The following is a 72,089-nucleotide window of genomic DNA, read 5'->3' as shown; positions in this document are numbered from 1 at the left end:
TGAATTGTTTTACGTTGTCCTTTTATATATAGCTGACCCTGCGGTATGGACTTTGCTCATTGTTGAAGGCCTATAGTAAAAAATGCATCCTGATTTTTGTTAAATGCCTCAATCACTTTACATTATGAATTCATTCGCCCCGATCATGCATGAAAATTTCCCCACCGGACCACATGACTTTAACTAACCAAAAATTAATCAATCCTTAATTATATGCGACTGTCATACAATTGAGAGGTTGCCCTTTTTAATTTGTAGCAAAAGCATAACGCCTGCACATAATTTTTCTTTAAATGTTTTCATGTTTTTGATAACTATTTACACCACTGGGTCGATGCCACTGCTGGTGGACGTTTCGTCCCAGAGGGTATCACCAGCCCAGTAGTCAGCAATTCGGTGTTGACACGAATATCAATTATATGGTCGTTTTTATAAATTTTCTGTTTACAAAACTTTTGAATTTTTCGAAAAACTAAGGATTTTCTTACCCCAGGAGTAGATTACCTTAGCCGTATTTGGCACAACTTTTGGGAATTGTGGGTCCTCAATGCTCTTCAACTTTGTATTTGTTTGGTTTTTTAACTATTTTGATCTGAGCGTCACTGATGAGTCTTATGTAGACGAAACGCGCGTCTGGCGTATACAATTATAATCCTGGTACTTTTGATAACTATTTACACCACTGGGTCGATGCCACTGCTGGTGGACGTTTCGTCCCAGAGGGTATCACCAGCCACGTAGTCAGCACTTCGGTGTGGACATGAATATCAATTATATGGTCATTTTTAAAAAAAAATCTGTTTACAAAACTTTTGAATTTTTCGAAAAACTAAGGATTTTCTTACCCCAGGAGTAGATTACCTTAGCCGTATTTGGCACAACTTTTGGGAATTTTGGGTCCTCAATGCTCTTCAACTTTGTATTTGTTTGGTTTTTTAACTATTTTGATCTGAGCGTCACTGATAAGTCTTTTGTAGACGAAACGCGCGTCTGGTGTATAGACTTCATATACAGGAGTGTGCTACTTACGCAGAAACGTCTCCAACAAAGTTACGAGGAAGACAGATTAAAATTGACACTCCGTAAATTTTATGGACACCATCACGAATTGGTGGATCCATACGATGTGTGTTTAACCAAACTAGCTAAGGACATTTTTACCACATGGTAGACTGTGGTTTGTCATTATGTCATCTAATCTTTTAATTACCAAACGTGACTTATTCCCGATTGTGACTGTTTTGCTGAGTGTGAATTCGCATTACTATAAGACGTGTTACGGTACTTGTCTATCCCAAACTCATGTATTTGGTTTAAATGTTTTTACTGTTATGTTTGTAATTCTCATCGGATTTTGTCAAATGTGTTGACGTCTTTTCTATTATATTTATGTGTTATGGAAACAAAAATTAATCACCGCCGTCATTTATTAGATTTAATTTGGTCAACAAAATCTGTACGATAATTTAAGTTTGAAGTTGGATTCATAACAAACTGCACATATACATATTATAGTTAATTGCTATTAATAAGTATTGCAATATGCATTGTGTTTAAATGCAATATCAGTATTTAGTTCTATTTTAATCTTTAATCAATCCTAATTCTATCTTACTTTTGAGATATAGTTTTTCATATGTGACGTAATTTTTCTGCTGTTTCAGAAATGTCATATGTTCAAATTTTTAATGCCTTTTCACCATCGTATGTGACGTAATTTTTAATGCCTTTTCACCGTCGTATGTGACGTCATTTTCATAATTTACTGCGTTGAGGCCTGGACTGAGTCGGGTGTGTCTATTCTGTGTTGGTCATTCATTATGTGTTCGTGTTTGTTTTATGTAATGAGTTTTACTTCAGTTTCATTATGTATATCTGTTATATTCATTTGATAAAATTTACTGTTTGCAATAGCATTAATTGTTCTAAATAATTAGGATGTTCTTATCCCAAGCATACCAACTTAGCCGTATTTGACACAACCTTTTTCAACTTTTGATCTTCAGTGCTGTACAACTTTGTACTTTTTTTCGCTTTCGATCTTTTATATCTGGGCGTCACTGGTGAGTCTTGTGTGGACGAGGCGCGTTTTTGGCGTATTAAATTTTAAACCTGATGCTTTTTGTTATTCATTAATCATGTGTTTCTTTGTCTAATACGTTTTCCTATTTATTTGTTTTGTTGTCCTGTAATATTATGTTGTCATTTCTATGTTATATTTAACATTGCCATTAAAATGCGAGGTTTGGCATGCCACAAAACCAGGTTCAAACCACCATTTTTTCCTTTAAAAATGTCCTGTACCAAGTCAGGAATATGGCCATTGTTATATTATAGTTCGTTTCGGTGTGTGTTACAGTTTAACGTTGCGTCGTTTGTTTTCTCTTATTTTTGAGTGTAAATTGACATTGCGATAAGACGTGTCACGGTACTTGTCTATCCCAAATTCATGTATTTGGTTTTGATGTTATATTTGTTATGTTCGTGGGATTTTGTCTGATGTTTGGTCCGTTTCTGTGTGTGTTAGTTACATTGTAGTGTTGTGTCGTTGTTCTCCTTTTATATTTATGCGTTTCCGTCAGTTTTAGTTTGTTACCCCGATTTGGTTTGAACAGCGGTATACTACTGTTGCCTTTATGTATAAAATTATAATCCTGGTACTTTTGATAACTATTTGAGAATTTTGTATCATCAATCTTATATCGACTAAATAAATATATTAAAAATATTTAAAAAGGAAGAAGTGGATAAAGTCGTAATAATAATAAACATTTTGTTCATCATTCTTGGCCATTCGAGCCTTTGCTGCGCATGAGCCAAACAGTTAATCCCAAAAGTATAGGTACGATTGCCACATCATCTGACGGCGATCTTTCTTTGTCCATACACTCTTTTTGACGCATTTTAAAAGAAAACGAAAAGGGTATTTTCATTTCATTATCTTGCTCTTTCTTCTTGCTTTCTGAAAAATAAATAACAATATATAAATTTAAACGTACGAACATAAACAACAATATGTGTATCCATCTGATGAGTTAAGCCTTTTTCTAGCCTTTTTCAACTGATTTTTATAGTTCGTTCTTATGTTGTACTGTTGCACCACTGTCCTAGCTCACGGGGAAGGCTGTGATTCCGCTAACATGTTTAACACCACCACATTATGTGTGTGCCTGTCTTTGAACAAGCTGTCGGTAACTGCGATTATTCTTATTTTTCATTTTGTTGTTGGGATGTACAAGTACCCTCCCACGTCCTCTTTGTGTTTTTGTTAGATGTATTTTTATTTGTACCCATCTGACGAGTTTAGCCTTTTTCAATTGATTTATATTCTGTTCTTATGTTGTACTGTAACACCATTGTCCCAGGTTAGGGTAAGGGTTTGGCACCCGTTAATACCTTTAATCCCGCAACATTCTGTTTGTGCTTGTTTAAAGTCAGGAGCCTGTAAGTTAGTGGTTGTCATTTGTTGATATGTTTTGTTCATTTTTTATCTTTTTAAATTTGATTGTTAGTTTTCTCGTGTGAATTGTTTTACGTTGTCCTTTTTATATATAGCTGACCCTGCGGTATGGACTTTGCTCACTGTTGAGGTCCTATAGTAAAAAATGCATCCTGAATTTTGTTAAATACCTCAATCACTTTACATTATGAATTCATTCGCCCTGATCATACATGAAATATTCCTCACTGGACCACATGACTTTAACTAACCATAAATCAATCAATCCTTAATTATACGCAACTATCATACAATTGAGAGGTTGCCCTTTTTAATTTGTAAAAGCATAACGCCTGCATATAATTTTTCCTTTAAATGTTTTCATATTCTTGACAATTTTGTTTCATCAATCTTATATCTTCTAAATAAATATAAAATGTTTAAAAAAGAAGAAGTGGTTAAAGTCGTAATAATAATAAACATTTTGTTCATCATTCTTGGCCATTCGCGCCTTTGCTGCGCATGAGCCAAACAGGTAATCCCAAAAGTATAGGTACGAATGCCACATCAGCTGACAACGAGCTTTCTTTGTCGATACACTCTTTTTGTCGCAACGTTACATAAACAACAATATGTGTATCCATCTGATGAGTTAAGCCTTTTTCTAGCCCTTTTCAACTTATTTTCATAGTTCGTTCTTATGTTGTACAGTTACACCATTGTCCTAGCTTACAGGGAAAACTGGGATTCCGCTAACATGTTTAACCTCACCATATTATGTGTGTGTCTGTCTTTGAACAAGCTGTCTTTAACTGTGATAGTTTTTATATCTGTTCTTAGTTTTCATTTTGTTGGGATGTACAAGTACCCTCCCACGTCCACTTTGTGTTCTTGTAAGATGTATTTTTATTTGTACCCATCTGACAAGTTTAGCCTATTTAATTGATTTTATATTCTGTTCTTATGTTGTACTGTAACACCATTGTCCCAGGTTAGGGGAAGGGTTTGGTACCCGTTAATACCTTTAATCCCGCCACATTCTGTTTGTGCTTGTTTTAAGTCAGGAGCTTGTAATTCAGGGGTTGTCGTTTGTTGATATGTTACAAATGTGATATGTTTTGTTCATTTTTCAAATTTTTCAAATGTGACTGTTAGTTTTCTCGTGTGAATTGTTTTACGTTGTCCTTTTATTTTTTTATTTATAGCTAACCCTGCAGTATGGACTTTGCTCATTGTTGAAGGCCTATGGTAAAAAATGCATCCTGAATTTTGTTAAATGCGTCAATCACTTTACATTATGAATTCATTCGCCCTGATCATACATGAAATTTTCCCCACTGGACCACATGACTTTAACTAACCATAAATCAATCAATCCTTAATTATATGCGACTGTCATACAATTGAGAGATTGCCCTTTTTAATTTGTAGCAAAAGCATAACGCCTACACATAATTTTTTCTTTAAATGTTTTCATATTTTTGACAATTTTGTATCATCAATCCTATATCGACTAAATAAATACAAAATGTTTAAAAAGGAAGTGGTTAAAGTCGTCATAAAAAAAAACCATTTTGTTCATCATTCTGGGCCATTCGAGCCTTTGCTGCGCATGAGCCAAATAGGTAATCCCAAAAGTAAAGGTACGATTGCCACATCAGCTAACGACGAGCTTTCTTTGTCCATACACTCTTTTTGACGCATTTTAAAAGAAAACGAAAAAGGGATTTTCATTTCATTATCTTGCTCTTTCTTCTTGCTTTCAGAAAAATAAAGAACAATATATAAATTTACACGTACGAACATAAACAACAACATTTGTATCCATCTGATGAGTTGAGTCTTTTTCAACTGATTTTTATAGTTCGTTCTTATGTTGTACTGTTACACCATTGTCCTAGCTCACGGGGAACGCTGTGATTCCGCTAACATGTTTAACCCCACCACATTATGTGTGTGCCCGTCTTTGAACAAGCTGTCGGTAACTGCGATTATTCTTATTTTTCATATTGTTGTAGGGATGTACAAGTACCCTCCCACGTCCACTTTGTGTTTTTGTTAGATGTATTTTTATTTGTACCCATCTGACGAGTTTAGCCTTTTTCAATTGATTTTATATTCTGTTCTTATGTTGTACTGTAACACCATTGTCCCAGGTTAGGGTAAGGGTTTGGCACCCGTTAATACCTTTAATCCCGCAACATTCTGTTTGTGCTTGTTTAAAGTCAGGAGCCTGTAAGTTAGTGGTTGTCATTTGTTGATATGTTTTGTTCATTTTTTATCTTTTTAAATTTGATTGTTAGTTTTCTCGTGTGAATTGTTTTACGTTGTCCTTTTTATATATAGCTGACCCTGCGGTATGGACTTTGCTCACTGTTGAGGTCCTATAGTAAAAAATGCATCCTGAATTTTGTTAAATGCGTCAATCACTTTACATTATGAATTCATTCGCCCTGATCATACATGAAATTCCCCCACTGGACCACATGACTTTAACTAACCATAAATCAATCAATCCTTAATTATACGCGACTGTCATACAATTGAGAGCTTGTCCCTTTTAATTTCTAGCAAAAGCATAACGATGTTGTGTAATATAGTATAATGGACGTGACATTACTATGTAGACAGTACGGTAGTTAGATATACCGCGTAGTCCGGTTCCCGGGATGATCCATTGATAACTACCCAACTCAGGATAAGATCTCGGACAGTTACCAGGTAATGAGAGTTGGCGTATTGGCGGGAGTATAGTACAAGTACTAAGACTTAACCAGAGCGTATCAGAGTATATTTGGTGAGTTAGTACAATTAGGAGCATTGTATTGTATTACGTATATTAGTATTAAGTGATAATACTCGGAAATCACATCACTGGCGCTGCGAGCAGGGTTTCCTGCGGAAAAGAAGAATTTGAAGCGAGACACAGAAGTGAGTAGTCACGTGTAATTGCGGAGTTCGTATTGCTACATGTAGTATATTTATGAAGTGTTTGAACACGGATATACAATAAGCATAAAAACTTGCGTTAATTACAGTGTTTACAAATTGTTTTTGCATAATTGTTACACGTTTGATAAAATTGTCAACTTTGCCCGGAAAATGGCGAAATTACCCGGCAACAGATAAATTTTGCAATTGTCCGAAAAAATAGCCGTTTTTTGTGTGGATAGCCACATAGCACATACACATTGAATTTTTTTTTTTGTTCTTTTCTGGTTCAGCAACCAGTGATTTAATTAACCTGTATTTGTGTTAAAATAACATTATGGCAACATTAGCTTTTCAGCAGCAATGCATTAAAATCAACAGCTGTTCTTATGAAGAATTAAGGTTGTTGCCTGGTGTGGGAAATGTAATAGCTGACAAGATTATGTCTATGAGAGAGACACTTGGTAATATTCAGCCTGAGCATCTTATGGAAATACCAAGACTAAAAATTACTGAAGCATTGATAGATTTGATAGATTTTTCACCGGTTATTCAGCAACCTGAGTACACTTCGCAGCCACAATTCAGTTATGAGGTACAAGATTATGTTGACATTGGTGAGGTGAAAACAACTGCATTTCATTCAGGATATTCTAAACAAAATGCAGAAACTCACGACTTTTCAGATTCAGACACACCTTCTGATGAATATTTGCTTAAACCTGAGCACGAGGAAGTCAAGCGTGATTTATCACGTCCCAGTTCAGCAATGAGCAAAATTTTAGATTATACAATGCAGCATGGAGACCATCGGTACTCATCAAAAATCTCCAGACCAGATGAAAAGAAGTCGTTATTTCAAACTGAGTGTGACGATCAAGATGAAGTTCAAGATTTTGCTAGTGATAGACAATCTAAGCCAGAAAACATCCATAGAACAGATAAATTAGGGTACACGAAACCAAGTATCAGATTAAATGTTGAGGAAAATATTGACAGTCGTGATTATTCACGTCACCAAGCTACCCAGCATCAGAACCCACAGTTGGGATGGCAGCAAGGTCCAAATGAAAATATTGAAAACCGTGATTATTCACGTAACCATAATCCAAATCAGAAGACATCACAGTTGGGATGGCAGCAAGGTCCAAATGAAAACATTGAAAAACGTGATTATTCACGAGACCATAATCCACATCAGCAGACATCACAGGTGGGAAGGCAGCAAGGACCCATTGAACACAAATCTAGAACAGAAAGGCCTGTTCCAGTCCCAAGACGTCATCAACGGTTAGAATCACATACACCATCAACTATAATTCCACGCAGAATACCTTTACCTGAAATTCAACGCAGAATACCCTCACCAGAAATTTTTAGGGAACCAGTATATTCCTTGAGAACACCAAACCCAGCATACTCCTCTACAATGAACAGAAATATGTATACACCTAGACCATTTTTAAGTTATCATGAGTCACCACAATTAATGCCACCATCTAAACCAAAATCAAAGAACTTAGAAATACCAAAAGGACTAAAGTATGATGGTTCATCAGGACTTGATTTTCTAGTTAGAGCAAAAGTAATACTAGATTGCAGAAAATTGGTATTTTTCATCAATGGAGAAGCATTACCTATGATTCATGGAGATGTTGGACTGGTACCGCCTGTGAACGCCATAGCAAGAGTTGCTAAAATTACCGTTCCACATAGAACAGTCATACCTCCTAATTCAGTTGTACAGTTAGAGTCAGATTTGTCGACAGAATTAACAGATTTTATAATTGAACCTAATAAAGAGATAGATTTGTTAATCCCACGTGGTTATTACAATGCTAGTGTTTTGCCATGTGTTAGTTTACTGAATGTAACAAATAACAAGATAGTTTTACAAAAGGGAACTCTTCTAGGCGAAGCAATTGAAGCTGATGTAGTTGAAACGGGGCCAGCCCCGTCAGTAGCAACAACTGGAATAGCCAGAGATAACAACCCACTACCGGAACAGTTACAGAACATATTGGATAAATCCAGTACACTCACTAAAGACCAACAGTCCAAAGTTGCGAATTTACTTCATGAATTTGTTGATGTTTTCGCACTAGATGATTTTGACTTGGGAACATTTAGCCACATTGAACATGCGATTGATACAGGTGATGCACGCCCTATCAAACAACGAATAAGACGAACACCCATGTGTTTTGCACACGAAGAAGAAAGCCATTTAAAGAAAATGTTAGATGCAGGTATAATAGAACCATCTATATCGGAATGGGCATCTGCGCCAGTACTGGTGCGCAAGCGTGATGGCGCCGTGCGCTGGTGTATAGATTACAGGAAATTGAATTCCGTGACGAAAAAAGATGTCTACCCGCTTCCTCTCATAGACGAATGTTTGGACACTTTGGCGGAAAATGAATGGTTTTCAAAATTGGACGCAAATAGTGCGTATTATCAGGTAAAAGTGAAGGACTCAGACAAAGAAAAGACCGCCTTCATCACTAAATACGGATTATTCCACTTTGTCCGAATGAGTTTTGGTCTTTGCAATGCCCCAGGGACATATTCAAGAGTAATGAATCTCGTTCTCCGAGGATTAACATGGAATGTTGTACTTGCCTTCCTAGACGATATTCTAGTTATGGGAAAGACTTTTGAAGACCATTTACAGAATTTAACATCAGTTTTTGAACGTTTCAGAGAGTATGGGCTGAAATTAAAACCCAGGAAATGTGATTTCTTTCAAAAAGAAATAGACTTTTTAGGCAGAACAATCAATAGAGATGGTATGTCCATTGGCAGTGAATATGTTGAAGTTGTCAAGAAATGGAAAGTACCTAAGACAACCAGAGAGGTTGAACAATTTCTAGGCTTTGCCAATTACCATAGAACTTTCATAAAGAATTTTGCAGATCTGTCTTACCCTTTGTATCAATTGACCGGTAAGAAACCGTACAAATGGAGAGACTCAGAGCAAGAGGCTTTTGACCAACTTGTAGAGGCATTGACAACTACTCCTTTATTGGCATTACCCAACAATAAAGACCCGTTTATTTTGGACACAGATGCTTCCAATTTCGCAATTGGAGCAGAGTTGATACAAATCCAAGATGGCGTAGAGCGTCCAGTTGCATATGGAAGTTTTTCCTTGACCCATGAGCAAAAGCGGTATTGCACGACAAGAAAAGAATTGCTTGCGGTAGTGAAATTCACCAGACATTACAGACATTACCTTTTAGGACGGGAGTTTATAGTCCGTACAGACCATAGCAGTTTAACATGGTTGTTGCATTTTAAAGAGCCACAAGGACAACTAGCTCGATGGCTAGAGGAGCTAAGCCAGTATCACATGACGGTAAAACACAGGCCAGGTAAAAGACACCAAAATGCGGACGCATTATCACGTCTGCCAGATTTAGCCTGTCCACAGAATAGATTAGCAGCTGGAAACATGCTAAAACACAATCTACCCTGTGGAGCATGCGATTACTGTACTCGTGCACACCAGAGTTGGCTTGGATTTCAAGAAGACGTAGATAATGTTATTCCTTTAGCTTCCAATCAGGACTGTAAAAGTTTTGAACCTATAGGACCACACACAGTACTACCGAGTTCTTTGATTTCTGATGACAATTTACTGAAACAGGACAATACCCAACATATACATGCAATTACAGAGGACAATACTAGCCCAGACAGTTCAATACCACAAGATGAGGACCAGAACGTGACTAGTCACGTGAAGGAGAATTCAAGTACATTTCAGGTCCAGCAACAAGTATTTGAGAGTACAAATCAAGATATAGTAAACCAGAACCAAAATGTTTGTCACAGTTCAGTTGAAATAGTCACTACACCACTTGGTATGTCAGTTTACGCGACATATTTGGACTTCCCAAATGTAAATGCCATTACTGAGACAGGTATAGAAGCTAGTACTTATTCACCAGAACAATTACGAGATTATCAGTCTAAAGACCCAGACTTGGAGTTAATACTGGTATGGTTCAGGGACAAAACAGAACCATCAGAAGCTACAATATTCAGATGCAGTCCAGTAGCTAAGAAATATTGGATAAACAAAGATATGTTTTACCTAGACGATAATGGAATATTGAGAAATTTAGACAAGAAAGACAGAACACCAAGACTTGTGGTACCAAGAGATCTTGTTGAACAAGTGATATCATTATGTCATGATATTCCTGCTGCAGGTCATCAAGGTATGAATAGGACCACATTGAGAATTAAGGCAAAATATCAATGGTATGGTATGACACAAAAAATAAGAGACTTTGTGAAGACTTGTAGTACATGCAATCTACACAAGAAGCCAAACAGAAAGGCTAAATGCCCGCTTACCCAGTTTCATGCAGGTGCACCAATGGAGCGAGTCCACTTAGATTTTCTAGGACCACTGCCAGAGACGAAATTTGGGAATGCTCATGTACTAGTTATGGTTGACCAGTTTTCCAAATGGATGGAATGCATTCCGTTACCAGCACAAACAGCAGAGCATACGGCAAGAGCTGCAGTGAACGAGTTTTTCTCTCGTTTTGGATTCCCATTTCAGGTTTTTACAGACCAAGGACGCAATTTTGAAAGCAAGCTTTTCAAATCCATCTGTGAAATCTTGCAAATGCACAAAGCGAGAACTACTCCGTACAGACCATCATCAAACGGACAAGCAGAACGTTGCAACAGAACCTTAATGGACGCAGTCCGTTGCTTCGTGTCTAAACAACAAGACAATTGGGATGAACATTTGGCACAGTTGGCAGGAGCTGTTCGATCGTCAGTAAACAGGAGTACTGGTTTTACGCCAAACATGCTGATGCTTGGGAGAGAGGTTAACCAGCCTGTTGATTTATTGTACAGTTTTCCTGGTGCTAAAACAGATGAGTCACGAGATGAGTATGTGATGAGACTCCGAGATGCAATAACATCTGCACACGAAATAGCGCGCAATACGCTAAAAACTACCCAGAATACCATGAAACGTGATTATGATGTACGTATTCTGGAAAGGGAATACAAAATAGGAGATTTAGTTTATGTTTTAGACACAGCAAAAATTAAAGGTAGAGCGAAGAAATTGGACCCACCTTGGAAAGGTCCAGGACTTGTATGCGAAAAATTATCTTCGTATGTTTACAAGATAAAACTACAAAAATCTGTACTGACAATAAATCATGACCGTTTAAAGCCATGTAAAGACAGAGAAGTACCACCCTGGTTAAAACAGTGCCAGCACCGGTTACAGGACGGTGAAGATGTGACTAAGGCGACTAACCCAGACTTGTACTGTTTGTGCAGAAAACCAGATGATGGACTGTTTATGATACAGTGTGATTTCTGCGATGAATGGTACCATGGAGCCTGTATAGATTTGACACCGCAGATGGCAGACACTATGGTAAAGTTCCGATGTCCACGGTGCCAGGACTCTGGTACCGCAAGATAGATTTCAATCGGAAATGAACATGTAAATAAAATAGATTCATGTGGACTTATGGATAACGAAAATCAGTTGTAAATTTTGATTGAAAATTAGATCATCAGTGAAGATTGTTTACATATATCAAGGAATGATATGCTAGTTACAAAGTGAATCCGCAAAGCGATAACGGAGAAAATGTGAATTTTGAAAAATATATATATATATATATATATATATAGGTGTGTTGTTAATATGTCGATCAACATTGGAATATGCATTATTCAAGAAAGTTGGAGATTATTTTTTTTTATCCCCGTGGTGCAACCAGACGGGGTGGACTAAAGGAATATAGTGAAAATTCAAATAGGAAGTAAACTCACTCCTTTCAAAGTGGGGAGGAGTGTTGTGTAATATAGTATAATGGACGTGACATTACTATGTAGACAGTACGGTAGTTAGATATACCGCGTAGTCCGGTTCCCGGGATGATCCATTGATAACTACCCAACTCAGGATAAGATCTCGGACAGTTACCAGGTAATGAGAGTTGGCGTATTGGCGGGAGTATAGTACAAGTACTAAGACTTAACCAGAGCGTATCAGAGTATATTTGGTGAGTTAGTACAATTAGGAGCATTGTATTGTATTACGTATATTAGTATTAAGTGATAATACTCGGAAATCACATCAACGAGTACACATAATTTTTTCTTTAAATGTTTTCATATTCTTGAGAATTTTGTTTCATCAATCTTATATCGACTAAATAAATATAAAATGTTTAAAAAGGTAGAAGTGGTTAAAGTCGTAATAATAATAAACATTTTGTTCATCATTCTCGGCCATTCGAGCCTTTGCTGCGCATGAGCCAAACAGACAATCCCTAAAGTATAGGTACGATTGCCACATCAGCTGACGACGAGCTTTCTTTGACCATACACTCTTTTTGGCGCATTTTAAAAATACCGAAAAGGGGATTTTCATTTCATTATCTTGCTCTTTCTTCTTGCTTTCTGAAAAATAAATAACATTATCGCTATTTTGTGCATTTTTCTTTTGATCTTTTTTTGTGATAATTTCATATCATGCTTCTTGCTTGAGATAGAAAAATTATCGCTAGAAACTAAGGAGGCCACGTGGCGTTGCTAACGAAATTGACATGAAATTGACAACGTCGTCATAGGTAAAATAGCGATAAACAGATTATCATTGGTCAGCTCAACTCGATTGCTTTTCTCACTTTCGTTGTACCAGCTCAGGCAAGAAAATCAATCTCGTTGAGATGATCAACGTTAATCTATAAATATATAAATTTACACGTACGAACATAAACAACAATATTTGTATCCATCTGATGAGTTAAGCCTTTTTCTAGCCTTTTTTAACTGATATTTATAGTTTGTTCTTATGTTGTACTGTTACATAAAGGCAACAGTAGTATACCGCTGTTCAAAACTCGTAAATCTATGGACAAAAATCAAAATCGGGGTAACAAACTAAAATTGAGGGAAATGCATTAAATATAAGAGGAGAACAACGACACAACACCAAAGTGTAACACACAAAGAAACGGACTAAGCATTAGACAAAATCCGATGAGAATAACAAATATAACTTCAAAACCAAATACATGAACTTGTGCTTGTTTTAAGTCAGGAGCCTGTAATTCAGGGGTTGTCGTTTGTTGATATGTTTTGTTCATTTTTTTATATTTTTAAATGTGACTGTTAGTTTTTTCGTGTGAATTGTTTACGTTGTCCTTTTATATATAGCTGACCCTGCGGTATGGACTTTGCTCATTGTTGAATGATAGTAAAAAATGAATCCTGATTTTTTTTAAATGCCTCAATCACTTTACATTATGAATTCATTCGCCCTGATCATACATGAAATTTCCCCGCTGGACCACATGACTTTAACTAATCATAAATCAATCAATCCTTAATTATACGCGACTGTCATACAATTGAGAGGTTGCCACTTTTAATTTCTAGCAAAAGCATAACGGCTTCATATAATTTTTCCTTTAAATGTTTTCATATTTTTGAGAATTTTGTTTCATCAATCTTATATCGACTAAATAAATACAAAATGTTTAAAAAGGAAGAAGTGGTTAAAGTCGTAATGATAATAAACATTTTGTTCATCATTCTGGGCCATTCGAGCCTTTTTGGGCTTGTTTTAAGTCAGAAGCCAGCTGTAATTTAGTGGTTGTCGTTTGTTGATGTGTTACATATTTGATATGTTTTTCGTTCATCTTTTATATTTTAAAATTTGACCGTTAGTTTTCTCGTTTGAATTTGTTTACGCTGTCCTTTTGGGGCCTTTTTATATACAGCTGACTATGCGGTATGGACTTTGCTCATAGTTAAAGGCCTATAGTAAAAAATACATCATAAATTTTGTAATGATGCCGCAATCACTTTACATTATTTCATACAATTGAGATGTTGCCTCTTTTATTTCCAGCAAAAGCATAATGCCTGCACATATTTTTTCCTTTAAATGTTTTCATATTCTTGAGAATTTTATTTCATCAATCTTATTCGGACTGAATGAATATAAAATGTTTGAAAAGGAAGAAGTTGTTTAAGTCGTTATTATAATCATCTTGCTCCGCGTTCTCGGCCATTCGAGCCTTTGCTGCGCATGAGCCAAACAGGTAATCCCAAAATTAAAGGTACGATTGCCACATCAGCTGACGACGGGCTTTCTTTGTCGATACACTCTTTTTGGCGCATTTTAAAAATAACGAAAAGGGGATTTTCATTTCATTAACATGGAATGCTTTTTCTATTTGCTTTCTGAAAAATAAATAATAATATATAAATTCACACGTACGAACATAAACAACAATATTTGTATCCATCTGATGAGTTAAGCCTTTTTCAACTGATTTTTATAGGTCATTCTTATGTTGTACTGTTACACCACTGTCCCGGGTTAGGGTGAGGCTACGATTCCGCTAACATGTTTAATCCCGGCACATTATGTTTATACCTGTCTTTGCACAAGCTGTCAGTAACTGCGATTATTCTTGTATTTGTTCTTAGTTTTCATTTTGTTGTTGGGATGTCCAAGTACCCTGCCACGTCCACTTTGTGTTTTTTGTTAGCTGGATTTTTATTTGCACCCATCTGACGAGTTAAGCCTTTTTCAATTGATTTAATAGTTTGTTCTTATGTTGTACTGTAACACCATTGTTCCAGGTTAGGGGAAGGGTTTGGCATCTGTTAATACCTTTAATTCCGCAACATTCTGTTTGTGCTTGTTGTCGTTTGTTGATGTGTAACACATTAGATATGTTTTTTGTTCATTTTTTGTATTTTTAAATTTGACCGTTAGTTTTTTCGTTTGAATTGTTTTACGTTGTTCTTTCGGTGCCTTTTATATACAAAGAAGTCAGAATATCAATAAAGCTGACCTCTTGGAAAATATGCACTTTACGCCCTTGGTGTTTGATTGTAATTTGACGGAATTGAACCGTACGAATTTATTACGACCTGGCAAAACAGATAGTACATACGTGTAGCTTATGAATTATATAAGTACATACGTGTAGCTTATGAATTATATAAACAATTTAGCCGTGTGATAGACGGTTGCATTGAAAATATAATGTTATGGTTACAAGTCACTCCACTATTTTGTCAATCGGATCTATATTTACTTTGTTTAGGGATTTGAAATGCTTCTACAATCTTCCTAATTACTTTATCCTTGTTATCCACATGAAACCATCTAGGACAAAGAAGTACGGCCTTCAAAAACAGATACAGCATAGAAGGCTGTATATAGTTTTGGCAACATGTTTGTATGCGGGGAAAAAAGGTAAAAATTGTAACGACCCAATCATTTTTAATACTTGAAGATATGCAATTGTTATTAGAATTATAGAACAATAAATAATTTTTGTGAAAAAAGAATATTTAATTTGAAGAACAATAAAACAAAAGAAAAAGAAAAGATAAAGAAAATCACATTCACACATACACACACACACAAGAGCAAGCTAGAAAAAATCCTCATCAAAATCACTTACAAAGTCGTAATAATTATTATCATAGTATTGTTCATCATTCTCGACCATTCGAGCCTGTGCTGCGCATGAGCCAAACAGGTAATCCCAAAAGGGAAGGTATGATTGCCACATCAGCTGACGGCGAGCTTTCTTTGTAGAAACACTCTTTTTAACGCATCTCAAAAATAACGAAAAGGGGATTTGCATCTTATTATCTTGCTCTGTATTCTTACGTTCTGAAACATAAATTACAATATATAAAGTCAACCGTACGAACAAAAAAATATGTATGTGTGCATGGTAAAAGTTCTTACACTTTTTAGACTGTAACTTTTATAGAAATAAACATTTTTAATTTTTGATATTCAAATAACTTTATCTGTTTTGTTAAATGCCACAACCACATGTGGCATTATGAATTCTTTCGCCATATATTAAGATGAAATATTCCCCACTAGACCACATGACATTAACTAACCATAAATCAATCAATCCTTAATTATATGCAACTGTCATACGATTGAGAGGTTTAGCTAGCTATAACACCAGGTTGAATCTACCTTTCTGTTCATAAGGAAATGCCTTTACCAAGTCAGGATTATGACAGCTGTTTTCCATTATTTTGATGTGTTTGAGCTTTTCATTTTGACATTTGATCAAAGACTTTCCGTTTTAAATTTAAAAGTCTGATATTTTTGTTATTTTAGTTTTAATTACCCTTTTGTTCTTGTTCATGTTCTTCGTGCTGCTGTTCGATTTTCTCCCAATGTTGACTGTTCTTATTTTGATGTATAGTCTGAATGTTGTTTGTTAAGCTCAGTTGTTTGGCAGTACTTTTTGGGATAACACACCTATTATTTGTGTTCGTTCCTTTTCTCTGGAAGAACGAATGATGATGATCAGTGAAACGAAAACATTTATTTAAAAGCCTAGTGGTGTAGGAACTTAGAGGTAGAATAAAGATTACTATGACGTATAAAATTCGTTGTAAATTAACCCAGTGAAACATTGATTTCTGAGTGAATTGAATGAACCTCGCCTCGTTAGTGACAATTTTACCTTTTTTGTGATTTTATTTTGTTACTTTTTTGTGTTATTTTAAAGTCATTGGATTTGCTAAGATATCGTATTCTAGACACTTGTTGAAAACTGTATAATAACCTCTTGATGTCCTTGGCTATTGTGTCTATTAATTGCTGTCTTATCAACACATACCTTAAATCTCCCTTCAATCATAATATTTCTCTATACATAAGCTGCCTGCCAATAATGTGTGAAACAGGAAACCATCAGAAAATGATACCGCTTTACAATTTAATTCTAATATTCAACATTATTTGTATTTTTACCTTTCTAAACACGAATAGTCGTATACGATGAACAACATCGTTTCCGAAAATCTGTCTTTTCTTCTTGTCCATTGCAATATAGTATACTTCTGCAATACACAAATACAATAATATAACAACAAGGGGATGTGGTATGATTGCCAGTAAGACAACTGTCTCTCCAGAGTTCAAACGAATTAGATATACACAATTATATGCCATAATACGGCCTTCAACAATAAGAAAAACCCATACCGTACAGTTAACTAAAAAATAGCCCGACATGAACATCTTTTAAACAATGTGACAAAACATTTACGAAAAACAAAAAAAGACAGACATGAACCAACGACGTATGTATTCTCAATATTTCATTCAAACAGTCTTTCATTTCATTGCTCGTCCTGAGTATGCATGAAATATTTGCCACTGGGCGTGAAGCAACCAGCAATCAAGCGTTTCACTGCTGTCTGTTATTTCCCACGCTATCTTGATTTCATAATATCACTCCGTTCGTTTGTTGTTTCAAAGATTGGGTTTTTTTGTACACAAAATGAATTCCCACAGTCAACTAACAAATAAAATATTTTCTTTACTATATACTTGTAATATAATACGGCATTTTTCCTTTGAAGTTTTTACGTGATAATCTGCTTAATAGTTCGGTTTTTGAAAAACAATGGTTTTAAGATTGATATGTTATTCCATTAAATTGAATTATGACGTACTTTGCTCATGCAACTTTATGTAGATAGGCGTAGCTTGGACTATGGTTTGATCTGATATTTTTTTTATATGTTAAACCATGATTTAAACTCCGCCTCTTTGTTACGCCTGATTGACAGTTTAGTGAATGAACGAGGACAAGGATTTCGTTTGTTTCAGAAATAGGATTTCTACTTACTGGGAATTCTGTCACTGACTTCCTAAATTTCAACGAAATTTTTAGACACGCCTTTAACGACTCGGCCAGTTTTTCATGAAAGACAGAGAAGGTATCTGGTCCATGCTTTTAGTTTTAGGAACAAGCCATTTAATTTTCGGTGATGGGGGCTGCTTATTACGAATAAATAAACATGATAGCATGTGAAATATAACAGAATGTGTGATATAACCATAACACATAAATTACTGTGTTGTTACTAATGATAAATTATCATATTTTGCGTTTCATAGTGGGGGCTGGTTTTAATCAGACTGATAATTTTCCTCTAAACTGCGAAACGCGGAAAATTATAATTACCAGAGGTAAATCTTTAAATAGAACTCAGACCGAACGTCGCGTCCTTCGATACTAAGAAAGAAACCGACATACCTAAAAGATTCCGTATAATTTAGTAAAAAGGGTTCGACATTAGGTACAATATTTTCATAAATTAGATAAGTAGAGATAGGAAGATGTGGTGTGAGTGCCAATGAGACAACTCTCCATCCAAATAACAATTTATAAAAGTTAACCATTATAGGTCAATGTACGGCCTTCAACACGGAGCCTTGGCTCAAACCGAACAACAAGCGATAAATGGTTTTATAGTAAAAATTAACGGTTTAGGGATGATTTTGATGGTTGTACATGGTTGGGATTAGGACTAAAATCTAAATAAAATTGAGAAATGGAAATGGGGAATGTGTCAGAGAGACAACAACCCTACCATAGAGAGGACAACAGCAGAAGGTCACCAACATGCATTGTAAAGCTTTCGAGGAAAGTCAAATCTGTGGCTCTGGTATGACCTGTTGTCTCATACTTATGATTCAATGCATTTATTTTCTCAGATGTTCACCTGCAATGTATGTATGAGGAATTATCCAACTTTGGAGAGTCTAAAGAGGCACATGCGCTATGCGCATACATAGAACAGGGTGAAATGTAGATGGTGTCCCTATGATGTATCCTCCAATGCCACCTATAGGATGAGGCAACATGAAAAAAACACCTCATCAGTGGTTAGGAAAGTAAAAAAGAAGAAGGAGAATTCCACTGACTATGAAGCAACACAATTGCCCTCAGCAGAATGTCCACCACGGAGGGACCCATCACCTATGACGGCGTAATTTGAGGAGCTCGTTGCAACAAAACACACAACACCCACAGAAGACTTATTGTTTTCGTTGCCAGTTATTGCTGTATCAGAGATAGATAATTCGTTAGATGGCACTCCCCTGAATGGTGTTCAGGAGTTTGATGAGTCAGTCGCGTAGGATCACGTCAAAACAGTCCAAGATAACAACTGAGAACATTCAAGAGCCAGATGATCTTGAACTTGAGGAGGAGCCAGCAGTCATGGATGACCAGTCAGTATAGGTCAGTGAGACATCAAAGGACATTCAAGAGCCAGATGAAAATGTAGTTAGTGAACAACCAGAAGAGAGTATAGTCACAGAGATGAGGGATCAATTGGTAGAGGTTACAGAGGACGGTAGGGAAGTCATTCAGGAAGACATCAGGCTTGTCAATATAGATTGAGTGACACCTACCCCAAATTATCTTCCATCCAGAATTACGCCCATCAACTTTAAATATGGCAAAACATACAACAGACGCTTTAGCCTGCCCGAGGATAAGGACAAAGAAGATCCTAGACAGGTTCTTCTTCGTCCACTTTCCACATACCACTCTACTATTAAAGAAGACTGTCCTGTTGAAGAGACTTAGGAAACAGGCAAGGAGGAGCCACATCAATACTTCCATTTCACTAGATGGCTATTCTTGTCTTGTCAAAACAGAGAGGTGTGAACTTCCAGATGGAACTGTCTTACTGTATTCACTAACGAGCCACTGGGTACCAGAAATCCCAGTCCGTAAATACGTTAGGAAACCATGGTTCAATAGAGAATGTGCTGAAAAACGCAAATTGTATCATAGAGCAAAAAATTATAACTGGAGAGTTAAAACTGCTGAAAGCAAGATAAATTTAACAATGTGTAGTAACGAGTACAAAAAAGTTTTATGTAATCAATATAGATTGTATATTAAGAATTTCATTAGGAAGTACAAAAATCTTAGACAAAATGATTGTAAATCATACTGGAACTTACTGAACAGAGCATGTAGCTCTCAGACTAAACAGAATATTATCAATAAAGTGTATCTTGATTGTTTTTATAAACATTTTAAGAAATTGAACTCTGCTCAAGATGAAAATGATGATACATTTGAAAATATTGATGTTGATAATATTACTAGTTTAAATACTGAAGTGAATAGAGCTATTTCAGAAAATGAGGTGAGACAGGCTATTAAAGGGTTGAAAAATAATAAAGCCTGTGGAAATGATTTGATTATTAATGAATTTTTGAAGCATTCTGCTGTTATAATGTTACCAGTTTGTATTGCTTTGTTTAATATTGTTTTTGAATCTGGTTGTATACCAGACTCTTGGTCTGAAGGTATTATTGTACCAATATATAAATGTAAAGGAGACCCTGCAAATCCTGATAATTACAGGGGCATTACGGTTCTTAGCTGTTTTGGTAAATTATTCACATGTGTGCTGAATAATAGGCTTAATTGTTATTTAGATAATTTTAACGTTCTCTGCGAAGAGCAAGCAGGCTTTAGAAAGCATTATGGTACTACTGATCACATTTTTAATATGAACTGTCTGCTTGATCTTTACTTGCGATGTAACAAACCTTTATTTTGTGCTTTTGTTGACTACCGGAAAGCCTTTGACTCGGTGGATAGATGTGCATTATGGCACAAGTTGCCACAACAATGTATTGATGGTAAAATGTTTAAAGTAATTCACAGTATGTATAAAAATGCCAAATCTTGTGTACGATTAGGTTGTAACACCTCAAGTTTCTTTTTTAACAATGTTGGCGTACGCCAAGGAGAAAATTTGTCTCCTGTACTATTTTCATTGTTTTTAAATGATCTAGCTGAATTTTTGTCACATTCTTATGAAGGTTTGTCAAATGTTTACAATGCTGCTCATATTTTTCTTGATAATGATGAAATTGCTGTATATTTTAGATTGTATCTATTACTTTATGCTGATGACACTGTAATTTTAGCAGAGTCCGAATCTGAATTGCAAGCTGCCTTGAATGCCATGTATTTGTATTGCAAATGTTGGAAATTAGAAGTAAATGTTGCTAGGACTAAGATTGTAATTTTTAGAAAACGCACTTTTGAACTGAATAATAACCTTGCATTCACTTATTATGGTCAAATTATAGATATTGTTGATGATTTTACATATCTTGGAATAATTTTTGCTTCAAATGGTTCATTTTGTAAAAATAAAGAAAGATTAGTTTGTCAAGCTAGAAAGGCTATGTTTAGTATAATGAAAAAAAGTAGAAAACTAAATTTACCTATTGATATACAGCTTGAGATGTTTGATGTAATGGTTTTACCTATATTAATGTATGGTTGTGAGATTTGGGGTTTACTAATAACAGAATCATTTTGTCTGCAATTTTATAAATATATACTAAGTCTGGAGAAATGTACACCAAATTGTATATGTATGGTGAACTAGGAAGATTTCCTATTGATATTTTTATCAAAAGTAGAATGGTTGCATTCTGGAAAAGAATTATTTGTAATAAGCAAGATAAAATTGCTGCTACTTTGTACAAGTTATTATATAACATGCATATCAAGAATTTTTTCCATTCTAAATGGATTTTTTGTATTGAAAAAACCCTTAATAATTGTGGTCTCTCAGAGTACTGGCCGTCACAGAGTGTTCCAAAAAATGTAGTCATATCAAATCTAGTCAAACAATGTCTCTGTGATCAGTTCAAACAAACATGGGTTACTACTGTTTATGATTCAGCTAAATGTTCAAATTATAAAATTTTCAAAACGATTCATAATTTTGAAAGATATATTGTTGATCTACCATATGATCTTCGAAAGGCATATTGTAATTTTAGATGTATGAACCAGAAATTGCCAATAGAACAAGGTCGTTTTTGGGGTGTTGAACGTGATGATCGCATTTGCGAATTATGTGATTTATGTGAAATTGGTGATGAATTTCATTATCTATTTAAATGTACTTTTTTTCAAATGAAAGAAAAAGGCTTTTGCCCTGTAATGTGTACAAAAAGCCAAGTGCTATAAAATATTGTGAACTTTTTTTGTTCTGATGACTACAATTTAATTGTCAAACTTGCCAAATTTTGTAAAATTGTCCTGTCTGTTATAAATTAGATGTGCCTTCCACTGCAAATTCCTTAAATCATGTACTTTATGTATACCATTGAATATGTAACCATTTCATTCTATTATCTCATTATTTTGTATAGTATGTTATTGTTTGTTATTACTGTTTATATTCACATACCCCTGATGGGGTCTTGAGAAATTAAAAGTTTCAAGTTACAAAGCCACTGCAATTCAGGTTTCGACTACACATGAAACACGGGATGAGAATGTACAGGTTGTTCCACCAACCACAATTTCAGGAACCCAAACAGAAAAGATGCCGGCAATTCTAAAGAAAACGCAAAAAGATAAGGAAATCAGTTGTGACATCATTGCATGTCGGTTTTATAATATGTCATCATGATATATTTCTATTATGAATTAACAAATACGTTGAACCACAAACGTTAAAATTATTCAATCGCGCAGTGGAATGAACTATTTGCGGATTCTTATAAATTCCATAGAACTTTTGGACTATTTTAAATCTCAATCTATTTCTGAAATAAATTCTTACATACTTTTGATTTTTAGCCCTGTATGCTAGCATTGCCCATGTGAAATTTTTAAATGGTTTGTACAAACATTGTACGACAAAAATATGTGACGTGTAAAATTTTCTGACGTCAGACACGCGAATCAATAAATGTTTGTAGATAACGTGACGGTACCCAAATTGCACCGAGTACCCAAATTGCACCTATTCAGAAAAATAGCAGCGGAAATCTTACAAGATTTATTAAAGACTAAACAATTTGTATTTTTATGATTTGATACTATGCACGTCTTTCAACATAGTTAAAACTATTTAGATATACACAAAACGTTCACAGTATTTATCAACAGATGAAGTGTATAATGAAAAAATCAAAATGTTCGGAAACGTCGACATGCGACGTCATCAAAACGTCATCTATTTAGAATTAGCAAATACAAAGTGTTACAAGTATCCATTTCTCAAAAAATGAAGAGTAAGCATGGACTAATATCCAATTGTTCAAAATATTTGAAAAAAATAAACAAAAGCTCTGTTATTCGACTTTTGACGATGCGAATTTAAGCATGGATGCAATTTGGGTACTCATCATTACAGAATCATGGATGGTTTCGAGGTCAGTTCAGACCAATTTTTCTATGATTCCATATAGATTCAAAATTAAATTGGTGAAACAATATGGTAAATAATGATACATCTACAAAATAAACACAGAATGAACACTTTTGTCAGAAGCATAAATAAACGTACGTTAAAAAACTGTCAAAATAGGTGCAATTTGGGTACCCTCACGTTAGATGTTTTTGTTTTCTATTAAATTATTCCTTTTAAAATTGTTCCACGATGATGACTGCTGTGCCCATATTTTGACTATTTTATTTATTATGTCTTTTTAGTTCACGCATCATTGTAAATATAACGGAATTAGATGAGACTGTCAACAAAGTGAGAGGTTTAGCGCTATAAAACCAGGTCTAATCCACGAAAATACATGTACCAAGTCTTGTCCATTCGTTTTTGATGAGTTTTGTCATTTGATTTTGCCATGTGATTATGAACTTTCCGATTAGATTTTCCTCTAAGTTCAGTATTTTTGTGATTTTACTTTTTATTACTTGTGTTAAAAGACTTTACAGCAGAACTTTTTGTGCATCAATTTCAGTATTACAAACAATGTGTTCATTTAACTATTGTTTTTCATATTCATAATACTCACTCATTGTTGTTAAATAAAATAACTCATCATAGATGAGGGGGGATAGGACCTTTATCGGGACTCCGGGATCGGGTGTTTTTAAGCTCGGGATTTCGGGATTGACCCTTTCGGGATCCGGGAATCCTTTTTTTTCGGATTTCGGGATGTCGGGATTTGCTTTATTTAAATTCGGGACCTCGGGATTTCTTTTTTTTAAGTCCGGGATTTCGGGATCAAGACCCCTCCTATCCCCCCTCATAGATACTATGGATTTTTTTTAGAAAATTAAATGGTTGCTGCCTAGATTGAATTCCAACCATCACGGTTTTGTTTATATGAACAGTGGGAGGACTGAAATAGTTTCAAGCATTTACTTGACTTGTATTCGTGAAATTACATCGTTTTTATTAACTGTGTCGGGAATGTCAGGATTATATTTATTACTCCAACTGAACGATTATTTTATGTGTACAGTGTAATGTATAAAGAATTCTCACCTTTATTATTTATTATTTGCATTCCGTGGTAGCATCTAAAATTACTCATGTCTATTTAATTTGGCGGAGTCCCATTATTTTTATCTTCGCTGCTTTTCATGTACGACACTCTGGTATCAGATATTGTCGTCGACATTAGTGTTGACAAATTACGTCACAAATTGAACCATTGGAAAGTGCAGGTGGCATGACGTCACACAAGTTATATTTTTATATGTGAGTGCCACGGCACGTGTCTTAGCATGTGTCTGTCTTGTCCTAGCTTTTCCAATGTTCCTTCTTTTTAACTGATATTTAAATAAGAAAAACGTGGATTTTATTTTGCATGTAAGCACTCGGTTCAGTCTTGTTTCGTCTGGGCGCCATTTTATAAGACTTTCAAATAACTAAAGCAGCAACCATTTGATTTTCTGGGGGGAGGGGGGGCTATGGATTTTTTTTGAAAAAAAAAGTTTGTTTCCAGTTTTTGGAGAAAAAAAAATTTGTTGTTGACCCTGAGAAAAAAATGTTTGTTTTCGCCCTCAGCTGCCTGTAATGCTAAAATTGAAAGAAAAAAATTGTTGTCAACTTGTCGCCAAAAAAATAGATTGTTTTTCGCCAGAGGCGAAAAAAAAAAGTTTGTCCAGAAAAAAAATACATAGTCCCCCCCCCCCCCCCCCCCGAAAATCAAATGGTTGCTGCCTAAAGCTGCATACATATTCTCGTTTTAAGGTTAGCATATAGCATGTATAGGATCATTTATAAATATATGAAAAAGGGTTAAAATAATATTTCGGGATATTATTTACGATTTATCATTGTCAATAACTTTCCATAGTTTGCATTAAGCAAATTATACTGATTCAGTACAAATCAACACTGCGACACGGTGCCGACACACATTAGTATAAAGCATATCTCTATATATACTTAATAAATGAAGATGCAGAATTTACTTTTGGAAATTATATAATACGAGGTGTATTTATAGACAAAATAGAAGGTTATATTGGAATTATTAGCTCTTAATCGGTTTTACGTAGAATTTAGGCCTTTAATAAAGGACGACACACTTTATAAAGCAGTGCAATAGTAGTTACTCGACACACATATTTATACTATATACGAGCAGATTGTTTTTATAAGGACGTCGCGTACGGTGTTGGTGATAATACGGGTTTTGCTTTCCAGTTCGCCTTTATTGCATTTGTAAGACGTTTCGGAATTGATAAATATATAAATGTATATATCAAAATGTGCGTAACTAAAAGTAGAAATGGAATATGCCTTAAAATCAATACTTTTATTCATTTTGTTACTCGAATGATCCTTAATAACACTGATTTTGAGCGTGTAGACAAGTAACACCGCGACATATGATTAGCGTTGCTGAAGTTATTCTTGTCATTTTTTAAACTTATTAAAAAAAAGTTGAACTCCGAGCAAGAGTAGTCTTTGGTGGTAATGGTGTATGTTTTATTTATGACGTCATCGTTAACTGGACGCGTCTGACGAGGACGAAAAGTTCACTTTGTTTTGTGGTCAAGCCGAAAATAGAAAAAAAATATGGATAGGGGTAAAGTTAAGAGTGATTTTAAAAGGTAATTCAAATAGATTATTCCGAAAATGATATATCTTTTTATTTCGTATATAATAACGAAAAAAAATAAAAAAGTTTTGTTACAACATTTCAAAAGATCGTGGCAGAATTAATGATTTTTTGAAATTTGTATTTCTGTCACAAAACCCAAATCTCGCATATTTTTTGGAGCTCTTCAAAATTCGAACGAATGCTGCAGATCCAAACCACAATTTACATATCCACCCTTTCTGTGTCAAAATTATACAATAACTATACAACTTTTTATGTCTTCAATTAGTAAGTATTGTTTAAATTTTGTCCTAAATTATTCATTTTATTAAACGCGTTGAAATGTCACACTCGCCGTTTTCTGACGTTTTGGCGTATTTGTTAAGTGTCTTATAAAAAGTAATAGGCAGTTGCAGTCTTTTCTACGATATGAAATTTTATTCAAAAGTGAAAACTTTTTTTTTAAGTGTATGAAAAAAAATTGTGTCGAAGTTTTAAGAGAAAATATTGAAAAAAAAAATAAACGCGATCTTTTTGTTTTTGTCTAGTCAAAATGTCACAAAACGCCGTTTTTTACACTTTTGTTACAAGTATGATAAGTCATATTATACAGATTTGGAGGGGGGAAATTTTGAAATTATAATAGCACAAAAATACTATATAACATTACAATCTCACTGTTCAGGGATTTTTTTGAACCCATTTTCAATCACATGTCGGAAGTATCAACGACACAGTCAGCGACTACTTTTGTCTAGTCATAATGTCACACCATGCTTTTTTACTCGTTTTGACGTTACGTTCTGTAAAACTTGACATGTAGTGCCTAACGTCGCAAATTACGGAAGCCTAAATACGTGCCATGCTAATTAACTTTTTCCAATTTGATATAACAAATTATCAATTTGATATAACAGATTATCAATTTGATATAACAAATTATCAATTTGATATAACAGATTATGAATTTGATATAACAAATTATCAATTTGATATAACAGATTATGAATTTGATATAACAAATTATCAATTTGATATAACAGGTTATCAATTTGGTATAACAAATTATGAATTTGATATAACAGATTTTGAATTTGATATAACAAACTATCAATTAGAAATAACAAATTGTCAGTTTGATATAAAAAAATTGTGAATTTCTCTACCAATAGTATGATTTAATTATAAGAATGAGATTGATTGAAACATTGCGTAACCCTAATTGGCGCCAAGGCCGTAACTAGGCATCTTATTTTAGTGAGGCAAAATAATTTTTATTTTTTTTGAGGGTATGAAATGAATGGTGCAAAATCCCGCATTCTAGGCATTTTTAGAGAGTTTGATTATGTTTTGAATTTGGACACTTTTTATATAAATTTTTCATATTTTAAGACTTTTACTAACACCAAATTTTTAACAACTTTATTTAAATTTATATGTAAGATAATCATCCAAATATCACTAATTTGAGTCTGCTGCCAGAACATAGAACAAACATCGATTCAGTTGAATTTGCCAAATTTTTCTATGGCCGGTTCAGTCAAATCGTTTCAGAATCATAATTTGTTCTGCTGATATCCTTATCGCGATGAACATAGAGCATGGCAAGACCGCAAAATCTCTCGCCACTCATATGCATGCTTTCAGGGAAGTCTGTTTCTAAAGCTAGCACATTATCATCAACACAATAATTAATGTCTTCTTCCAATTCCTTCTCCATCAGCAATTCGGTAGCAGCATCGGTAGTAATTAACAGTTTTGTTTGCAAAAGGGAATTAAGCTTTCCTGTATCATCATACAGTCGCCGTTACAAAATATTAAACTCGCTTTTATGCTGACAAAGAGTAGACAAACTAGGGATAGAATGAGATAAGATACATGTTTATGATTCTATCTATAGAGTAAATATATATGCTATGGGTACAGGGGAATTGGAATGGAGTTTTTGACGTTTACATAAGGTCCGTAATTTCAAATTATTTCTGGAAATAGTTAGTGGTATTTTAGTTCCAGAATCTATAAATTTAGGGGTTAGGGGTTGGGGGTGTCCGATTCCGAAACCCCGAATATAAAGAAAGGAAATTCCGTAGTCCCCAATAAGTAAATACAAAATCCTGTGTTAAAGGTTCTACCATTCCTCGATAATATCAAATTGGAATATGGGATATTATTTCAATTTTTAAGGTTAAAGAAACATGGATAAAAACTAATCCATGCATGTTTCATATTATTTATATTTTATTTATCTGTAAAGAGAAAGATTAAAATTTGTGAAATGAATACGCAGACAGGACTGCCCCCTTCCGAAGACCAGTACTTGATTTGTCAGTCTACTTATTGTTTTTGGATTGTTCTAATGAAGTTATATGCAATACTCAAACTCTGTTCACAAAAAAACTAGTTTCAAGAATTATTCCTTCTTTACCTTCAGTGTTGCTTTTCCTTTTTCTGCAAGAGCCTGTTTTTAACTAGAGATTCATGATGATTATCGTTACTAAGTTAATGTAATCGAGAAACATCACACGTTGAGATGCTGAGTTATATTCAGGAAGAATAGTTTAAAAGGAATGATGTCCAGTTATAGAAATTAAGGTTGAAACAGAACAACATTAGATCAGTGTCGAAATTCTAGTGAGGCAATTGCATCACTTGCCTCAAGGGTAGTTACGGCCTTGGGCGCATTTTATGTGTATTGATTCATTGTTTATCTGACGTCCAGCGACAAATATGTCATTGAATGCTTATTCAAAACTTTCTTAACAGGTTTAATGTTTTTGAAACCCTCTCCCTCCCCTTTTATCTATTATTTTAGGCAGTTTGGGGGACTAGTTTGAACGTCCACTATTCAGAACATGGGACCTGGTGTCTTAGAACAAACGAGTATAATAGAAAAGGATCAATTTATATTGCACGTTTTCAAATCAGAATGAATGGATAGTGTGAGTCTAGGGACATAGGAACATGCAAGGATAAAAAATGCTTCCCCTTCCTCAAAATCCTGGCATGCTTCTTTATCAATTTCGATGGGCACATACAAGGATTAATGAAACATTCTTAAGTTCAACCTTGCATTTTTCTTTACATATTTGATTCAATATTTATTTTGTTTGCACACTTTTTATTAAAAACAAAAACCCATGCTCGAGATCTAAAAGAGAAAACTCATGCACAATCAGTGCAAAAAAGGGATCTGATATATCAAATTTATAAATTTTTATTTCAAATTATCATAATTTGTTATATCAAATTGATTATCTGTTATGTTACAATTTATTTGTTATATCAAATTTAAAAAAGAAAATTTGCATGGCCCTCAAAGACTTCTGTAGCAAATATCTTATCCTACAAAACCATAACTTTTTTTTTATATATTTTTTTTTTATATATAATATCTTAACAGATTTTCATCGAATCTAATTAAAATTAATATCTCAATCTGTTTCGGCGGAGGACATTTCAGCGCATTGGTAGGACATTTTAGAGAAAAAAATCTAACGTTTTAGCGCCAAAGTAAAGCCCATTTTAGCCCTAGATTTTTAACCCGTACGAGCGAAAATTGAAATTATCAATGCCCATTTTAGAGCAATGCATTAATCCATTTTATGTTTAATGATTAATGATCAATATTTTTTTAAATAGAAGCAAGACAGACCAATTTAAAAAATATCATGTCCATTAAAATATAACACTAAAATTTTAAATGAAATTTTAAAAGTCCATTCTACCCTCTGTACTATACTGTTCATAAAGTTGAAGTAGGAACTGATTTTTCACTTTATCTTGTCTAGGTTATGGTGCACATTCGTCTATACATTGTATTTTTATACATGTTGTTGTTTGCAATTTAATGATAGTATCAAGAAAAACGAAAATAGCTGAGTGACAACTATAGAATTACTTTTATTTCCATGATGAACCAAAGTGAACGCATATATATAATATTAAGCCAGCATAAATTAATGCTCGTGGTTTTAGTATTATTCAACTAGGAAATTTTTCGCTAAAATGGGCTATCGAAAATACAGCTCAACGGCTTAATCCTGTGTTAAAATGGGCTCAAATGTCTGCGCTAATATGTCCCGTATTAGTTTTTGCTAAAATTATCTGCGCCCATCTGTTTTCTTGTTCATAGTTGAGATTAAATCCTTTTATTTATGAAATTGGCAAATTAATTTGGTTAATTTTGAATTTGCTTTCAACTGTTGATTCTTTTAACATTTAATCTGAGACTACTATAACACATGTGTTATAGTACAGACTACTGTAGTCTCAGATTTAATACAGGCGATGAAACAAACGATTCAACTAATAAAATTTGTATTCGGAAATTATCAAAAGCGGATAAAAGAATAAGCCCTTGACACTATTTGCGAGTATGATGGTCTTGTGAAACAATGATAGTCCATCGGAAGGGGGCGATAAATGACTGACCCGTGTTAAGAGATCTAGCAATATCTCTTGCACGTAAAAGTCACCCTTTTTAAAAGATTTCGAAAAGAGAAGGCTAAGGCTACAAAGGAAGCACTTGCACCCTCAAAGTGGAAACGGATTAAAATAAGTTGTAATAACTTGATTCCCAATCCACTATAAATAAATATGTTTAAACTAAAAGAAAAAGCAGCAGAAAAGACAGTGGTTTAAACTTTTTTTTAAATATCCTGTTTCAATAAAAAGACAGAGAAAATATCTTTGCTCCAATAAGGGGATACTAATTTAAATGAATAAATATTTTTCTGTTTTAATTAAACTGTACTTAAAAAATATGTGCCGCTTTTGCATTTCGGTTCTATACGTAGCAAGTCAAGCAAACCGCTCATATAAATTATGCTGTATGATTGAGCTGTACGAAATGAAAAAAATACGACGTTATTTATACAATGCATGAAAAATAACGTCAAACTAACGTTACCAAAACTAACACCAACACCGTACGCGACGTCAAGGGAATAAATTCATATCATTATAATATTATTTGTTTATTATCACATTATTGTTCATAAGAGATATACTGATAACAGATCTCTAGAGCCATTCCATTAGCTACCATAGATGTAAATAATTAAGATACTATAAATCTATTTTAGGGCGTATTAGTAACTGTTCCTTTGTAATTAATCAATTTATTGTTAACTGTTATAAAATCATAACATATTTCACTTCTTGTTAATAAATCGTTAACTTATTGAACATCTCTTTATACATGCCATACTTGATTCTACATTATACTATCAACGGTACCTATAGAGGCGTTTACATTCAGGATCATTCCGCTAAGATTTAGTAATTGGAGTACGTTATTACCCATCCTTCGATCCCTTATAAAACTCTCTAGGTCCGTCGATATAGGTTCTCGCTACATTGAAGACCCATTGGTGGCCTTCGGCTGTTGTCTGCTCTATGGTCGGGTTGTTGTCGCTTTGACACATTCCCCATTTCCTTTCTCCATTTTACACTAAGTTTCTTGGATATAAAATTGTTGTCGTTGAGGAGATTGTCGCTGATTACATCTCACAGGCAGCAGGTCGGACCCGCTTCATTATATACTGTGATACTTGTCCTCTTTATCTCGGATAACTATAATGTAACTATAGTTAACTACAGCGTAACAGTATAGTTAACGTAGTGACGTCGCGTTATGTTTAGACGTCCGTATTTGCGCAAGAACTTAAAACCTACTTTTACGCTTTTACGATACTACGGTCGCTCTGTTTAATGACTAACTTGTTATTTTTTGTTTCTTATTTTGTATTGGAGAGCCTGTTATTTTTATGTTTTTTATTCTTCTTTCCTTTATATGAAAGAAGGAAGATGTATGGTACACAGCAATGAGACGACAAGCCAATACAAATGTATGTATACAAACAAAAAGGACAAATACAGTAGTCAACATGGGCTTCTAAAAATATACAAGTTTTTAGCGAATGCGTCAAGATGTTAATCGTCCAAGGTCTGAAAAAAACACAGAGGAATATTAACATTTTATCTTTACACTTGTATATGTACCTCTCGTAGGTTACTCGTTTACCGTTATATTATAAAACGGAGAGTTTGTCTGCGGACCTGAATGTATTTTAGAATGCCATGATATATCGAACGTATATGAAAGGAATCTTTAGTGGAAATTTGAAACAAAAATGGCTAATGTCTCCAAGTTTCTTGTAGTTTTAAAAGATTATAATACGTCACTTATTAACTAAGAAACATGGAAAACTGCCGCTTCTAACAGACGTACATCTCTCTATCGACATGGATAGCATTCAAAATGTTTGTGTCATCTTTACTATCATCGCACTTCGGCGTAGCTATCAAAGATAGCGTCACTATGTCACCATCGCACTTTGGCATGATCAAAAACGCACTTCAGCGTCTAACCATCGCACTTCAGCGTGGCTCTCGCAACCGTTTTAGGAGTACCATGGCGGTTCAGAGTCCTGCATATATTTGTCACGAGAGCCTTAAATTTGTTTTCATATATATTTTATTTCAAAGATAATGTCTTAAATTTCAATTGTACAGCGAAAACAAAAATGAAAAGAAATCTAAATAACATTTCATGTATAACTATAATATATACTCACTTGTTTATCGAATCTGCAGTAGCATCACTATAGTTTGTATTTCATATATAACACCAAACTCAGAAAAATGGACATATATTTCAGTTTTGGCATACTAAAACTGCAATATAAATGTGATGTACCGCCTAGGTGTAATAACTTGAAACATTAAGAACATTGTAATGCAAGTGCATATTTTTAGCTAACAAATGCATTTAATTTTAATTAAAATCACAATTTACAAAGAGACCAAAAGAAAAACCCGAAAATAAGTTAATTAAATTATTTAGAGGGTTTGGATGGGGTTTACAGATTAGGGAATGATAGAGAACGAAAAAAGGAACAGGGAAAAGATGACAAAGAATAAAGAAAACATTGAATGAATGAATGAATGAATATATTTTATTGAAAGAGCAAATATAATGCTATAGCAAAATAACATAACATCTAACTAAATATTACTAGTATGTTATATGCATATACATATTCATGGATCTACAATCTGTCGATACCTGTAACTTGGCATTGCACAAGGTCCGGCATGTTTTTCTCTGGCTGTTTATGACGTCTTTACACTAAATCCATTGGATGTTGGATGTGTACGGATTGATAGTTTAGTCTTAGATGCATGATTTTTTTTTTTAGTTAATGGCTTTGAACTAGCTTTCAGATAACTGAGAGTACTCTCAGATCTGTTTTTTTGTGTCGGGATGTATAAGTACCGAGCCACGTCCACTTGTATGTTTGTCCATCTGATGAGTTGAGCCTTTTTCAACTGATTTTTATAGTTCGTTCTTATGTTGTACTGTTATACCACTGTCCCAGGTTAGGGGGAGGGTTGGGATCCCGCTAACATGTTTAACCCCGCCACATTATTTATGCATGTGCCTGTCCCAAGTCAAGAGCCTGTAATTCAGTGGTTGTCGTTTGTTTATGTGTTACATATTTTATTTTCGTCCATTTTTAATTTTTTTTACATAAATAAGGCCGTTAGTTTTCCCGTTTGAATTGTTTTACATTGTCTTATCGGGGCCTTTTATAACTGACTATGCGGTATGGGCTTTGCTCATTGTTGAAGGCCGTACGGTGACTATAGTTGTTAATGTCTGTGTCATTTTGGTCTTTTGTGGATAGTTGTCTCATTGGCAATCATACCACATCTTCTTTTTTGTATATATAATTACAATAATGACAGTAAACAAACCGAGAACAACACAATAAGGTAATAAGTTCAGAATTACAACTGTTATGCAATGATAATTTGTGATCATAACTTCCATGCCGTATTAAGAAATTTACACATTTGTTTTCTCTGAACTAGCCTGTAAAAGAAATACCAGCTTTCTATTAGTTGGCCACGAACAATTATATTTTGGTAAAACTGTAGCCTTAATGATCTAAAGGCAGGACATACTAAGACAAAATCGTGCTCATTTTCAATACATTATAATGATCAATAAGAGAGTGCTTAAATATAAAGAATAGAGAGAAAAAAAGGGCAAAAGAATAAAGAAAAGAGAAGAATAGAGTGTTGAAATTTAAAGACTGAGAGAGAACTATTGTCAAAATGAAGTTGAAAAAAAAGTAAAAGAGAACATGGATAAACGTTTAAGTGGCGACAATTTGAGTCAAATTGGTGAACAAGCTTTTGACAGCTGTATGTGTATAATGCCTCTCTAAATCTATACAATTTCTTCCGTGTATTCATACATGTATATTCCATTACGCGTAATAATTCATCCGTTTTTATTATATATTCTGATGAACGAAAGGAGATGGCGTGTGTTAGCTTATTGAGCTACACAGCAATTAGACGACAAGCCAATCCGAAGGCATACCAACAACAAAAGAAAAGACAGATATAGTAGTCATCATGTTTATTAGCGCATCCCAAAAGTTTCGAATTTGACACTCTATATTATTTTCAATTTATGATTAATCATTTTCTGGATACATTTTTATTCGTATTTCGCCTGTTTTTGTTGGATAATGCCTTCTCTCTGTCTGATTAATTAAGACAGCTGCTTTTTGTTTTGTTTTTATAAGTGATTACTTTAAATAAAAATAAAAAAGTCCCTGACTTATATATATATGTTGTGTACAAGATATAAGTTTTGTACAGTATAATTTGTACAGGGTTTTTGTACAAATTATAAGTTTTTGACACCTACCTTCTTGCAACAGATGATACAAGTTTATCTTCTAAAAATGTTTCAGTTAAATGTCTTAAATTCAAATCTATATACTTCAACCCAACATTTAGTGCCATTCTCATTGTCATAAAACTGGAAATGAGGACACCTGAATGGTTTAAGTTCTAGTTGTATTTTTCTCCATATACCAAAATCATATCCATAAAAAGTCTTTTTATGTTCTAATAATGTTTTTCATACCAATGCTCAGTATTAAACTGTAGCATGTAGTTGTGGAAATATGTCAGACATATGCGTAACAAAAGACTGTGTGCTTGCATCATCCATTTGTGTAAAGCGGTTTATGAAACTCTGATAACTTGTACAAAAATCTACAAATTATAATTTGTACAACATTACAACTTGTACACAACATATATGGGCGTTTTTCAATAAAAGCGTTCCTTTCAGACCTAAAAAAAAAAAATGGAAAATCAACTAGTCTAAAATTTATTTTCAAGAGTTATTTTGAATACCTCTATTATATACCTGTTGTAAACAAAAAGTGCAATCTTAAATACTCTTTAAAATGATATTATTTTCATAATTTGTGTACTGTTTCGTAGGGGACTTAAACTGCTTCTAAACACACATATTTTTGCAATTTTAAATGTTTCCTATAGACATTCCAGTTTGTTTACTTTATATACTAGAAAAATCTCATTTTTTTCTGAATTGGTGAACCATTTTTTATCGATAAAGATTAGACAGTACTTCACATATGAAGATACAACTCATGTTACGTAGTGGACATTTTGATGCGTTTCGTAGTTGACAAAACCGTTTCGTAGTGGACAAAAAGTTTCGTAGTTGACATCAACCCTATTCTATGTTAATAAAAACATAATAAAAATTACATGAAACTAACCTTTGTTATTTGCTTTGCACGAATATAATTGAAAAAAGAGTAAAAAAAGACTGCATGGTAGTGGTAGTGTCCACTACGAAACGTTTTTCTCCCAAACTTGTTTCGTAGGGGACGTATTCACATATTTTATTTTTTTCTCACAACCCCTATATTGTCTATATTGCAATAGTAACAAGACTGACTGTATTCATCAAAGCGTTATTGAGCTGTACACTGATATTTTTTTCATAATTTTAAAACCAGTTACTGAAAGAGATTTGACCCGTTTCGTAGTGGACATTTACAAAAATACGGTATCACTCTGGTCCATTTGATGTGCTCAATTTTTCTTACCAACAGTTTAATTACCGTTATAAAAGCATCCCTTCTTTTGTAAGACCCTAATGTCTATGGGCGTTTTTCAATAAAAACGTATTTTCTTGTCCTAGCCACTTTAAAAAAAATGTGTTTGATCTTTGCAAGTAATTTTTTGTGCCCCATATTTTTGGCACATCCCCGTATACCCAATAATAGGAAGTTACCCCCCCCCCCCCCCCCCCCCTCAGATTATTTTTAAAACTCTTGATTTTTTATTTCCTTCAAGTAAATTTGGTTTCGTCTATTTTAAACTATGCGACATTTCGAAATTTCTTTAATACTTTATACAAATGTTTTTGAATAATTTTACGCACACTTTTTGACACCCCAATCGTCCCTCACCGGAAATTAATTTGAATTATCTCCCTTATTCAGAAGCAGGAAGTGCAGACGAGAATGGCTTCTGCAGATTTACCAACCAGACATCACCGGAATGACACGATTAAGAGAAGACAGACTCCATCTGCACTTGATATTTTGATGCAGATGGGGTTCCCAAAGCAACGAGCGTATGTTTTTATTTCAATATTGATTCTACTATTTACATTTCTTAAGAAAAATCGAAGAAAGAACACGACATATCAGTCCGGGAAAACTCCGAATTCGGCAACGTCGTCAAATTCGGCAACGTTGCCGAATTCGGAAACCTTGGTTATTTATACATATCTAACTACAGTTATGCATCAATACTTGAAACTTATTGTCTATGATACATATTTCATTGAGTTGTATCATCATTTGTCTGTCTATATTACGTACACCTTCGTAATCGTAAGGTTGCCGAATTTGGCAACTTCCTGTTGCCGAAATCGGCAACTTCCCGTTGCCGAATTCGGGAACCTTTGGTTTATTGTGTATTCTTCCAGTTGTACCATATCCTTAAACATGTGTAAATGTTCTTTTAAACTATTCAATCGTGTACGACGCGTATTTTTGTCGTTTGCTGCCAAGTAAACACCAAAACAAAGAGGAACCAGGGGACAGTTGCCGAATTCGGCAACTTCCTTAATCAAGGACGATTGACAAATTCAAGGACAAACAATATAAATGATGTTTATTCTTCAAATATCAACAATAGGTTTGTATAATCTAAAGAAACATAAGTTGTTCATTAACATAATTCTTTAAATAATTCCCAATCAACAGCAAATCAGCATTTTGTTCCAATTCAAGTAAATAAAAACACTTCAACTTGGGACCTAATCTGTCATGCTCCATCTCTCCTGTAAAAAAACATATAGCCTCCCTTAGAGTTCTATGCACTGTTTGATTTATGCTTATTGCATTACAGATGTGCTTTGGTACATGTCCCACGGTTTTTCCTAGTATTTGTCCAACTGTCTGTCTCCTTGGATCCTCTCTAGTGACCACATTACGTAAATGTGGCATGATTTCTGTTGGTGTTTTCACCACAACAGCCCATATATCATGTGAGTTTGTAGGTTCTGGCTCACAAACCATTGGAAAGTCAATTCCACTCAAGGGTTTTACTTGAAAGTGATGGTATCTAAAAATCAAAATGCATTAGGTCATTTTTGCCGTGATTCATTTTAATTTTCTTGTATCTCAAATTATGTTTTTTTTTGTGTATAGTCTGCTTGTTTTCATACGTTGTTTGAGTTATTTATAAGTTATTGTTTTTTTAAGTCAATGCACACCCATTTCATCATTAATCATGTTATTCAGTAGCTTTGTTCTCCAGTTGTGTTACCCTGTTGTTATTGCCTTTTGTTGTCATAAGTGAAAACTGTGTTTCTATGAAAAAAAAAACCAATAAAACATTGTTTAAACTTGCCCATTAATGGTTGATGCAAATACTAAGGGTTGAGTTCCTCTCCCTTCCATCCCTCTTTGTCTCCTAAACATGTGAATTTGTTGAACGAATTGGAACGCCATTATCACGCTATTTCTACTAATCTTCTATAGTCTCTGATCTATCATGGGTCGTCTCAAACATTTTTTTTTTCAAATTAAGAAGTGAGTGGATATGGGGTTAAGGGTGTATATGACAAGCTCACACTTGACACACACAATGAATGATTTCAATATGAAGCCGATGCTGTTCCCGCAATTTCAACAAATAAAATAAAAAAAAAAAGAGATACATGGAGAAAAAGAACAAATTATTTACATGAAGAGACAAGAACAATTGCCAATACCAGAAAACTAAACTATCTCAAGAAAACAGAACAATGAATTGATTTTGCTGATAACAGATAAAAGTTAAAAATCATCTTGACCGAAACTATATCTAAGGTCTTCAACAATGAGCACATGAATATATCTTAACATGAATTATGTACAATGCTTGAAAAATCCGTATCCTTTCTCTTAAAAGTTTATGTTTTGCACTTTTAGGACATGGGTAAAACAAGAACTGAAAAATCAAAACGGACTAGATCTTCTGAATTTTTTAATCAATTCACACGAACATGCCGCTGTATTATACATGACCCCAGCTCAAATTCAACACTGTGCAAAACATCCGGCAAAGATCACTGTAAGAACGATCTTCAATATTTAATTGAAAAAAATCTAATAGGACGAAGAGCAACATGGGTGTGTACCAGTTGCTTAAACTTTGCCAAGGAGAGTCAAACTAAAAATTTAAACAACGGTGAAGAACTGTCTAACTCTGAGGACTTAAATACGTTAAATTCACAAAAAGAATCGGAAAGTAAAGTAAACTCTGACGACGAGTCCAATGAAGTTGATGAAGCAATTTTAAATATCATAAAACTAATAAAGGATAAAAAACTTAATGACAACCAAATTTCAAAATTGTACTCTGAATTGGGTGCTTCTACTAAAACTGAAATTCAAAATGCATCTCGTAATTCATCATATAAAAATTTTGACAAACTTCATGAGATTGATATACTTAACTTTCTTCAAGAACAGCCTATACCATTGATATCATTTCTTTGTGGAGCTCTTAATATAAGTTTACAAGACAACATAAATAAGAAAAAACTGTTTTCTCTGGTGACTTTGATTGAACATCTTTATTTCACGAAAAATAATAACTACATTGGAACATTTTCTTTCTCAAACGCACTTATTCAATGGTGTTTACATGGCAGCAAGACGGCAATATCTTTGCTTGGTACATCGTCGGCATCTGGTAGTGTAACTACTTTAAAATCTGTACTTAAGTCCTCCAGCGAGGCTGTAAACGAATGTCCACAACACGACGTAGACTGTTTTTTTGACAATACACAAAGGATAGGCAAAACCAGGAGGGTTCGTGAAGGAGGAGTAACACCATTAAGTATAGCCACTAATGTTGTGTACTGCCAATCGGAGGAACCTACTGACGTACAATCTATCACGGAAAATAAGCCTGGAAATTGGAAAAAGTCGTTTATAGAGTGTTCTGACGAAATAATAGATAAAGATAAACAAATCATCGAAAAATTTTTCCGTCCTTATAGAAGAAACTTTTTTGAACGCGTTTTCGAAACGGTTAAAAATGAGCAAAAACTTGATGAATGTTCAATGGAATATAAAGATCATGTAACATACAGCAAAGTTGTTTCGGAACGTCATCCAACAAAACGAGTTTGCATTTGTGGAAACATTTGTCTTAAAACAGAATCTAAATGCATGACATGTCAATACGATTCAAGTGTTACGGAACGAAGTTATCTTTATGGCGACGTTCCTGCTGGTCACAACAAAAGATCCATAGTGACGCCAGGTGAAATTATAGGAGTAAATCCCAATAGCAGGGAGACAGTGAAGACCGTTCTTATCGAAATAGGCAAAGCAAGTAAGGTTGGCACCGATCGAGAATGGATTCGTGTTGGTTGCGATGGTGTTCCATACAACATAGCAAGCTCTTTGCTTAATGATATATACATATGTAATGATTGTGGAGAGGAAATAGACATTTCCAAAACCCCTTTAATTGTTCACCTAGACGAAAAGCACAAACGTAACAAAGACAAAATTTCATTCAAGCTATACTTTGATTACGTCCTTCTTGTCCCAGGGGTTGGACATTTAGAAATTAACCTATTCAGGGCACTGTTTTCTCTTTGCAGAGACATTTTTCTTGAGTTTTTGGCTGGAAAACTTGGTTTTGTTTCTAAAAAGGCTACAGATTTTATAATAGGTTGCGGCGATCACCACCTAACATGGCAAGTGTACCAGATTGCTTTATATGCAATAGCGAGTGAATTATGTAGAGTATATTACTTGTCAAAAGTCCAAGACGGCTCCGATACATTTTCTTTTGAAAACTTTGTAATGTGGGTAACCGAAGCAAAAAATCCAAACATATTGATGTTATTCAATATTGTCTATACATTTTTCCTTGCCATGAAATGCTTCCGAAGCGGCACGAGACGTAACAATTCTGAATTCATGTTATGTGGCAGGCAAATTGCAGTTCCACTATTTTTCATTAAACGACACACAATTTATCAAAGTCTTGTTTGCAATGATATGGCTTATCGTTTGACCTCTCCAGAGAGTGTTAAAGAATATATGGAAAAACACGAAACGTTCTCCATGACCGGAGACTTTTTTCGTGCAGAGGGTGGTGATTATGTTACCGAAAATGTTAATAGGTCAATAAAAAATCAATTGCCACCAGGAGTCCCAACTCTTCAGAACTGGGTGACAGCTAGCAGATGTTTTTCTAGACTTGAAAAAATCCGAACATCTGTATTTGAACGTTCTGGTTTGAATGAGCCGTGTAGTGAAAGGTCGGCTATAAATGTTAGCAACGAAACTCAAATGTTTAGACGAGAAATTCGTCAATCCGGGTGGATAGAGAATCCCGACGAAGAACGTTCATTGAGTTCAATCGATTCTAAATGTCAGTTGCATCATAATCTCTTGAATGTCGTGCACGACAGTAGAGAAAACTATAGGCGTTTTTTGCAGGAAGGGAAACCTGCGGAACTGTTGCCTATTTTCATAACATATCAAGATGAGACAGACTATAACGATGAAAAGAATTGGACAGTAAGCAAATTGAAAAATCAAATATTGACCACCATCAACCAATTACAGGACCAAGATCTGGCAACATTTTATCTTAACCATTACAAGAAGAATGTTTCAAACAGTAACAAGGAAGCTCATGTAAACTTGTATATTGAAGTTAAAAATGTACTTTTAGGCAATGACTCTACTGAACTCTGTGACGACTGACCTTTTAAATACTTCTACATTTATATCAGTAAAAATATATATATAATTCAAAGTTAAAATTGTTCTTACATTAATCCATGCATAGGTTATAGCTCCACCTATTTTTTTTTAAATATGAAAAAGAAGATATGGTATGATTGCCAAATATACGAGACAACTAGCCACAAGACTGCAGGAAAGTAAATGACACAAAGCCTATTAACCAAAATTTAACAAATTCGTTAATAGACAAAATATAGGCCATAATGACATAATTCATAATGAGTTAAACTGATCTTTACACGTCTACAAGTCACATCTTGTTTTACAAATGTCATGTCTGCAATATGGAACTTAACTCAAGCAGAGTATATATGTCTCTGACTCAAGTCTTTTAAACATACAAAGAAGGTTATAATGACATTATTTTTAGCAGTACTGTATTGCTGAATGCAATATCACTAAGTTGCTCTACCACATGTAGTACCTAATATATAGACAAAAACCCTTAACTTCACCAATTAAATTGTTACGGGCCAAAAGATACGAGGGCTGTCATGGGTTTCTTAAATCACTGCGAAATTAACAATTTATACAGCAGTGTACAATAATATATATTTCAACTCCTATTGGCATTTCAATGCCCACCTCATTTTTGCGTCTGTCCCAAATCTGGAATTTAACCTAATACAATAATGAATGGAAATGGAGAATATGTCTTTTTTCCACCTGTGAGTTTAATCATTCGTTCAGAAGTCCAGTATAGAAATGTATTCCTGACCTCATTATTCATTGAAAAACCTTTAAGGGTCAAGTTGTGCACCACTGAAATCCTGAACATGATAAAATACATCACCACAAAAGATGGAGATGGATACTGCTACTTTCTCATTTTGTGATACAGGTAAAAATAATAAAATTACATGTATGAATATAAAAATATATATTTATGTCATAATTACTTTTTTTATGATAACATGAGAAACATTTTTTAGACACATAAATATACACCTCTTTTAAATATTAAACAAATTAAAACTGTAACAATCAATCTCAATAAATAAGTTAAATATAGTAAATATCAATCTAAATAGATTGAATTTGCACTTAAAATATATAATTGGGAACCATTTTTCACAGAGGAAAAGTTATTTATTATATTGGTCATATCATATCATCAAACATTAGTAAATGTTTTGAGTAATGATCGGTGATTTAGCAAATTTATCTGACTATACTTGAAATTCACTGTTCTAAATATGGTTGATTATTTTTGTGTTTGTAGTGTTTCCCAATAACTTTTCTCATTTATTAATGCAGTATCCTTAACAAAAATAGGGACAAAAATAGATATAAGTATTGTTTCTTCATCATTGGGACTTATTTTTTTTTTTATCTTTTTGTCATATGTGTATTCACCCAATATTTATTCTTTCCTCATTTTATGATAGCTCAATTAATTAAAACCCACTAATTTAAAAACAGAGAAAACATATCGAGCAATGTTTCTTTACTCACAAAATAATATCATGGAATTTTATAATACTCACCTTGTAATAAATTATTTTTTCAGAATATCATGAATAAAAATTTCCTCTGTGAAAAAAACATATTGGAGTCACCAAAAATGTATATGGCTATTTCCCATGCTTTGGACAGAAGAAAGGAACAGATTCCAAGTCTCCCTCCTGTTTGTAAAACAGCCCTATACAATTTTGGTGAACCCAATACGGACAGTCCTGTTTTTTTGTTTTTGGGTTGCGGTATCCACAACCCAACCAAAATGAAACATCTTCTCTGGCCCCACACATCCTACAAGGTGGATTTTTGTTTAAAGTTGCTTTCAACGAGGGTTTTCTTGAAACCCTTGCTGGGCTTTTGGCAGCTGGTACGCAGCCCCTGTTGTCACCAGATGGTCCTGGTACCTGTACAGTAGGGACAGATGTTTGATCCTCTGCACCCGCTAACTCCTTGTTTTCACTTCTATATGAGTGGCATTTTCCTTTGACCCAGGAAGGTTTTACCTCTACAGACACTGCACAGTGGGTTTGCAGTTCCAACTCCATAGCCTGTAATATTATATGAAGAAATGAGAATTCATACATTTTATATCTATGGATACTAGTCTGGATATTAGTCTGATGCTTCAGCTAAATGTAGCATCTAAAATATGACTTTGAACACATGGATAAAAATAATATCCAGCAATTGAAATACTTAACAATTTTATGAAACTATATAAACAACAAAATAACATATTATCAATGAATTGTGAAGATTGACTTGATGAACCATGTGTTACAGTTGAAGAACAGTATTTTGCAAAATATAATGAACATTGCCATATTTCAGATACCAGGTAAGATGATTTATAGAAAATTTGACTTAAACAATGAATACATTCATTAACTTGTAAGACATTATTGAAGCAACAATTTAATTACCTGTACATATCCTGGTTTCTAATTTCATGTTATAAAAGCAAACAAAAAAGTATGTTTGTTTCTGTTACATCTTTGAAAAATAGAACTAAATGTAGTTTGTTTTTAAATTGAATCTATGAGAGAAATTTTCTGACTTTAATAATGCTTATACATAACAAAATGCATACTTGTGTCCTCCTAAAATAGGGTGCGCAGGGTTACAGGAAATGCACACCTTTATAGACTTAGTTGATCTTAGTCATAAAGCATTCAAACATCTCGCAATAAATGAAAATCATTTTTTTAAATTAAAATGGATATCAAACCTATGTAAATAATATTGAAAAAAATAAAAAAATTCGGAAGCAAAATAAAAACAAAAAAAAATTAAAAATTAAAAGAATAAACATAAAACAAATGTCACAAATATAAACATCTTTTGAACATTTAACAATGAATTACCGATAATACAAGAGATGTTCCCCGTTTTGAATAGGTGGATCGCCTAGATCCATCATTAGTAATATAAGTAATTGTTTTTTTATGTGTTCTGTCGGGCAAGCTCCTTTTCAGTTTATCAATAGCATTGGATAAATTATCATAATATGCCATAATATTCTGAAAATAAAGATTTGAACATCCTTAAAGTTTAATACATTAAAATTGCCCTAATAAAGGGAGGTGGGTTTTTTTTAAAAAGGGGGGGGGGTTAAGTCTCAAGGAGTCCAAATTTAGGACACTTGATTTGATCAAAAAAACATGCAATCTGTACATGTCATATATATATCTTTTAGAATGTGAACAATCACAAGATTGATTAACGTTTCTAAACTGCATGTACGTAATTTTCGTTCAATGTACTTGAAAATAAAATGTTCAAGTCAATTGTCATTATTGTTGTTCTTTATCATTATGTGAAAAAAAAATGGAGACAAATTGTACTGGTCAGATTGGGTTATATGTGGGGTACGTTTATAAGAGGGAAAAGTAAGAATTTCAGTAAATTATGATCTATACCTGTCTTCTTGGATTGTTTCTAGAGATTCCCGCGGATGGATTTTCTTCAACAAAAGTGAAAGTGAAAGCGGAAATTCGCGCGACCTCTAGGGTCTAAGGGAGATAATGCCGATAGTTCTAGAACTTTGCCGATAAGAATTTGAAGCTAGTGTTGTCGAATTCGGCAACAAAAACAGTACATAATTTGGCAACGTTGCCGAATTTGACGACGTTGCCGAATTCGGAGTTTTCCCGGACTGATATGATTTTTTCTGACTATCTTAAAATCTCAATCTGTCAGTGACATGTGTAGCAGGGCAACACTAAATGTTATCTAAAAGAATATTTTTAAGAATGATGATACATATACCTATACATGGGTTTTATTGCAAAGCGGTAGAGTAGATTTCTGGATATTTATGACCTCAATTTTGATTTTATTTATTAAATTTTATACAAAACAATTTTTTTTTATGTTTTATGCAATTTTAATTTATAGAACTTTTTTTAGTTTCCATTATTTTTGGAAGAAAACAACTAGCCAGTTTAATTTTAATAGTCGGTTAAAGAGCTCACCAGAGCTCATGTTTTCTCTGTTATTATGTATATACATGATATATATGCCGACTCTAAATAAAATTTACTTACTTACTTACTTAATAATATAAAGATAGAACTATGAAATGATAATATTTTTGTAAAGGACATGTTTCTTTTATTCATTTGTTTACTTTTTAAATCGTGTTAAAACTGTGTGTAAAACATGACTTGTAACACTATAAATAGAAATTTTGTTTTGGTGTGAAATCATGCAAGACAATCCCAAATGATGTGACTGTATAGAAAGTCTAGATTTTAACATCTCTTAAAAAAGGTTATTTGCCCAAGGATGATGTACGCATATATTTTTAATGTTTGTTAGAGCAAAAAAAAAACATTAATCACAAACAATGACAAAATAAGTATCTTCAACATGTTCATGATGTTTAAAAACATGTTAAACAGAGGTGATTTAATTTTCTATTAGAAAAAAACAAAAGTATAAAATTATTCATAGGACAAATGTAGGAAGAAACTAAGCTGTTTTCATAAAATTTCAATGATGGTGTTAAATCTATTAAAATAAGGTTTTTATATTTGGATGAATAATATCCAATATGGTACATGAAGGTGGTATCTTGGTACAGGTAACAATGGTGAAATGAACCAATAGGAAATAAATAATGATTAGAATGATTTTGAAAATAAGAGATAATCTGTCTGAAGTTTATGGTTACACAATTAATCTAACCATGGAAGTATTACATGTATATTGACAAAAGAATCATTCCATGATCTAACTAAGATGGGGTTACCATGCATGGCTAAGTTTCTTCAACTGGTTAACATAGAAGTAAATAGCCATACATGCATCACTACCCCTCCTTATAGTCATATTAGTATAAATTGATAATTTTCAGAAATTATTTACTACATGTAAATGTAGATACTCCAGATTTCAATTTTTTTTGAGAAAAAAAATAATTCCTAGTTACAGCTATCATTATAGACATAGCTGTTAGAAACATATGATTTCATAGTCTTTATAATTGCAATACAATATATATATATTTGATTTATCATCTAGCCTTGAATTGTTCAAAGGTGTTGTGTATTCAATTTCGAATATTGGGAGTATTTGTTTTTAGCCATGCATGCTTGTATAGCATAAAGAGTTTTTTTTTTATGTAAACAGGGTTGAACTGTTGAACAGGAATAACTTTTCAATGATGAAAATATAGATTTGGAATTTAATACAACATTTTGCCCTCTACCTTTATTACATAAAAGTTGATAGCCTAAAACCACACCAATTTGATTAATAGTTCTTTGGATTTTCCCGTTCCTGTTTTGGAGAAATTGACTTTTCAATAAAAAAAAAATTTACTGCTTCCTCAATTTTTTGGGCTGCATGCCGCTCCAAAATTAGTTTATCCTTGACATTTTTTTCTTGAGCATATATTCATATCGATTCAAATCGATTTGTTAATAAAAGGTCAAAAATGGGGATGCCAACATGAAGTTGTGTCAAATCATTGCACAGGACAAGTAGTTATAAAACACACAGTTATTTGAAATGGATTTAGTTTTACCTTGTTCTAGAAGACAAAATAAAAAATCTTTCGTTAGGCCAACTAAAATTAATTAGTAGATTTTCATCCAAAGTTTTAAAAAAAATGGGGCGGGTGGGAGGATTTTATTTTTTAAATTTTATTTAATATGAAACCTTCTTGTGACGTAAACTTCATATATATATGCAAGTGTTACAATTAGCTTATACCATGTACATGTGTAAACATGTATAAAGAATCGTACATAATTTTTCAAATTCTTAAATAAATATCTCTGATTGGCAACAACTGTTCTACATGCAATTGCTACTTTAGAAACATATTTCGAGTAAACAGTAAAATCATGGAGAAATTGGACTACTGTTTAAGTGATGGTTTGTAGTCCCCATAAAATTATGCAAATGCAATGGTATGCAACACAAGTATTATGAATGAAATGATAACTCAAACAGTGTTGGTAATGGTCATGATAGTAGGGTTGTGCTTTTAAGACTCTCAAGTTATGCAAGACTGAAGCAAATATAATTACAATGTAAAACATGAAGTTGTTAAATGACTCTGTTAAGGTATTTGGTGTTTTTAAACAAAAACAATAGCCATTGGTAAATCTAAGGGCTTTCTATAACACAATGTGTATGTTTGCCGACTTTTTGAACTCAAATATACGGTCATAGATCTAACAAGTTCGTGCTTTTGTCAGTTTCTTTAATCCAGTAATGATTTTTTTTCTACCAATGTGTTCCACGATTTTTGCACTTTTGAAATCTTTCAGAGCCCAAATTTTCTGACACAAAGTCAATGTTTTATTTAAAAAAAATCAACGGCTAATGACAGAAATTTCCAATTTGTGACAAACCGCAATTTGCGTTCTTGGACACAGCGTATTACTCGTAACCCGAATATTTCATGCCCTTCTGGTAATCTATCTCTATTCTCCGTAGACGATAATGTCATCATTGAGCAGGAGAATTTGTCAACATAACAATGGTTTTAAAGTACTCGAAACAAGAAATATGAAAACCGAAATTTGAAACAGGAAGTTCGAATGAAACGAAATTATTGACGGTTACCGGTAAGGGAAATGAACAATATCCGGAAATCGTAAATTTTTCAAAATAAAAAAAATCGGGGCGGGACGATTTCAGAGGGGCGGGCGGGGATGAAAATCTAGCAATTAATTTTAATTGGCCTTAGACGAAGAAGATCACAACAGTACTTGTCACTCCCGATCATTGTTTCAACATTCATAGTCCGAGATTAATCTGATGTACAAATTGGCTGTTTAGCCAGAATATATGGTATTGTCCAACGGCCACAGCTTGTCAGGCAAAATAGCGTTTGGACGTCAGAGTAATATCGGACTACAACAGACATAGATAGAGCTGTTTGTTTTGGATGAAATTGATATTAAATTCACATGATTTAAAAAAAAAAGATATATAAATCTTATTTTCAAATTATTGAAAACCCATATCCCCTTGTTAGTTTATTGACATCCACTAAGAACTCTTTTGTAATGGGGGAATGTTTCATTACACTGAGATAAACATGCATAGCAGATTGCTATTAATATTTTACTCAAGATGTTGTTGAAATATTCACCTCACTCATTATGTTGATCCTTTTATGGATAAATATTTCTGACTAGATGCCAAGCAGCCAATAAACAATCACTTATATATATGAAAACAACTGTATCAAATATATTTAATTTCTCGCTACATTGAAGACCTGTTGGTGACCTTCTGCTGTTGTTTTTTGTTTTTTATTTGGTCGGGTTGTTATCTCTTTGACACATTCCCCATTTCCATTCTCAATTTTATTAATATTTTGCTAGGGCACTTTTTGAAATATATGCACTTATTTTAATTGTATTCCATAAAACCAGGTTTAATCCACCATTTTCTACAGTTGAAAATGCCTGTACCAAGTCAGGAATATGACAGTTCTTGTCCATTAGTTTTTGATGCGTTTTATTTGATTTTGCCATGTGATTATGGACTTTCCCAATTGATTTTCCTCAAAGTTCAGTATTTTTGTGATTTTACTTTTTATACAAAATATTTTCCTAACTTACATAGTTCCTCTCATTAAACTTTATCCGCTTTGCCTCCTTATTATTTACATTGTACACATGTGTGAATTTGAATAAAAATTCACACAGTTAAAGCTTATTTGACGAAAATGATCAAAATTATACTAAATAAAAGCTTACCAGAAAGTTGGGTATGGTATAGACTGTACTACAGGCACAAATACATCAAATTATATCATGTATATGCATAAGAGCATGTTTCACCTCCTTTTTACTTTGAAGTTATCCTGTTTTAACATGTACACAAATTTCTAAATTGCACAATTTAACAAAAAATTATATGGCTGGCTCCACTTGTAGAGCACCCGCCTCAACACAACTCATTTCCAAAGAATTTTTTACAATCAAAAAAATTTCGCTCGCTCACCCAATATTTTTTGGAGCTTTTGACGAAAGAACTATAAATCAAATTGGTGTGGCCTAAAATATAAATTATGATTTTTGGAGGCCATTGAAGATTTTCTTTCTATTCAGCATGTTCATTTTTCATTTGAAATGATATATGATTTAAAAGAAGAAAATGTTGCTATTTCTTTGAACACTTGTGCATGTAGACACCATAAGGCTGAAATTAATAAATTTTTTGTTTCCCCAATCCTGACCCTGCCAAGCCAGTTGTGGGTGGGTAGGTAGGGAAAATAATTTTTGTTTTTTGAAAAAAAGCCTTAATATTATCAGATAATCCGGCAAGCCCGAAAATCAGAAATGAATAAAATAATATTTGACTTAGTTTTCACAATAAAATTTTATGAGTAGGACCATTTTTGCAGGTAGGTCGGGATTGGGGAAACAAACAATATTTTATTTTAGGCCTACATTTGTAATTATCAATATATTTAAGGGACGTCTGACACAGAAATTCGCAAAGATGCATCTTTAGTATTTTGTGTTGATTATCTAAGATTAAGAGGAAATTATCTACATATTGTAGGAACAATACATACATATATATGATTTCCTGTTTATTTTAAGATTGTTTAATGTCTTCTGTCAACTTTCAAGTCTCCTAAAATTTAATTTTAAAAGTCTCCTTTAGAATTTCCGCCAAAAATTATTTTTATTACAGTTTATTTTAACCATGTGGTTTATTTCAGTAGTAAATCCCCTGTTAATTGATGATGTTGGTTGATTGGTATGAAGATGTTCATACTAGAAAAAAGTAGTTAATCAACCAACGTGTGATTTAAAATAACTATTAAAACAAGAATGTGTCCCTAGTACACGGATGCCCCATCCACACTATTATTTGCTATGCTCAGTGGACGGTGAAAATGGGATAAGAACTCTAATTTGACATTAAAATTAGAAAAACCATACCATATGATAAGGAACATGTGTAATTATAAGTTTGAAGTTGATTGGACTTCAACTTCATCAAAAACTACCTTGACCAAAAACTTTAAACTGAAACCAGACAGAAGGACAAACGAAAGAACAGACAAACAGATGGATGGACACACAAACCAGAAAATATTTTGCCCATAAATAGGGCAGAATAAACCTTTTGGCTAAAATCCTTTGAAAAATGATTAAAAAACCACAAATGACATGACTCATATACATATTATTGTACATTTATGTACATGTACATGTGGTCTAGTTGTCAATAAAATGATGACTGAATGAATGCTTTAAAAAACCACTACTTAAACTGTTAGATCTATACATATAGGCACAGTGATTTACCTAAAATGTAAAACTTGACAAAAGAAACCTGAATAACAAATTAAGAGTCTGATAATATTAAACTCAAGTGAAATTTAATGTACATTGTAGGAATAGACAAAACTTACATGATAAGTGGTATAACACATAAAAGGCAAAATTTAAACACAAGTTAGATTCAGTGGTTAGATTAAAAAAAAACTGAAAAACATATATTTACTAAAATCTCATGATATTGGTGATTATGACTGTATTGTTATTGATGTCTTGAGTCTTTCACCAAAGTGTTAACACATCTGCTGACACCAACATCCCTATGGGTGACAGAGAATAGAAATATAGTCACCATTACTGGCATTACAATTAGTCTTCCTCTGACCGGCAGTAAAACCCTTGCCTAAGTGGGGCATCAATGTTAAGCAGTATGGGATGTACAAGTTCACAGCCATGTCTGTTGAGAATGGAGATGTTAAAACTCATGTAGATAGTGTCACACTCTTTGCACATTAAGGACACTTGCAACAGCTCTTTGAGGGGTCCATTAGCATGATTAGGTGGCCTGTTGCCAGGCTAAATTTCTGTCCCTGTCATATATACAATGTACCCTCATTGACATTTTCCTGTGGCAGTTCGAAATTTCTGACCTTGCTCATATGTTACTCATGGTCCATGGATGGCCTCTAATTTCAGGACTTACCGATGGTATTTAGTTTTGATTTGTTCTCATTCTGAACATGCATAAGATATTTGCCACTGGATGTGAGGCAACCAACAAGGAATCATCAGACACCAACATTCACCATGAAATGTCACACCGTACTCAGAAAATCAGTAACAATTTTTCTCAAAATTTCTAGTAACCTGACAGATAAAAGATACTTTGTGACATCTGTCCTTTTTACTTTTTCACTGTCGTATTGGAAATTAGGATCAGTGTTTTTTATTTGGTTTATTTTAAGGACTGTGTCAAACATGTCAATAATGCTATCACACCAAATCATCAACAATTACGTTTTTTCCCAGTATTTTATTTATTACCCTTACTATTCTACCACACAATTATAAGACCATATATGTTAAATGTATTAGACATCTGGAAAATCACTCATTTGATTCACCTATAGAATAGTAAGAGTGAATTTAAAGTGCACTCTTTTGTGATCACTGACTTTTAGTGTGCACATTATTAAATGGACCACTGTACAATAGAGTTTTATGTTACAAATCAAAGAGATTATTTCATATCAGGAAGACTATTTACTTCCTGTTTAAGATAGTAAAAAAAATCATTTAAATAAGTAGCAAGAGGACTTATATGGGATATTTGATATTAAAGGCTATTGATTGTTTATATCAAAAGTTTATATTTATAAATGTTTAAAAAACACAAAAAACACTACAATTTGTTTTATGACAGTAATTTTCATCTACATTTCCCTCTCACTATCATGACTATTAAAATTGTCTGCTTTTGTGGTCTTTACTTACTTACTTTTTTGTTGGTCAATTCAATTGTTATAGGTTATCTGTTCTAAATTTACATAGATTAAACGTCAGTTAATTACTGTTGCCTTGATTTATCTGCCGCCGTTTGAAATTATTTGTATGTTCTGTTTTCCAAACATGAGATTTGAGAATAGAAATGGGGGCATATGTCAAAGAGAGTAAATTCTGAAATTATTGCAATGTTTTTATTATTGCGAAAAATGTGACAGGATTATTATTGTAATAATTTAAACTTTCATTTTTGGAAAGATTAGAACTTGTTCTTAATCTTTACTTAGGCACCGGCCTCCCTAACACCATGACAGGTTAGCTGCTGTTACTAAATGTATTAACACTGAAATATAGTTCCCTATGGTTCTTATTTATGTGCACATAATGCACATATAAATTGAAAAAAATAGGTATATTATTGGAACGGTTCATTCAAGAATGTGTTTTTAAGGTGTTTTGATGTGCAGGCTTTTTTTATTAAACATTTTGATTAGATAAGTGGGTATTGATATAATACTAGTATGATTGACAACTGTCATTATCACTAAACAATTAGAGACAAGGTAGACCTTTAATTACAATGCCCCACCTCTTAAACTGTCAATCAAATTGATTGCATTACTTATCAACCTCAGTCTTAACAATACAATGCAATATACATCTTCAATATACAAATATTTGACCTCATAATTGAATACACAAATGTATATATAAGATGTTAGATTTATTTATTGCCTATTACTTTTGATCTACATTACATAAAGTGAAAATTACATCTGAAAGATAAATGATTAATGGATTATTAAACAAGATCTTAAAAAAATGAAATATGAATATAAATATGAATATATTAAAGGTATTCAAGTAAGGCCTATAATTTACTTGATACATTTCCAATAATCATCTGTAATTAATCAACAATTTAGATTAGTTCACTTTTTTTTATATCAGGAATTGGCTTAAAACAGTTTTAAAATTTTAAAACTTTTAATTTTAAATAAAATTGTGCAAATTAAGAGACCCATATTATTTAAATTGATCTCATTTTATCCTCATACTGGAAAAGCATGTTTCCTTCTAAAGACCTAGCTGCTGTTAGTGTTAATGCAATTTTCAGCAATAGTGCTTTATTAAAGTTCTCCCAACCATACCTAAATATGAATTATTCAAACTACTCTTCTTTCCATGAATGATATCCATCACTTTGATTTATATGAATGAAATAGAATTTTTCTATATGTTGCAAAAATTTAAATCACATTTTAGTCAAAAATGACAAAATGGATATAATAAATGCACATAATTTTTTCTGAATTAACAGTAAATGATTGTAGGATAAATGTATGCAAACTTTTATGGATTTCTTTGTAATATAATTAAACATTGAATTTTGCAGAGAGAAGGCCATAGCTGCTACTGGTGATAATGGTGTACAGCTAGCATCAGACTGGTAAGATTAAAGGCAAACCAAGGAATATAATGGACAAAACAAACAAGATATCAATCAAATGTGATATTGTCTATAGTCGCCGTCACATATTTGTTCTCACACACAAATGACACATGCATAATTTAACTGTTTTCCTTGGTAAAGAAAAAGATGTTCCCTTTTAAAGTGACATTCATGACATAAATAACATATATAAGAAAGCAATGCTCCAAAATATGAAAGGTAGAATAGATTAGTATTATAATGAATTTATTTTATTCAACTTTTCTTATCAATTTTAGGAAATTTTATATATTTTGAAAAAGGGAGATAACTCTAAAATGTTAAGTACAATGTACTGTTATATATAAACAATAACACTGGGACATTCCTGATAATTGATAACTGTTCTTGAAAAATGAAGATACCTGATCAAAAGGTATTACTTGGAACCCATTACTTTTTAAGGGACATAACTGTTGATTATCAAACATCATATTAAAAATTGAACAAAATTATTTTACCGGTTTAAAAGTGTACAAAATTTCAATCCTGGTGTATTTTTGATGAGTTTATTTAAATGGTAAATATCAATAAAAGAAGATGGGATAAAATTGAGAATGGAAATGGGGAATGTGCCAAAGAAACAACAACCCGACCACAGAGCAGACAACAGCAGAAGGTCACCAACAGGTCTGCAATGCAATGAGAAATTCCAGCACCCAGAGGTGTCCTTCAGCTGGCCCCTAAACAAATATATACTAGATCAGTGATAATGAACGCCATACTAAACTCCATATTGTAAACAAGAAACTAAAAGTTAAAATAATACAAGACTAACAAAGGCCAGAGGCTCCTGACTTGGGACAGGCGCAAAAATGCAACGGGGTTAAACATGTTTGTAAGATCTCAACCCTCCCCCTGGGAGTTTGAATAACTAATGAGACAGCAACCCAATGATACAGTTAACCAACATGAACAAGCCTGAAAAATAAAAATTGGATTAGCCTGAGTTAACAGTCTTTTCTCAGGACTAACAATCTGCTGTATCACTCTCTCAGCTATGTGTTATTTATATATTGTGTTGAACTGTAATTTGCCCTGAAACTGTCACTTATACTTAAAAGTGTTGAATGAATTGAACAGGAGCCATTAACACCAATTTCCAAGTCATGGGATTGTTCCTTTTTCACTGGCATAGGCCAAAATGTATTCACGAGGACATGATTGGCTATAAAAAGAAAAAACAGCATTTAATTTTAAACACTTATATTCCAATGTTTTTGTCTCTTTACAGGTTACTGTCCCATGTGCATGATCCCACCTTAGACAGCAACATTCCTAGAGAGTATATCCTGTACTTATGTCCTGTTGGACCCCTACAAAAACAGCTGACAGAATTCTGGGAAAAGAGCCAGAACATGTGTGGATTTAATGGAGCTCATTCTTATTTCCCACATGTTACATTATGTCCTTTCTTCAAAGTATGTAAATTTTATAGAAAATTTTGGTAGTGAAATTTAAGTATATATATATATATTTATTGCACACACAGGTTTCTAGAACACAATGTGAAAAATCTAGATTGTTGGTAATTTGTACATCTTCCTAGATATGAATGATATAAGATGATGTGGTATGAGTGCCAATGAGACCACTCTCCGTCCAAGTCACAATTTATAAAAGTAAACCATTATAGGTCAAAGTACGGTCTTCAGCACAGAGCCTTGGCTCACACCAAAGAGCAAGTTATAATTAAAGGGCCCCAAAAATTACTAATTGTAAAACCATTCAAATGGGAAACCAACAGTCTAATCTATATAAAAAACAACAAAAGAAAACCACTGATCATAAGGTTCCTGACTTAGGACAGGTGCAAACAAATACTGCATGGACATGAGTAATGATGAAATAGCTTTCCCCCTTTTTTTTTTAAAATGCAGTAACATGCAGTGTTCTCTGTAGTCTGTAGAGCATTTTACTAACAAAGAAAAGAGTCAATGAGCTATGCCATGAATGTCATATAGATACTTTAATTAAATGTAAGAGCCTCTGCACTAACAGAGTAATGCCACATTTATACCTTTAAAATCTTGAAGACTTCTTTAACCAGTAACAATTCAATCTCAGTTATCTAAAATGAAAAGATTTACAATAAAGAAATGGTGATGATAAATGAATGCCAAATTGACAACAATCCTCAAAAGGTTCAACTCTTGATTATGCTTGATTTACCTTTCCATACTTGTTATTAAAGAGAGTTTCCAACAACTGCTTTGAATGAAACATTTTTAGATTGATGACAGTGTGATAATTTACATGTACATGTATGGATGTTGAGGTCAGATTGTCATTCTGACAGCACTGACAATGCTTTAATTTGTTTTTTTCAGTGTGATGACAACAAAGTGCATGTCTTGAGTGAAGCCATGGCCAAAATGGAAGAAAAATTGAGTCAGTGTCCAGGAAAATTACAGCTGGACTTCTTCAGCCAAGTGAATTTTATTGGATTGTTTATCAGAGATCAGCATTATGACTTCCTAATGAAAATTGCAGATGATTTTTCTGCAGAAATTAGAAAATCAGGTGTTTATTCATAATAGTTTGTGCAAAGAAATTTGAAATTATTTTAACTATATTTTTTTGTCGATTTAAAAAAGGTTCAATTGTAGTCCTATGGTTAAAACTGATTATTTTCCACTTATCAAAATAGGATCATACCATTAGAGGGGTGTCTGTCTAAAGTGTATAAACTTTGTGAGAGGGACAGTTTCTTTAACCAGTTTAAGGGGATTTAGAATATACTTTGATGATGTTTCAAGCCAAAGTCATCCTTTTTTAAATCAGCATTTAATATAAGTTTTTAAAAGTTTACTTACAATTCGAGATGCACAAATTTCAACAGCTCTCATCAATTTTTAGCTCTCTACTTTAGCATTAGTTAGTGGTACACTTAATTTTAGATTTTTGTTTAATGTAGTATATTCTATCTAATCTTAGGGCTATTCCAAAAAAAAATGTAGGGGGGGGGGGGGGGGTTGGAAGGCAGTTTTTGTCAGCACCCGCCACCCAGACAATTGTAATTCACTAATTTAGAATTATAGTGCATTATTGTGTGAAAAGTTACCCATCACCCATGTATTATTAATACAATGTGCCTTCCACCCCCCCCCCCCCCCCCCCCCCCCTTCCATACATTTTTTTCTGGAATAGCCCTTAGTTAAATTTGAATGAACAGAATTAATTGCAATCGTTGGACCTTTTTGATATTTAAAAAAAAAATCCTAGTACCCAATGGTTAAATTTGTACAGATTAAACTATTTTACTGCAGAGTGTTTTATGTAAAACAAAGATGCAAATATGAACTACATGTAATTCCATGACCATCAGCTAATGCAAATATACTTTTATATCTATAGGTGTCAATCTAGAGCCTCACAGAAAACAGTTACACATGACATTAGCATACCAGTATCCTACAGAGCAGCATGAAGCATTGCTCAAACTAGCCAAAGAAATAGATTTGTCAGCTGACGTTAGATGGGACTACAGATTATATTCTAGGGATGCCAGATCTGGACCAACAGAGGTATTATTATAAATTATAACAATTTAAATTTGTAGTTCAAAAAGGTTTTAGACCAAGGTCAGCAGACAAGCTTATAGAATAATTGTACTTCAATGAACATTTAAATTAGTGGTTCTCTAATAGCCATAAAATCCACATAAACTTGATATCCAACAAATAATAATGAAATTATAGTAGTTTTACATGTTAACATATTTCTACTAATTGCTTGTTCAATGTTTTAGGTCCGTAAAGTGATTAAATGTTACACACATCAACTTGGTGATGAATTGGAGCTGATTGAAGGAGATTTTATTTCCGTGGATCTTGCTGAAGTTGAGAAAAGTAAAGATCGTTGGTATCATGGTACTTCCTGGTTAACAGGGAATGCTGGGATGTTTCCTGGAACCTACACCAAAAAGACGCAGGAGACGTATGCATGGACTAAACAAAGGTAATATATACTGTAGTTTTATTTATTTTCGTGGGTACCAATTTTCGTGGATTAAGGAAAACTTTACATTTTCCTGGATATTTATTTTCTTGGTTTTGCCGAAGTCTGCACACAAGCCTACAGAAAACTTGCTTTTCGGTTCACCTCTACCCACGAAACCCCCAAAAAATGTTATCCAAAGAATAATAATTAATGAATTCACAGTTACAGAAAACGTATATATATATTAAAGCTAGCACAAATAAAACACAGGGGTGTGGAAATGCTGTGCCCAACTCGCACCACTCGTACATTTGAACAACCGCACAAGTAATTATTTTTGTCTTGGTTGCCTGTTGACAAGTAAAAAAATATACAAGACAAAGTTCAAATCCAACAAAAACATAAAATTAATTTCAAAACCTATAAAGATGTTTAATTTATGTAAAAAAAACCAATGTTAAGCAAGTAAACACATCAACGTTCATGACGATAAATATTACATGAAACAGGAAATAGATCGATTACTTTATTTATAAAAATACGTATGTGAACCCGAGTCGCGTAACATTGCATTGGTTTTGTCCATTGACCCGGGATCATCGATTAGGTTTTATCCATCATGTACCTGAAGTGTTATTCTATATGATTTTGTATTGAGATTCAAATATTGATAGTACTTTATAATAAAACATTGGGCAAGCAAGACTAAAAGAGTAATGAGTCAAGTAGTAAACCTTACATGCAAATGGAGGACAGAGTATTAAAAAAACCCAAAAAAAACCCAAATATTTCCACACCCCTGATTAGCACTAAACTAGGTGATAAAAACATCGAAGTATTAGGATCATTTTTATACCTACTTAAGGGACTTTGTCTTATTAAAATACATATTCTGTGTCCAAGCTTTATTTACAGTGTTAAACAGACCTTTCAGGGTCCTCTATTTTTTTGGATAAGTACACACTTTCAAAAATTTCAAAGCTTAAATTAAATTGGCTGATGTAATAATTACAAGAACTGAAAGGAAAATAGAGTATTGTAGGATACTTGTAAGCAAAGCAAGGATCTGTACTTTAATCAGATTATAAGGGATTACTGTATTCCATTGTCCATATGTCAACACTAAATGGAACAATTAATTATTTTTTTCAATCTTGATGCATTTTGAAAATGGTGAGTCCAGACAGACTTTGATGAGTCCAGGACTCATGGACTCGCCTAAGCAAGAACTCTGCAATTATTCAAATTTGCTGTCAACAGTTATCTTCAAAGGTTTAAAACGACAGAAATAAAGAACCCATTTGATATTGAAAAATGTAGTTTACTTTATTTCAGTGTAAATTCTAAAATAGCTAATGATTTTAGCCTTCACTTTTGAAGATTTAAGTGAAAATTGATTGGTCTTATAATTTTTTGTAACAAAGGTTCTTGGAGATTTTAGTCAATTTGTATAGCTGACTATGAACTGATTTACATTCCAGATCCTACCCACTTGTAGAAGGACCATCTAGTGTTCACCCTGTTACAAATGGTTTCCATTCTGAAGTTGCTCATGATGAAAATCAATATGCACTGGTAAAGTGAATTTATTATTAGCTTTTAAATTATCTAGTTTTATCTAGTTTTGCTGCTTTTTGAGTTTATTGATAGCAAATAGTGACCTGCATTACCGGTTTGTTGTAAGCAGTCAAATCTTTAAAGTTTAAGCTAAATGCATATTAATCATAAATGTAATATGTAAAAAAATTAAATATTCAGTTTCATCACTATTAGTACATCTCAGTTTGATGGGAACTTTGAAGTGTTGCCCTTTTTGTCTTGGTCCAGCAACTTAAATGGCTATGTCAATATTAAACTGATTTCAATGTTTAAAATGTGTTTGATTTTTTTTAAAGTTTTAATACTGGTATGTCCTAGTTAACGCATGATAAAATCAATGCTAGCTTCAATTTTTCATCATTTTTGTGTTATTTTTTTTCAGGTTGTTAAAAACAGACCACATGATTCCCCTAAGTTCACAAGATCCCATCCACCGAAAAAAACACGAGCTGAATCACCACCACCAAAACTGCCACCAACAAAAATAAATCGAGCTGATTCAAATCCAACAAAAATAACCAGAGCTGAATCACCGCCACCGAAACTGCCACCAACAAAAATAAATCGAGCTGATTCAAATCCAACAAAAATAACTCGAGCTGAATCTCCGCCACCAAAACTGCCACCGAAAAAACAAGGTCCATGTAAGCTGTTCATAATGAGGCATGGTGAACGTCCTGACTTTTCACTGGGAAGAAGCTGGTTTGAAGAAGCATTTGATGATGATGGTAGGTTCTTTTGTTTATGTATGGAGTAAAAAAAAGTATGCTTTTTGAAAGTAAAAGTGGTTTATCAGTTCAGATCATCAATCTTTACTTTTCATTTTTGTGCAAATTTCACCATTTGGGACTTGTTCATTAATATAGAAAATGATAGATGACTTTATTTTCATCCATTAATTTGTTTAGGCTTTCTGTCTTATCACTACTCATCACTCATCAAATTACAATATACAGTCTACTCTCATTATCTCTAAGTCAGCAGGACCAGAGAAATATTTTGAGATACACGTAGTTCAACTCAAACAATACTGGAAGTTTGACAGACCAAGGGTACAATTTAGTAAAGCTAAAATAAGTCCGGATGAATATGGGATGGGGATCACTATTCTGGTCTTTCATTATCATAATAACATTATTTTTACTTATTCAATTGTTTCAGTTACAATTTTTCCCTATGGATTTTATCCCAAACAGTAATTTCCAATTGATCTTAGTGTTATAAATCCCCACTTGATCATAAATCAATACAATGGTCAGTGACCGTAAATTTAATTACCCGTGTATTGTCAGATTAACTCTTCAATGCATTTAAATCCTGGGGGTCATTTTTTTATATTTTAAGTGTATTAGTTCAAGATAAATAATGAATTTTGAATGCTTGTGTAAACCTTGGGACTGTAAATTTAGTTTGACTCAACCGAAATTTCAACTCATCCAGTTTCGACTCATCTGGAGTCGAAATACATACATTTATATGGAACAAAGTTCGGAACCACGTGAAAACTTCAACTCATCTGAAATTTCGAGTGAACCGAGTTCGAGACAACAAGAGTTAACTGTAATTGTCTTATGACCACCTTTAAGGAATGCAGAATAATTGAAAGGAGAACAATTTATAAAATTGAAAGGAGTCTTTCCAATATACTGTCCCATAACTCCTTTTTTGTGAGCAAATAAAAACATATATTGATGTTATTCATTTTGTTATTATGGATGTGACAAATTAATAAGATATCTTAAATATCTCAAAATACATTTATCTTTCATCAAATAGCATATTAATATATGTTTATAGTTACGAAATGAGTAGAACTGTTTGTGGATGTTGCATTTCTGTCTTTCAGATTAAAACAATCAATAAGGCACTTTATTCTAAAAGTAGATCCTCCCTGGCGATTATTCATTATCTAAAAGAATTCTGGTTATTAATTTAGTGATGTACTAGCTGGTAGGCAGGGAACTACCAATCAGTGTCCCTGCAATAACTTGAAAACCCTTTTAAGATATCTTTATCAATATAAATACAAAAAAGGTTACCTGTAGAAAAAGACATACCTATTTATGCAATTCAGTCACTGCTATATATCCTAATAAATTATTTGAACAGATTTAATTTTTAAAATTTATTTATAGGTGTGTATACAAGAAAAAATTTAAATTTGCCCGAGAAGATGTATAAAAGGAAGACCTACTTAGAGTATAACTACGATCCACCATTGACAGAGGTGGGAAAATTCCAGGCTAAAATTGCTGGTAAGTGTTAAATGTAGATGTAGGGTCTAAATTTAAAATTCATAGAATTATTTCATAATTTGTCAATTTTTAAGATAAAATATGAGAAGAAAGCTCTGGTAAGATGCTTCCATGCAGATAAGAGAAAGAAAAACATGCTCAAGATCATCAGATAAAATAGGTAAATTCACAACACATTTTATTATAAAAGTTAATTTATCTCAGTTATCTCCCCTTAGGTGGCAAAGTGGAAAAAAATGAATCACACAGAAATATTCTGTTTCTTGTAAAATATAGTCATAAATGTGATATATCACATGTTTTTATACGCCCGTCGTCTTTTAGACGGGACGTATTATGGTATACCGTTGTCCCTCCGTCCGTCTGTCCGTCGTCCACACTTCGGACAATATCTCAAAAACACTTTCACCAATTTCCATGAAACTTTAGTGAATTGTTTATATCTATTGACGTAAGCTCCCTTTCGTTTTTTTTTAATTTCAGATTTTAAGTTTTGCATTTATGGGGCTTTATTCATAAAAAAGGGGGGATTTTCAACACTTCGGACAATAACTCAAAAAGGCTTTCACCAGTGTCCATGAAACTTTGGTGAATTGTTATATCTATATATATATATTGATGTAAGCTCCCTTTCAATTTTTATAAATTTCAGATTTTAAGTTTTGGATTTATGGGGCTTTATTAAAAAAAAAGGGGGATTTTCAACACTTCGGACAATAACTCAAAAAGGCTTTCACCAATGTCCATGAAACTTTGGTGAATTGTTTATATCTATTGATGTAAGCTCCCTTTCAATTTTTATAAATTTCAGATTTTAAGTTTTGGATTTATGGGGCTTTATTCATAAAAAAAAGGGGGATTTTCAACACTTCGGACAATAACTCAAAAAGGCTTTCACCAATGTCCATGAAACTTTGGTGAATTGTTATATCTATATATATATTGATGTAAGCTCCCTTTCAATTTTTATAAATTTCAGATTTTAAGTTTTGGATTTATGGGGCTTTATTCATAAAAAAAAGGGGGATTTTCAACACTTCGGACAATAACTCAAAAAGGCTTTCACCAATGTCCATGAAACTTTGGTGAATTGTTTATATCTATTGATGTAAGCTCCCTTTCAATTTTTATAAATTTCAGATTTTACGTTTCCATGTTATGAATTTTTATGCTTAAAAAAGGGGGGATTTTCCAATTTTGGGACAATAACTAACACTTTCACAAAATTTTATGCAACTTTGATAAATTGTTTATATCTATTGACATAAGCTCCCTTTCCATTTTTATAAATTTTAGATTTTACGTTTTCTTAAGTAATGAATTTTTATACTTAAAAAAGGGGGATTTTATGAAACTTTGGTGAATATATTAATGAAACATCCCTTTTGATTTGTATATATATTTCTAGTTGATCATATAAATTCATTAAAAAGCATAAAAGACAAGTTAAAAGAGCAACGGGGGTTCATGCGCTAATGCGCAGCCCTTTATTCAAAAATTCCTACACAAAAATTACATACTAATACTTGTGTACAATTTGGAGTTTAGTATGGTGTTCATTATCACTGAACCAGTATATATTTGTTTAGGGGTCAGCTGAAGGACGCCTCAGGGTGCGAGAATTTCTCGTTGCATTGAAGACCTGTTGGTGACCTTCTACTGTTGTCTGCTCTATGGTCGGGTTGTTGTCTCTTTGGCACATTCCCCATTTCCATTCTCAATTTTATTGTCAAAATTGCACATTTCTCATAAACCGACTGTTATCTGCAAAAATCTTTGAAGAATAGAAAATTAATCTTTTTGAATCGAGGATGGGGGAAGACACCCTAGCTACCTTAAAAATATAACAAATGACAAGTAGTGTAGTATTTCATCAAGTATCTATCAAATTTCTTGTTTCAGATTGAAGCTACTTGATATTTTTGGGGTCCATGTGGAATAAAAGGAATCTTTCAGAATCTGTGTATATTTTTATGTCATTTACTTTATGCTTATTGTAAATTTTTTAAATTATTGCGAGGTTTTTGTTAATACAAATATTGTAACAGGATTAGTATTGCAATAATACAAACTTAATTGTGATATCTGTTACATATATCTTTAGGCAAATTTTCTTAAGTTGCAAAAATTAATCCTGCATTTTTGTCCATACTTAAAATTGTAATAATTTGTTTCGAAGGCCACTTTTTATAAAGCACTTCGAATTCTGTTTATTTGCAGGTGAATATTTACTGAAAACAAACTGCAGTATATCTCACATTTACACGTCACCTTCCTTACGCTGTGTTCAGACATCAGTAGAAGTGTATAAAGGTAGGTCAGGTGATGAAAAATATATGACCTTAGTTCAAGGATCTTTTATTTTGTAAAGACTTCGTAAAATTTCAAATTGTGTAGACCGCTTAAAAGGAGGAAAAGCCCAGCTATTGTTTATTTTCTTTATCTATTTGCATGTAGGCAGAAGTTACAGAAAAAACAGCAACAAAATGTGCTAGTTTCCTCTATGATATATAAACATGGTAAATAAATTCCATATGGGGTGAGAGCTCAAAGGGAATTATTAAGCTACTAGTGTACTTTATAAAGATTTATCTGACTGAAATATTCTATGCCATAATGGGCAATTTAGACAAGTTTTAAGAATATAAAAATTGTTTTTAATCTTTATAGTGATCAATATGAGTGATTGTTATCGTCATGAAGACACATTTCATCTGAAATCTTTAAAAAATTGTAAAGCGTGGCATAGTTATTACAAAGCTTATGTGATAAAGTTTCTGTGTGTCAAATGTCGATTATCTTTAACCTTATTACTTTAAAAGAAACATGACTTGATCTACAACTTAAAATATATCTAATACTAATTTTGACATGACAATAAACCACAACCAACTGACCCAATATGAAATATTGACAGTTCCTACATGCATTTATTCCAATGATATTCCTAGATGTTTTTAGTAAAATTATAGTAAGATAAAGTTATTACAGTGGAAATTAATTCAGTATTTATAGATAAAATGTTACTTCTGAATCCATTTTATTTACGTGTATGGTTATTTTTTTAAGAACTGTATCAAATTAGTTTCTTTTTATTCATTTTAGTGTTAGGGCTAACAAATAAAATCAAAATAGAACCAGGTCTGTTTGAATGGACTTATCATGTTGGAGTGCCAAAATTCATGGATCCACAGGAGCTGACTGATGTGGGTCTACCAATACTTACAAATCATTGTCCACAGTTTGTGAGAGAGGACTTGGACCCTGATGAAACTGTTGATGAACTCTACCACCGGTGTAACAGAGCTACAAGAGAGATACTCAAATCACATGAAAAAAGTGGTAAGATCTATAGACATTGTTACTATTTGGTTTCTGTGACACTTGGCCTTCTGACATAATGAATTACATTTGAACATTCTCTTGCCAGGTCCAAAATTTACGTTATCACTTCTTAAGCCCCACCTAGGGGCATTTTGTTTTTTGGTCTGTTTGTCTATTCCACTGAACAAAGAAAATGTTAGTGAGTGTGAGGGGGGCATCGGTGTACTATTGACATATTCTTGTTTGGTTTTGCAATACTTTAGCTACATGCATGATTTATCAGTTTGTTCACAAATTTCTTTTCAAGTTTTGTGAGATCTTAATTTTATATTTCATGTTGTCAATGTTTGGAATTGTTCATCATTGAGCTCTAGACATGATATACTGCAGATTGATTATTATTTGTGAAGTACCAATTTTCTTAGATTTTATAGGTTTACAATAAAATAAAATATCCAGAAAAAAATACAACTTTGTCAATCATTTGGTTATTTTGAAAATAAAGAATCCCAGTATTCATAAAGCAATCACTTTTGGACATAAAAGTTTTCATACGATATCAAATGTTAAGGTATCACATCAGTCATAAAGTTAGAAAGAAACAAGTAGAAAATGTGGTATCTTTTGTAGCAAATTAAGTATGTTTATCTTGTACTGTACTTTACCTAACATCCACCATTTCTATTTTTTTTAGGAGATAGTGTACTATTAGTAGGACATTCAGGAACGTTAGATCTCTGTTCCAGATCATTGTTAGGTAAACAATCAAAAACAGAACCTCAATACCAAGACTTTATTACAAAAATTCCATTTTGTTGTGCAATCAGTATTCAACAGAGTCCGGACAAAAAGAAATGGACAGTCTGTAGTGATCATCATCTTCCATTAAGTATGGGCAAGTGTACAGGTCTGAAGATAGATACATTAAAACGGGTCATGGAGTAGAGTTGTGATATCTACAGCATTCCGATAAACATTTCTGATGATTTTTTTGTGTTACAAATGCTGTTAATTCAGAAATTATTGCGTGCATTTATTATTGCAATTTTGTCATTTTAGACTAAAATGCGATTTTAATTTTTGCCATAATGAGTAAAAGCCAGTTTTATTTATATAAAGAATTTCAAAATGTGAGCTTAAAATATTACGAATATTAACCTGTCACATTTTTCGCAATAATAAAAACATCGCAATAATTTCTGAATTTACAAAATGAGCTTTGTAAGCAAATAATTTTCCAACAATTGCACACATGTATTTTTAAACAGTTATCTGACATTATTCAGTTATCAAACAATTATATATTTATATACTGTTTTTAGGGTAAAGATTGCATAAAATACAAGCAATAGTACTTATAAATAGTACTTACTTGATATCTGTATCATTCAAGGTAGATCACTACCTTTGATAGTTCAAACAAAATAGTGCAGTGAAGGGATCAATCCTCCTATCCAGTCAATACAATTTAATGACCAGTGTTATACTTTGATATTTAAGTTACAATATGCTTTGTATTTGAATTACCATACTTGTCAAGAAAATATATTTTGATTTAAAATCCTGGCATCTATAATGAGTTTATTTATAGCTTAAAATTAAAGTTATGCATGTTGCATACATCTGAGAGCAAAATCTCTTGCACGTAAAAGACATCCTTGTAGATTTTGAAATAGTAGACTAATACCACTAATAGGCAGCACTCACACCTGCAAAGTGGAAAGGGATGAATGTAAGTTGCAATAACTTGTTTCCCAATCCACTATAAATAAATATGTTTAAACTAACTACAAATGTACAATCACAAACAAAGGAAGATAACTCCAACTAGAATTTTTAATTATCCTAGCAAATTCAGTTCAAAATTTATTTAAAAATTCACAAATTGTAAAATGAAAGCAATCTTTACCCTTCAGTGATCACAAATACTTTAATTTTGTTTAACAAATTGTGCTTTGTTGGCAAATAATTTTAAACAGCTGCACATATGTATTTTTACACAGTTATCGTTATTCAGCTGTTCAACAATTATATATTCATATACTTTTTTAATACTCTATACCTGGTCATTCTGTGCAATTAAAATGTAACTTAAGTAGACTTTATGAGTGATTTGGGTCTTCCCCCACCAATATGTTAGTTATTGAACAGTACTTACTTTAAAAGGGAGAAATGGAAGCTTATTTTAGACTACAAAATAAAAATTTATGAATTTTTGTTTGAGATATAAATAAAAAAAAAAATAATACTTTATATGCATTTCCCTGTTAATGAAAATGAAATAATTTTACGATTTCAGTTAAGTTTTTTATTTATTTTATTTATTAATTTGAATTTTTTATTGAACTTTATTGAAGAGTTTCAAGCTCAAGATTACCTACCATGACAGTAGCATGTTTATTATTAACTTTTTTGTGTATAATTTTTGGTGAATCCAGAATTTATAAGAAAAAAGATCTCAAAATGTACCATCTGAAGTTATATATAAACAGATGTGTAAAAAATGTGAAGTATTGAAATCATTACAGCTTGATTTATAGATAAATTTCAATACTTGATGTTTTATTCCCATGCATTCCATAAGTATGTTGGTGAGTTTGTTCGACTATCGTATAAAAGGTTAAAGTTTTGGGATTAGGCACTTTGAATTTATTTTGTCATCTTATCGAAACTTAGTACACACATTCATTATGTTTTGAACTTTTGAAATTATATGCCAAATTCATCAGTTCACTGAACTTGGAAATGTAATGATGCAATAAGGATATGGTGTTCTATGTACACAAAAGTCGTGTTCTCGTTTGAAATAACTTATGATAAATTTGAAACAGAATTGCATACATTAATGTCATTAACTGTAAATAGACCTCAATAAATTGATCATAGTTTATTCATTACAATTGAGAATGTATATATAAAGAGAAGTAACAGTGCTAATTAATGAATTCATAATGAACAAAAAACACAATTCTAGTATTAGTACTTAAATATAGTAAAGTTGCCAAAATATTTCATGCTCCCATAATCAAATAGTGATATACTTAAATTAATGTATTATGTATTAATTTTTTTAAAGATTTTTGTTAGCCTTGTTTATCTTTTATTATAATTGATTGTGTTAATGTATTAAATTTCCACTTCCAGAATAAAAATGTTCTTCTAAGCAAGAGAACCTTTGTCAATGTACACCATACATGAACTGACTGCTGAAACATTTTGTCTTGACTAGTCAATTTACTTATGTGAAATAATATAAGCAACACAGTGTTTTTGTCTTAAGGATGTACATAGGTGAGATTAGGTGAAAATTAGGTGATACTATAAGCTGGTAGAGCATTCGTTAAGGATAAAATTAAGCTAAAAATATTGATAAGTCATGGACCTCCTTTTTGAGATTTAAAATATGGCGGGAAAAGGCTGACTCAGACTTTTACCATATACTTGCACTGGTATTATTTGGGTCGCAAAACAAAATAATGAAAATAAAGAATCTTCTAAAATTTTGGTAAATGACCTTTCATAAGCTATAGCTATGAAGTCTTATATGAAAAAATAAATGGGTGTTATGGTGCAAAATATTTTACCTTGTATTGTATGGAAAAACACCAAGGAGTCCGAACATTTGACACAAATTCCAAAACCTCACCTATGTTCATCCTAAAGCATGATGAAAAATGACTGTTACGGTTTGTAAACAAAGTAAAGTAATTTCAAAAGAACCAAGCTCTACTATTAACCATGTATTGGAAATAAAACATGCCCACTGACCTAATATTAAATATACTCAGTGTCCACATGTTTGCTTGTAACTAACCGAAACTTTTTTGTTCATGTTATTTAATTTGTTAATTTCATTATTTTCTAATGTTAGATTTGAATTAAATTTTCTGCTTACAGATTAATTGTCAATAAAGTATTTCTTTTGTCTGTATACAGAGGGCTATAATAGTACTACAAAATAGCTAAATGAATAGAAAAGAATACTAACTGATTATCATCAGCCTTACTTAAGGAAGCATAAGCAAACTCAATAAAAGTTCTTTATATATTTGCAAACAAGTAAGTCTTTTTCATGTTAAAACTGTAAATCATAGTATATATTCCATTAGTCTTGTTTTGTAGCTACTTATTGTGTAAAATGCTCATAATTTGTATAAAGTTTTAGAAAAACCCACAATAATTTGAAATTAAAAGACTGGTTTTAAAAAAATAATGTATCTTTTATTTTATTCTTTTAGAAAAAGGAATATGTAAAAAAAATATGATCACCATTTTCTTGTTCTTGCATAAAAAGAAATTTGGGTATTAGAATTATTTGTACCATCTTCAATAAAATTAAATCATCTGGAGTTACCTCCCATCTTAATTCATTGAGTTTTTGAATAAATTAAAAAGCTTTCCTATAAACTTGTCAAATAGATAAAATCTTGTAAATTCTTGTTTTAATGGAAAACTAATAGATGGAAATTGATTGTGTTTATGTATTTAAAAGGTAAATTTCATTTGATTTTGCCATTTGATTAAGGACTTTCCCTTTTGAATTTCCTCTGAGTTCAGTATTTTTGTGATTTTACTTTTTTCCAGTATAAACCCATGTATAGATTACCTCTGTATCACAACTTTTCTTCCATCAATATTGTTTTAGTTTAAGTGGCATCATTGCAATGAGCCTATATTCTTTATTCCCTATCATGTAAAAAATAACTTACTTATTAAAAATATGTTTTTGAAATGCACTGAAATTACTTTCATTGTTTTATCAATACACCTAGGTACTTAATCCAGCTGGACTGGACATTTTTTTGTCATTTAATTTGTGATATTGTTTTTGATAAACAGTTGTTTTGTTTGTTTGTTTTAATACTGTTTTCATAAGTCTCTTATTGATTTTACCATACAAAAAATATAGCTATAAGTTTACTATTAAATATTATAAACAAGATTGATTTGTTTTATTAGCTATGTGTTGTTCATGGTCTTTCTGGCTTGCAGATGAAATGCCTCTAAATTAGTATTCCAATTTTTTCTATAAACAAACATGTACAGTGAACTATAGTTGTTAATTTCTGTGTAATTTGGTCTCTTGTGGAGAGTTGTCTTGTTGCAGTCATACCACATCTTCTTCTTTTTTTATATATATTAATGGCATACAAACCATAAATCATACATGATTCGTGAATTCAAAATGTCATAACATTGATGATTAAATACCAAAGCACCCTGCCTATTGAAAATATTTGTGCTATTAATGTGAACTCTTCATTCAAAACAATAGGGCAGACAGATTCAAAACAGTATCATGTCCCTTGCATACAGTGTAATCTGGGATAATGATATCAGTGTTCTTTTAAGAAAGCCTGGTTCAAAACTTAGAAATTGTGTAATGATGGTAGATGGTACTGGAGAATTTCTAACATTACTATATTTTAGGACAAGCTACTGATTAGGAAAAAATGCATTATATAATAAAACACTATGGGACCAAGAGATAGAATCATAATAAAATGATGGAATAATAATTATGTCATGATTTGGTATGTTATGTTTCTATGTTTGAGTAGAAAGTCAGCTATTTTTGGTTTAAACCACATTACAAAAAAGTTCTGTCCAGTTAGGGTTATTTGAAATGATTTAGGTGTATTACAGTTTTGTACCACCAAATCATGGTACATCTATCTGGTTGTATACAAAAATAGGTCGAACAAAATATTCCCTTGAATTTGACAGTTGCAGGAAATTAACCTAGTAGATTTTATTGCAGTAAAACATATCTGTGTCATAAACATATGTTATGGGTATTTCAAAGCACCATTTTTTTTATTTGGGATTTCTATATAATATTTTGCAAACTTGAGGTTACATGGTTGTACAGATTGAATAAGGGGAGAAATTTGATTGGTTAACTTCCAGTAATGGTTATTTTCCTATTTGAGTGAAATATTACAAAAATTGAAATATTCTGAGTGGATTGAATTTCCAGGACACATTTTATGAGAACATTTTCTTGAAATAGGACTCTAACATGAATATTCAGTTGACAGAACAAGCCATATTGAGTGTTGTTTTTTTGTTGTTTTTTTTTTTTTTTTGGGGGGGGGGGCTTTTCTCTTTGTTTCTTATATTCTGCTATGATAGAACATTTTCCTAGGAAATACTTTAATAAATATATACTTATAAGTAAATGAAATTATTTTTAATGCTTTAACAATAAAATATTCACTAAAAGAGAAGCCTTTTATGTCCCTCTCTGGAACGCTGCATAAATTTAATTTTTACGTAAGGACTTATTGAAACCTCCTTGGAGACAGTAAACTTTTATATGGATGGTTCATTCTGCTAAAATACTTCAATTACTCATTTCTTATAACATTTCTATCATAAATGAATGAAAGTACCCCATTATTTTTATTTATTGGCCTAAAAAGTTGAAATTTTGAGGAAATGAGAGGTATAAATTGACCAAAAGAGACCTTATAAAGAAGACAAAGAGGTCCAATAGTGGTATGTATCTTCCTAAAATCATCTTGTGTATCATATTCAACTGTTTGTAGGCAGATGAGATAAATATTTAATCATTTATTGGTGCACACAATATTCTATCTTGATGCGCCTTTGTTTGGATTTGTCTTAAGGTGGTACCTAACACTACAGGGAGATAACTCTGTAAAATCAGTTAAACGTTTTAATTACGTTGTATTGTTAAGGGAATATTAAGCTTCTTAATGATCAAAATAAGTGTTTGTCAAACTGCTATATAACCAGTGTAATTTTTCTGATAAAACGGTTGGTTCAAATTTTTTGAAATTTTCATATTTTTGTAAAAGTATCAAAGTAAATATTTTGTCAAAATTTTAAGAAAATTAAACGAGCCAAATAAATTTTAGTTAAAGTGTTGGGTACCACCTTAAGAAATTTTGCTGGAATCGCTGTAGATGTCGTCTTTCAGTTTATCAAACAATAATGTCTTCTATAGGTGTAATACCACCAAATCATGGTACGTCATATCTGGTTGTATACAAAAATAGGTCGAAAAAAATATTCCCTTGAATTTGACAGTTGTAGGAAATTAACCTAGATTTTATTGCAGTAAAACATATCTGTGTCATAAACATATGTTATGGGTATTTCAAAGCACCATTTTTTTTATTTGGAATTTTTATATAATATTTTGTTAACTTGAGGTTACATGGTTACTAAACCTTGTACACATATTGAATAAGGGGAGAAATTTGACTGGTTATCTTCCAGTGATGGTTATTTTCTTATATGCAATGAAATGTTATGTAAATTTGTTTCTATAGTACTGGACAGGATATACCTTTACTCATGCCAAGTATTTCTGTATTTGCTACAAAGATAAATTCTGTGCCTTTTTTTTTGAAAAGTGCAAATTTAACAAAGAGTAATAGGGGACAATCAATGATGGTATTAAACCTTTTGAATTTTCCACATAAATGCTAGTTCCATGGTAACAACAGCCATTTTGAAAA

The 72,089-nt window shown here is 32.7% G+C and overlaps 2 protein-coding genes and 1 long non-coding RNA gene across 5 annotated transcripts; 1 reads left to right on the top strand and 2 right to left on the bottom strand.

The window, feature by feature from the left end:
- Window positions 1-15,796: 15,796 nt before the first annotated feature.
- On the bottom strand, window positions 15,797-17,614 carry LOC139525959 (uncharacterized). The gene is made up of 3 exons (XR_011665064.1): window positions 17,184-17,614; window positions 16,552-16,711; window positions 15,797-16,070 (listed from the first exon to the last, which is right to left on the bottom strand). It is a non-coding gene; the product is annotated as an uncharacterized lncRNA (long non-coding RNA).
- An 18,794-nt stretch (window positions 17,615-36,408) lies between these two features.
- On the top strand, window positions 36,409-69,541 carry LOC139526986 (ubiquitin-associated and SH3 domain-containing protein B-like). 2 transcript variants are annotated; one of them, XR_011665234.1, is made up of 13 exons: window positions 36,409-36,567; window positions 53,384-53,437; window positions 54,714-54,900; window positions 55,810-56,002; window positions 56,837-57,006; window positions 57,231-57,439; window positions 58,903-58,996; window positions 59,403-59,748; window positions 61,156-61,275; window positions 63,496-63,588; window positions 64,381-64,617; window positions 65,294-69,091; window positions 69,184-69,541. XR_011665234.1 is itself a non-coding variant. In XM_071322188.1 (12 exons), the coding sequence occupies exons 1-12, from the start codon at window positions 36,455-36,457 to the stop codon at window positions 65,542-65,544; spliced, it is 2,067 nt and encodes a 688-aa protein (XP_071178289.1). In that variant the 5' UTR covers window positions 36,409-36,454; the 3' UTR covers window positions 65,545-69,541. The 2 variants fall into 2 exon arrangements, 1 of the variants encoding a protein (XP_071178289.1); XM_071322188.1 differs by having other exon boundaries at window positions 65,294-69,541.
- On the bottom strand, window positions 37,098-44,867 carry LOC139526987 (uncharacterized). Of its 2 annotated transcripts, XM_071322189.1 has the most exons (4): window positions 44,641-44,867; window positions 44,086-44,241; window positions 43,126-43,269; window positions 37,098-37,281 (listed from the first exon to the last, which is right to left on the bottom strand). In XM_071322189.1, the coding sequence occupies exons 2-4, from the start codon at window positions 44,233-44,235 to the stop codon at window positions 37,258-37,260; spliced, it is 318 nt and encodes a 105-aa protein (XP_071178290.1). In that variant the 5' UTR covers window positions 44,236-44,241; window positions 44,641-44,867; the 3' UTR covers window positions 37,098-37,257. The 2 variants fall into 2 exon arrangements, 1 of the variants encoding a protein (XP_071178290.1); XR_011665235.1 differs by lacking the exons at window positions 37,098-37,281; window positions 44,086-44,241 and having other exon boundaries at window positions 42,531-43,269.
- Window positions 69,542-72,089: the final 2,548 nt, after the last annotated feature.

Source organism: Mytilus edulis, chromosome 6, assembly GCF_963676685.1.
Source record: "Mytilus edulis chromosome 6, xbMytEdul2.2, whole genome shotgun sequence".
Classification (NCBI taxonomy): Eukaryota; Metazoa; Mollusca; class Bivalvia; order Mytilida; family Mytilidae; genus Mytilus; species Mytilus edulis.
The sequence above is the reverse complement of the archived record's forward strand: the minus strand, read 5'-3'. Positions and strand labels throughout refer to the sequence as shown.

Coding starts and splice junctions, on each gene's coding strand:
- LOC139526986 (XM_071322188.1), top strand. CDS start 36,455: ATGGCTTCTGCAGATTTACCAACCAGACATCACCGGAATGACACGATT. Junction 58,997..59,402: donor ATGAAAATCAATATGCACTG/GTAAAGTGAATT, acceptor ATTTTTTTTCAG/GTTGTTAAAAACAGACCACA. Junction 63,589..64,380: donor ATCAGTAGAAGTGTATAAAG/GTAGGTCAGGTG, acceptor TATTCATTTTAG/TGTTAGGGCTAACAAATAAA.
- LOC139526987 (XM_071322189.1), bottom strand. CDS start 44,235: ATGGCATATTATGATAATTTATCCAATGCTATTGATAAACTGAAAAGG. Junction 43,270..44,085: donor GAACATCTCTTGTATTATCG/GTAATTCATTGT, acceptor ATAATATTACAG/GCTATGGAGTTGGAACTGCA. Junction 37,282..43,125: donor CATCTGTCCCTACTGTACAG/GTACCAGGACCA, acceptor GTTTTTTTACAG/GAGAGATGGAGCATGACAGA.